The sequence below is a fragment of the Callospermophilus lateralis genome, chromosome 18 (genome assembly GCF_048772815.1).
Source record: "Callospermophilus lateralis isolate mCalLat2 chromosome 18, mCalLat2.hap1, whole genome shotgun sequence".
Classification (NCBI taxonomy): domain Eukaryota; kingdom Metazoa; phylum Chordata; class Mammalia; order Rodentia; family Sciuridae; genus Callospermophilus; species Callospermophilus lateralis.
The window spans coordinates 61377646-61449734 of NC_135322.1; positions in this window are offsets into that span (position 1 = coordinate 61377646).

Sequence of the window (72089 nt, forward strand, 5' to 3'; positions counted from 1 at the left end):
CCTCACAGTCCATAAAAATGATGCACAGCAGACCGTGGAGTTATTCAACACACAACTGTCAAATATCTCTTTTATTGTCCATGTATAAAACCAAGCAGAGACTCCCTTTTCTGGGAGGGCAGTGATGATATACTCACAATGATTTTGTACAAATAAATGAGGAACAGGCAGATATATGTCAGGAATCTGTGCCCTCCTTTCATGTGGATTATTTTGCTGCTTAAAAAGACCCTTAACTGAACAGGCTTAAAACACCTACTCCCTCATGTCTCTGAATACTACACGGAATATCCTTAAGTGATTTTTCCTGATTTGATGGCTGTTTTGAAGTAGCAAGGATTGGAAAGTGGTCAATGGTGCTGAAAACCCACATTATGGAGATGTAATCTAAACTGACCCCTCGAGGAACTGTCACCACTGAGGTTCTTGTTGCTGGATATGCTCAACAGGACTGTGTATCGGCTTCTGATTTGGGAACTACTTGACTGCCTTTGATTCCAGTGGGTGGCGGGGTGGAGTTTCAACTTGGGCAAGGATGCTACAGAAACTTTGTTCAGTTTGAACATAAACAGATATTTTCTGGATCTATGTGTTTTCATGAAACCTCACTTTTATAGCTTGCTTTAGTGTCATGTTCAGAGCTTAAATTTTTTGTATATTTTTGGTGGGAACTAGACATTTCAAAACACTTTCCACCAGGCAATTAGGTTCCCTGCATCTGGGAAATACTTGCTTGCAGTGAAGAGACTCCAGAATCTTGAATAAAATATCTGAGAGGACTCAACTTATTTTTGAACTTTTTATTGTAGAAAAATTCAGACACATACTGAAATTGATAGAACAGTACAATGAAAACCCATGTAATCACCTTCCAGCATCAGCTCTCCAACGGGAGTATCTCATTTCTCTCCCACCCACTGCTCTCTACCACTTTCACACTCACTGACTTGTCTGGAAGCAAATTCCAATTGTATATCATTTATCCACATATTCTTCCATACCTATCTTTGAAAGATAAAAAACTATTAAAAAACACATAATCACAATACCATTATTGTTTGTAAAAACGAGTGTACTTACCAGCATCAGATATCAGTCATTGTTCAGTTCCATGACTATGAATCATTATTTTTTAAATTGTTAGTTTGTTCAAGTGAGGATCCAAGGAGTTCTATATGCTCTAGGGTGATTTTGAAGCATTCCTTGTACTTGGCGGGCTTTGTCTTATTTGGACTCAGAAATCCTCACCTAAACACATGAGGCCATCATGTCAGCTCTCCACCGTCCAGCAATTGGCCCAGCAAGTACATCATCTGCTGAAGTATGGCAGCAGAGACCAGAGGCACAGGTGGTAGGAAATGAGATGAGCATAGACTGCCAGGGCCTCAGCTTGGGCCTAAGCTGTGCTAATCCTAAAATGTGTTCATGTTTTAAGAAGTAGTGGGGAAAGACCACTCTGAAGTACCTGAGGAGAGGCTGAGGAACCACTTGGGAAAACTTAGATGAGGAGATGAAAGAGTTGCTCCCAAGAATGGGCCACAGGGTAGGGCTGGTCCAACCCCACAGGTCCCACTCACCTCCCGGAGGCATCACATACAGCCACCTACATCCTGGAAGTGTGCACTGCAGTGGTTCTGAGTTTGAAGTAGGTGGAGGATGGTGCCTACTGTTCAGGTCCTTTTTTTTTTTTTCTCAAGGCCAAGGGATCACAAAAATCTCCCCAGGACTTTGAGAAAGCTAGCATCGGAAAATCAAGCAAAGTAACTGACGGGTTTGATTAAAATCCATGGTCTACAAGTGGAGTATCAGATTGGAGAGAGATACTTTCTTGTTCTTGGTCACAATTTTGGCACTTTTTCTCCCTTTAAATGTGGGAAGGTCAAGACAAGATCCATCTGCCCACCTATCTATGCATCCATTTCCATTTTTTCTGCTCACTTTTAGTTCTATTCATTTGGCATACAAGTTCTTTCCCTGATGCTGGGCACAGTGAGTACTGGCAGCTCTAGATCATCCACACCAACATAAAGGGGATTTCTCTTCTCATCATTCATATGTCAGTTCTAGTGAGGAAACCTTACTGACCTTTTTTGAATCTCATGTCTAGCAGCTCAGTGATTGTGTTCAGAAAAACAGGGTGCTTTAACAGGTAAGCTCAGGTCAGGTGTCCGTCTTTGTGACCAGAGAAGGGGAAGAGAGGGATAGAAAGAACAAGAACCATATATGAACCACATTCCACCCTGTGTTTCCTCTCCCTACCTTGGTCCTAGTCCAAGTGAAAGCCTCCAGGATTGGTGAAAGTTCAGTATAGACAGAGATTAGTTTCACTCTTCATGTTTAGAATTTTACTCTAAGTTTATTCAATTTATTTTATCTGGTGAAGCTATCTCATTTCCCACCATCTTAATCGATTATTGGTCCATCTCTAATGGAGAGGAAGCAGGAGGCAAAGAAAACACTGTAGTCAACTGGTACGAAAGAAGTTAAATCCACCTAATTAGCACCAAACCCATTTTCTTTCATTCTTTACAACCATCGCCAAGTCAGTGTCAGTTCACCTTCCTCTCCTCTTTACCTCTTCATGTGTCTCCATGAGGACATGCATGGGTATGACCTAGAGACAAAGAGGAGCAAAGAGGTGGGAGGGTAGGTAGTGTGACCTGTAGGAGAGTGGGGAACCCAGAAGAGAAGGAAGCCAACTTCCATTCTGTGCGCATGTTCATGGATATACATGCGCATGAGCCAATTCAATATTTTGTTGAAAACAAAACCAATTCTAAATTTGCATATAACTTTGTGATGATTACTATGACTGAACATCACCCCTTGCTCCAAGATATTTGTAAGGGAGGCAAATTGGCATTTAGACTTCCTACGTCTTTAGAAACAAAAGTCCAATTTTCAGCTACTAGATGTTTGTTTATATTAGATGCAGTAATGATTTATATATATGTTTATGTTCATTGTATAAGCAAGTATAATATCTTTAAGTTTTTAATTATTCAGAAGAGCTTACTTATGGTTGATCTTTTTAAAAATTATATTTTTATAACTGCAGCTTTTCTAGTGCTAATCATTGACCAGCATGCCTTGTCCTTTTACAAAGTTGTTACCATGAGAAAAACAATATTTTTCTACCATAATCTACTTAAAAACCACTTATAGGTATATCTTATAACAAACAATTGGGAACTACTGGTACTTTTCTGTATATTCTAATATAAACATGGTCCTAAAGTCTGAGCATGAGTTAGAAACAACTGAATATTAAAAATGCAAACGGCCTAGCTGAACTCAAGGGACATGCTTCCCAGGCAGACAAAAGTGCCATCAAAAATGCTAGCATGGTATTATGAAATTTTAATTCATGATCAAAATGTCTTCTCCCAAGTCCCAATACTACTTTCCAATATATCTTTCAAATTATAGTGGGACTTGGTGGATAACTTTTAAATATCCCTTAAATTGCAAGTAGATGAACATTTGGCCCAAAATACTTTAAAATTCTTACTGTGGCTAAGCTGGGAGATTGAGGAGGAAGAGTTACATCAGCACAGAGCACTTTGCTGCTTATATCTTACATCTTCTAGCAACCAGAATGTGTTTCAGGCACGCATTCCCGAGTTATGTTTAACAATCCCAAGACATCATCTCTATTCAGCCTCACAGCCTCCGGTGGAGATGGAGTGAATATTAAATAATCAAGAGGGCCTGTCATGAAATCCTGCTGCACCCGGGCAAAGCTCAGCAATAGGGCTACTGCTTTTTTCTTGATGTTATATTTGCATCTTGTTTCAGAAATAATATGCTTTAAGCTTTTAAAATGAACATTACTAGGTGATTGAGGTTAGTAGCAATCTTGAGTATTGATGGCATATTAAAGGAAACTGTGGTTTAACTCTGCAAAGAGTAAATTCCTTTGATCTTATGTTGAAAACATTTATTCAGATGTGACTGAGCTTGCAAAATCCAGGTAAATCATCCGTTCCTGTAGTGGTGTAGGAAGAGATGAGAATAAGGGGAGAATGGATGTTTGAGGTGCTTGCTATCACTAGATAGCTGTGCACTGTCGTATTGATTTTCTATGGCTGTATAACAAGTGATCACAAATTTAGCATCCTAAAGCAATGCCCATTTATTGGCTCATAGTTTTGTGGCTCAGAATTTTACTCTAGCATAGGAGGGTTCTCTGCTCGGTTCACATCGTAAGGCGAAATCTGGGTGTCAGCTGGACTGAGTGTTCACCTGGAGCCTCTATGGATGTGTCTGTTTCCAGTCTTGTTCTTATTGTTGGCAGAATCTAGGTCCTTGTGGTCATAGGACTGCTGCTCCCATTGCTGGTTGTCATCCAGGGGCCTGTTCATAGCTCCTAAACACTGCCCATGCTCCTTGTTACATAGGCCTCTTCATCCTTGAGTTACCTGTGCAGGGTCAAGTATAGTGCTTTGAAATTCTGACCTTCTCTGTGACTGACAGCTAGACTCAGGCTTAAAGGGCTTATGTGGTTAGGTCGTGTCTACCTAGATAATATCCCTACTTAAAGGTGAACTCATTTAAGGAGTCATTACATCTGGAATGTCCCTATTGCCTCATAACAGCATAATGAGGGGAACGACATCATGTTCAGAGTCTCAGAGGCTCTACAGGGCATGCCCAACAGGGGGCAGGGAATTAGAGGGACATCTTAGACTTCTGCCTATCACAGTGATGTTGATCAAGGTCCTCACCTGCTGCAACGGCCATGATGTCCTTCTTAGATGGCTATGAGCTTCTGGAGAGTGTTGTCAGAAAGAGAGGGTGGAGCAATGATATTAGAGGCTAATTATCAAGAAACCACCCATACCATCTTCCTGCTGAATGGACCCAGGCCAGCTACGAATGCAACAGGCAGTTCCTCCTGTCTTCCTAAGGCATCCCAAAGCACAATATGAACTACCCACAAACTTTAGTAAGTGAAAATATAAACCTAGCCAGAGATGCAGGAAAGGACCTGGCTTCCTCTTCTGCCATTCTTGGGAATCAGGAAATTTGGGAAATGATGTCGTCTCCCTTGGGTCAGATATAATTTTGCAACCACTGGTCCACCAGACCTGGGGTCAGCCCCACTTGCCCCTCAGTCAGGTACATTTGTGCACAGTCAAGTGTAGTGTCCCAAAAGGAGTTGAGGCAGTTTGGCCTGGGCATGAGACCCAGCATTTGGTTGCATTTGATGGAGGACAGAAGCCTATTTCCTTAACTCAAAAAACAAAGGTCAGAGAGCAGGGATTTTTTCACCTCAGTGCCATTGACATTTGGGACCAGGTGACTTTTTGTAGTGGGCATTGTTCTATGCACTGTAGGATATTTGTCCTGGCCTCCACCCACATTAGATGGCCCCTGAGTTGTGACCAACAAAAATGCCAAATATTCCTTGCAGGGCAGCGGGGAGGTGGGGTGGGCAAAACCATCCTTGGTTGACAGTTTCTTCTAACCCTATAGGATTCTTCAACATAAAAGTGGTACAGAATTTAGAAAAATCATCCAATCTATCTTTTGAGACTTTTCCTCTATTGTTTAGATGGAAAAGACAGAATGGGGTGGGGTAGAGAGACTGAGAGAGGGATAGCACTAGGAGCAACAGGAAGTAACAGCAAGTGAGCTCCTTGCTGGAGTCCTTATCAAGTGATGCCTGAAGTTATTACCTTGGCTTTCTGCCACTCACAACCTAAGGAGTCCTAACTTATCCATGGGACATCATAGAGAAGAAAAGATTTAAAGATTCTGATACCCCAGAGCCTTTCCTTATCATGATGTACAGGAGGGATGATGAGGCAAGGGAGGCTGTTGGGGTCTGGCGGTCAAGGTTCTTGAATGCCTTGGGACTTGGGACTCTTCCCACCATAGAGGGCTGTAGGGTAAGACCATTGGCACCTGGAACTCTGAGCCTGACCTTTATAGCCAGAAGTATCTTGGAAAGCCCCCCATTCGCATTGTCTTGGATATCTCTCTTCCATTGTAGAAAAACAAGGGAACCAATATTAAGAGCAAAAAAATCCATAAACATCAAGAAGAATGTGGATCCATGACCCATAAAGCTGATTTATAAAGAAAAATTTGCCAAGAAAACTTGATTGCTTTTATTGATGGAATGGCTAAATTAGAAGATGAAAGGATCACAGCAGAAGTCATAGATCTGATTTCAGTAATGCAGCTGATATATTATCTCACAAAATTTTGCTTGACAAATTAATTCAAATTGGGTTGGCGGAGGAGTTGTCGGCACAGATTGAGAGCTGGACGAAGCTCATAAAGCCTTGGTAATGACAAACAGTCTTGGTGGAGCTGCTACGAGCTGCCCAGTGTGCTACTAGACTCTGGCTCCGCTGCACCTCTTAATTCCTTACGGAGAAGAAGGGACCAATAAATGCAGGGCAGGCAGTTTTGGCTACTGGATCATTTGAAGGGCTCAGAAAATCAGTGAGGATTGAGGAAGGACACGAGGGAGAGTCTCCTTAGCTTTAAGCCTTGGGGGAATATCAGCAAGCTGAGCTCACAATGGGGCTGCAGAAAAGCTGGGGACCTTGTCTTCAGCAGTCAGACAACAATACATTTTTCATGGTAATTATTTCTCTTCTTGGGGGAGCTACATGTCCTGGTATAAAAGCACAAATCTAAATGTGTATATGGGACCAGGTGGGGAGATGACAGGCTGAAACTGAAGAGTGCACACCCCATACCGCCGTGAAGACAAATGCAGTCCGTCAGCCTGAATCTCCACCACGATGTTGAAGGCAGTTAGGCCCCAAAGAAAACATTTGGTAAAATTTTATTTATCTACCGCCATAGGTGGTAAAAATATAATTAAAACAGGAAAGTAGCTATGATGGCTTCTGCTCCCCCACCAACAGAGTAGGTGTTGTGCCTGGAAAGACATAGAGCCTCTGGGCCATATACCATCCCTTGACCTGGAATTTGTTACATAGATGGTAGCTTCATAATTACTCTTTAAAACTGTGGACATATTCTGTATGCTTTTCTGAATATGGGACGTATATCTCAATGAACAAAGGAGAGAGAAAAGGTTCAGTCACTAGTCTGCTCCAGTGGATTGTTGCCATGTGGGAATGGGGGCAATCTTGTCAGATCAAGCTTTTAAAGGAAGTATGATATATGGATTTTTTAAAAATAAGCTGGTAGCTAAGTCTAAAATTATTTAGACACTGCAAGCCAACAACATGGGTCAACGAGAATCGGTCTAAAGGTGAGATTGGGCCTATGACTGCCATCTTGTGATTTCTGTCCTTATCCAGGGGTTGGGGAGAAGAAGGTAAACATTTCCACCCTGCTGTATTTAGCAGTGTCCTCTGCAGTGCTTTTCATTTGGGGAACTTATGAAAATTGCCAATGAGTCAGAGGGTCTTTATTCTTACAACTATCCTATTTTAGCTGACACTCAGAAAATCTGGGGAATTTGTCCAGTATTATTTAACTAGTAGGAGGGAGATAGGAGCTTCACACCTAGGCTGATTTAATTGCAAGGCCTGCGTGGTCACTGCCTTAATGAACTGGCAGTGAACGGGGTGCCTCTTTGCTGACCTTCTGCCCTAGCAGACAGCACTAAAAGATCAGTGCTCTTTCCTGCTGAAGGGAGACTGGAGTCCACTGCGCTGGTGATTTAGATAAAATGCATTTCCTTTCCTGCTGCCATGCTGCTCCACTGCCCAAGGGTTCCAGGCTGGGGTGATGGTTCTGAAGGTGTTGCTGGATACAATATTGTCAGCCCCAGCCAAGTGCTATCAGGGGATTCTTCAGTAGAGAGCTGTCAGCATGTCCTTGTCTCCCCACATCAGATGTTTTCTGCTGGTGACATTGACATAATTTCCCCTACCTCCTCAGAATCAGGGTGCTGGCTTGGTGCTCTCCAGAGCTTGATGTGTCTTTAGTGCAGAGAAATCACCTTGAAAGATGCTCTCCTCATTATACCTTTGGAAAGAAGAAAATTATCAAGGGTCACTAAATGGGATGTGAAATAATCTTTAGAAAAAAGGAAGGACAGTGACATGCATGACATTGGAGGTTAGTATAGACAGAAGAAAAGGTGGTGAGAATGCATACAAGCAAGGCATGTGGTCAGAGGGAGACCTGAGCACAGGGCACCACTTCAGGAAACCAAAGACGGTTGAACAAGTGGAGCTTGAGGGAATGCGCCTTCCATCTCCCCAGGGGTGTGGTGCGATTCATCCAAGGGGCACAGATCCTTCTGTCAGCACAGCCCAGTGACTCTCACCATGACATGAACAAACTCTAGTGCAGTCATTGAAAGAACCAGTCTGGGGTTCAGACTCTTGGGTTTACATACCAATATCGTGTGTTCTAGTACACGACAGAGGACCATGGGCAAGTTTCTTAGCTCTCACCCTTGGCATGAAGAGTTGTGAAGATTATGGGAGGAAACTCAGGTAAAAGTATGTATGTCTGATTCCTGGCATGAAGCAAAGACTCAAAATTTATAGTATCTTAATAGAAACATGTTAGACATTTATATATTTGTAGAAAATCCTCATATCTAATAGTTTGGTAAGTTATATGCTGTAAGTCTTGTATTTCCAAGGGCTTCCATAGTTAAAATTGACTTTTCATTTATAAAGTTGAATTTATGTGGCCATTTTGGTTCTGTTATGTCATTTTGGAAGAACAGCACAGTGTCTCTTATAAAGAAATATTGCCTAAGTGCTGCTGCGAGAGTAACACTTCCCAGTAGACCCCTCGCCCTCTGTTGGCACCGTTCTCCGAGGGGCAATGCTTCGAAGTTCCAGAGAGGTGTATATAAATGACAGTCTCTTTCTTTGGGCATCTCTTAATAATAGTTGAAAGAGTTGTTTGAAATCAGATCTTTATAAAGAGAAAAGAAAGATCCATTGTGGGATCACAAGTGATCTCATGACAGACATGAGTGAACGGTGTCCTCATGGTTTTCTGGGGTCCTTCCCAGGGCAAATGTGGCCTTGGGTGCTGATCACTTGTCAGGGCACTTGACTCTGGACTGGTAGTTAGTGGACACTTACTGCTGGCTGCAACTGTTAGAATAAGGTCAAGGGGAGGTGGGGGTCAGGGGCAGAGGGAAGATGCCAGCTGGAGGCTCTGGGAAGAGACCTGGAGAACCAGGGCAAGTGCAGGGTGGGGAGGGCCCATACCAAAGTCCTTACTCCAGCTTTCTGGTGGCTGTCAGCCTTTCCCAGCAAGAAAGTTTGGAAGCAGGGGTGGGAGGTCAAAGAGAGGAGGCTTCTGATAAGGGAACCCAGCCAGTGTAGACAACAGATGACAGACAGACACTATTTTAGGCAGACAATAAATAAGTGACATATTGATACATACCGTCTAGGTAATGGACACCTAGAGAGATGGATAGTGTATAAAGTTTCTATTGTTTTCCATTGTTAGTATAATAAAACAAATTTCAAAACAGCATATATTTTTATATCATAGCTTTCTAGGTCAGAAGTCCAGTTGGCTACCTTGTTTTGGGTTTCATAGTGGTGACTCAGGCTGTGTCTCTTCCTGGGGAGATGAATCCCCATCTAAGCTCATCCAAGTTTTTGGCCAAATTGGGTTTCTTATGATCATGAACCTGAGGTTCCCGTTTCCCTGCTGCCTGGTCCTTAGGCTGCTGGGAGAGATGACCCCTGATTGCTCTCCTGATGCATCTCTTTTGCTCCCTCTTCTGCTTTTAAGGGCTCTTGTCCTTATTTGGGCCTACGCAGATCATTCTGAATAACTCCCCCTTTTAGAGATAGCTGATAAATAATCCTAATTACATTTGCAATTTCCCTTCCCAGTACTGCACCTATTTATATTGGTTCGAATAATGCGAGGGTAGGAATCTGGGGGGACATCTTTAGGATTTTACCTGCCACAGATGGATGGATAGAAGAATGGAGGATGGAGTGATTTATGGAAAGATAGGTGGAAAATTGATAGAGAGTAGTACATGAGATGAATAGTTAGCTAGACAACAGGTAGGTTGGAAAGTAGGTGGTAGATATATAGACAGAATGGTAGATGGTAGTACCAGGTCAGTTGCCTACCAGGTCATGGTTATGCCATTACCGATGCCTGCACAAGTGGGACTTGAGTAGAGTTCTCATCCAGGAGCGAGGGTGATGAAGTTGTCACCATCTGGCCTGTTAGTTTTCCTTTTTCATGGTTCTATATTTCCGACTCAGTTAAATGCCCACCACTTACCACCACCTGGACTGGCCTTGTGACTTTGCACAACTAAAGCTGATATGAGAGTTGGGTAGCTTCTTGCAAGTGTTTCCTACTCCATTTCTGTTCATTTTTCTTAGTGAACTCATACACTTATTGAACAGATACTTTGTGCCAGGTTTGTGAGACACACGGGTGGTACTGTGATGAACAGGGTAGACATGGTCCCAGCTCCCCCAGAGCCTGCTGTCTGGTGGGGGTGTCTGAGAAGTAGACGGTAATGCTGACACCAGGTGACAAGTGCAAGGAGCAGGAAGACGAAGCACATCCGAGGACATGTGACCTCACTATGGGGACCTAGGAAGACATTGAGGAGAAAGTAAAATCTAATCGAGACCCCCAAGGATAAGAAGGGATCAGTTATGTAAAGGAAGTATCTGCCTTGAACACCAAAACCTCATCAACTCTAATTCAGTTGCATTGGCTATTTCTGTTCCTAATTGCTCCTGCACAGATCTGTACATACACTGCATATTTAGGATGTGTTGGTACTTTCAAATGCAAATGTGTTCTGCAAAAATGTCTTGTGCTTGTATAACTCAGCAAAAGTTCTCTGGCTGTGTTAGGGCATGGGCTTTGCAGCTTTTGTTTTAATGATTGCTTTAGGTGGGACTGTCCAATATCACCAGGCTAAGAGCTGCCTGATGACTCCTCTCCATGTCCAAGAGGGCCTTGTGCTGCCTGCTCTGCTATATTCTCTGAACACTGCTGTTAGAACGATACTCACAGGGGAATGCTGAAGCACAGGGGCTCTTGGTTAGATCTTCTCTGCTTCCTGGTGTGGTGCCACACTTGGTGCACAGCTGAAGGAGCCAGGCAAATAGAGTGGCGAGGACTCTGTCCTCTGTCCTTTCCTCTCATCCCTCAAACTCTGGTCTCTGATCACTTTTGGCTACACCACAGGAACCCAGTGGGAGCTCCAGTGGTTTCCAGGGAAAAGTGGACCCTGAGAAAGAAACTGGGCCAGCTGAAAACCATCTTTCTTCCTTAGAGGCTGGGTGGCCAGTGACGGACCTATGTTCCTGCTATGAACAGTGTACAGGAGCTTGCAAGACCACTTGCCTGTGTCTGAGTGCTGAACTCAAGGGAGTGAGATTAAATAATACATAAGAGAGAGGAATGCCACTGTGGTAAGAGCATGAGTTTAGAGTTAGTGTTTGAGTCACAGCTTTGCTCCTGTGTAGCCATAAGCAAGTTACTTACTCTTTGTAAACCTCAGTTTCCTCATCTGCAAAATGGAGACAATATGATACCTCCTAGGACTCAAGGAAATAATATGAATCAAGAAGTTATCCTAGGGTGTAATAAAAGCCTTTTAGTTTTAATTACCAAATGTCCTGCACAGTGTTTCCGATTCTTTAATATGACCTCTCATTCTAAACAAGCTACCCATCAGGATCTTGTTTCATTGATCATAGAGAAATGGGGAACCTCAAAGAATGTAAAACATAAACAGGCATTCAGAGGAGTTAATAAAAAGTAACAGAGGGACATACTTTAAAGTTTTGATTTTTTGATCTTAGGAACCCAAGCTGAAAATTAAAGTGAGATATGGATCTAGTATTATTTAATTTGACAATGAATTTTAAATAGGGAGAAAAGGCACACGTTTAATTTGACTTTACAACAGAATTTACAGCATCAAAATCTGCCTGCGTTTTTGTAAAAAATATAAGCATGAATAGATAAGTGTTTATTTCAGTGTCTTCATAAATATGAGTTTATATTGGGCAATGAAAGTTTGTTCCAGAGGGTTAACATTTGTTGATTAAACAATAGAGCTGGGTCCTGCCCTTCAGTGTGTCTTGAATTTTAGTTGATTGACACTTTATTAGCAGTCTACTCTCATCAGTCATATTCAACACTCACAGAATCTAAGATCTTTGGTGCTTTCTATTTCTCCCTATGTTTTTTATTAACAATGAAATATTGATAACTTTATAAGGGAGACATAAAATGTGTCTGTAGAAAATGGTTACAGATGTTGGTGATGGAAAGGTGGCAACTTTTTAGAGAAGAAAAGATGGAGGAGCAATTTAGATTTTAGGAGGGCAACCAAGCATATGGACCAACTGGTGTGCCTGGAAAGGAGTTCAAGACAGACTAGAAGAGAGAGAATGGATGGAGGAATGGCAGGGGGAATCATCAAGAAGCTGCAACTAAGAATGGGAGTCAACACAGAGGAGGAGGGGACCAGAGAACAAGTCTCCCATTCTTCTGGTAAGATCACAGCCTAATGGAGGAGTGAGGTGTGAGTGACCAAGGACTGCAAAAGAGTGACCAAGTTTATTAAGATAGAAAAGTGTAGAAAAATAGCATCGATGAGTGGAATAACATGCTTATGTTTTCAACTATTATTTATTGAGTATTATGGTGAGCTGGGTACTGGAGACATAGGGGTGAATAAGACAGAGAGAAAGAGAAGACCCAGAGAGAATACTATGTATGACTATACCCAAATATTTGCAGTGTTTCCAAGCAGGCATTGGATCAAAGGATCTGCCTGTCCTATGTGTTACCAAACCCCAGAGCTAAGACCAATAGGTAAAATTTACAGGAAGCAAGATCTTGACTCAAAATAAGCAATGCTTTTAGAGGGAACAAGTCCTTTGCCTGCCTGAAGATCTTCAAACAGAGAATAGGTAGCCAGTCACTGGCTATGATTAATAGCTGTGGCTCAGCCATTGGCAGGCAAGTTGCAGTCGATGAGCTTTTAAGACACCTTGTATCTCTGTGAGTGTGTGAATCACTGGGTGTCATCCCATGATGTCACTTGAGAAATTACTGCATAGATTGTCATCCTGCCTCAACTCTTGTCAATGTGCATTTATTTTATTTTAAGGAGCAGGGGACCTAGAAGAAGATACAAGTCTATTTCTTTTAAAGTAACTATTTTTCTATTTTTTTATGATTAAGACATTTATTTAAAGCAGGCTTTCTAGTAAAAAGGCATATAATCGCTGGTTCTCTTCAGCCCCTGTCAAGACAGATTAGCATTAATAATTTAGAGAACAGCAGCATTAAAAGTAATTACAAACTGTCAGAAAGATACAAGAAATATGACATAACTCAGAGCTTCTTTTCAGACCTCAAATATTATTTGAGGGGAAAAATAATTACATTTTCCTGTTCATTCCCTAATACAAATAACTTAGTATATCTCATAATTCTTGATATTTGCAATTAATTCATTGAAAAACTAATGTAAGTTTGAAAAAAGACCTCTTTGGTCACAAATTTCCACTGTGGAATGATTCCTTAGGGCACTTTCCCAAATGCCTTGTCAAGGATCCTTTTAAATGCATTGACATAGCAATATGAATAAATCAATGAGCATTTAAAATATAAACTGTCTGAACTTTAATTGTGCATGCATTTAGCTCTTTTCCCTTTTGTCTGTCTCTTGATTTAGGTATGCATCCCTATAAATTTACCTAAGATATCAGAACTTAGGAAAGTTCTTTCGAATGAACCCTCATCCATCCCAAGCCTATTTGTTCCATATGGTTTTATTCTTAGTAAAAATTGATCAAAGCATCAGCGGTCACATCTTAAAACCAGGTTCCCTTCTTTCTGTGGGACTTTTTGCTTTGTTGCATGCACTGTAACCTGAGAAGAAAGGATAGAAATTGATACTTGCCACTTATATACTTATTCTCTTTTATTCCAGAGAAGGCAAGGGGTAAAAACAATTTCCCTCTATTTTTAAGTCACTCATTTACCATATTTAAAATTTACAGTTCATGGAGTTGAACAGATGTATTAGACCTACATCTTGTGTTAGTCATGTCCTCTTATAGTTGTTCCATAAAATCAGAAAACGCTTAGCAAAATATTTGTTCACATTGCAGCCGAATGATTTAACCTCAGAACAGATTGTAAGTGGCCAACAGATCCAAACAGACTAGACTACGAGTGCTACTTGGTGTCTGTGATCTTTCTGCCCTCACCATGCCTGGTATCTGGTAACACGTGAGAGCCAGGAGCAGGCAAGGTGCTGTGTGAAAAGCAAGAGGCAGGGAAGAGAAAAGGAGGAATGTCATTGCATTCCCAATCCTGGTGGTCCCCGAAAAGTCACCATTTTATGTGTCATATGCTTTAGGTAGAAGGTCATAAGGGTTAGTCTTCATGCTATCATGTGAAGTTCTACTTTGTACTTTTTAATATGTCAAATGATTAGAATCCTAAATTTAATCAATATTGTTCTAAATAAAGAGCTAATCTGACTCATTGGTATTCACCTTAGCATGTGCGTATTCTTGTTCTTTCTCCCCTTCTCTCTGGCTCCTGCCTGATGGCCTATCCACTCTGGGGAATTAGTTAGTCTTCATATAGAATGGCTTATAATGATCCTCTGGAAGGAAGTATTTATAATATCCTTCTTATGAAGAACTTTTATTTTGACATAGATGTATGTATTATGAGAAATTATGAGGCAAATGGTATATTAAGTGTTATTCTGCTATTCTAAGTACCTAATATTAGGATAAGAAAGCCAGTTGATAACAAACTAAACTTAAAAATCACCATCTAGTGATAATAACTATATTATTAAGTTGGTGTTTATCTCCCCCAAACTTTTTCAAGAATTTATACCTTAATATAATAAATCATATTGTACACGGAGATGCACTTTGTCCTTTCCACAGTGTGTAATGGACGTCTTTCTTTATCAGTCCATATGCAGCCACATCACCATTTCTAATGTCTTCAGAGTCACTGGTTGTTTAAGTCAGCATTTTTGCAACTGTGATCAAAAGACCTGACAAGAACAATTAGAAGAGGAAAAGTTTATTTAGGGCTTATATCTGAGGTCTCAGTCCATAGAAGGCCTCCTCTGTAGCTCTGGGACTTAGGGGAGGCAGAACCTCATGCAGAAGGGTGTGGTAGAGGAGAGCAGCTCAGGACATGGCAATCAGGAAGCAGAGAGACAGAGCTCCATTCACTGGGGACAAAATGCATACACCGAAGGCACACCCCAGTGACCTATCTCCTCCAGCCACATCCTACTCGCCTTTAGTTACCCCCAGTTAATCCCAGTCAGGGCATTAACCAGCAATGGGTTATAGCTACGATCATGCGATCATCTCACCTTTGCACTTCTTGCATTGTCCACACAGAAACTTGGGGGACACCTCCTATCTAAACCATAAGATTGGGTGACTTAAACCATTTTTATCTTAAGTGTGTGCTACTGTTGAAAATTCAGATCATTCCTACTTTGTAAACACTAAAGAATTCTGTGACAGACATCCTTGGAGTTCCCTCCTTGCATTCACCTAAGACTCCGTCTCAAAGGGACAAGCTGCCATTTCAGTCAGATGGAAGGCCAAGTCTAGTTTAAATGCTGGGTGGACAGGGACTGACCGAATGACAATGTGAACCGAAAGGGTGGAGCTGGGAGCAGAGAATCCTCCGGGACCCTTTGCCTTTGCTTGGCACCTCCCTTCTGTTATTTCTCCATTACTGATCCAGGTGTGGATTTCCTCATTAGTGGAATTCTCAATTAGTGGAATTAATGCTATCCTCAAAATGTGCAGGGTGAGCAAACATTTTATGCAAAAGGCCAGGTGATAGATATGTTAGGCTGAATACATGTTCTCTGCCATAGCTACTCAACTGTGCTGCTACCGCGTGAAGTCAGCCACAGGCTAGATGTAGACCAGCAAGTGTGACTGTGTCCCAATATAACTTTATTTACAAAGTCTTCAAACAGAACAGACATAGCCCACCGACCATAGTTTGCTGACCTCTGACTTAGGGGAATGTGAGTTTGTTTGATTTAGGATTTATATGTAATAGAAAAATAACCCCAGTTATTATATAGTATAATATATATATATAATATATATATTATATAGTAATAGATAATATATATATTATATAGTATAATATAGTATAATATAATACTATAATAGTCAGTTACTATTAACTGACAAGGTACTAATTGTTTTTATCAGGTAGAGATGCAAAGGATTTATATGTAATAGAAAAATAACCCCAAGGGTTCTGGGTTTATTGCTTTGTAGGATGTAAAGCAGTTCAGAATCTAATTTAACAGTCTTTGTCCTGCTTCTCATTCTGCTGACTCTCATTGCTGAGTTAAAAAAAAAGCTTTGAATGGCCCTCATTATTTGTATAAGAATTATGTTTTAAACTTTCTGAAAAATAAGGCTTTGACAGCCTGCAGTTCAGAGGCAGGACCCTAGCTAAGGAAGGACTTTGCCAGGAGCAGCCCCTCCTGGTTGGCTCAACCTTGTATTGGCACTCTGTACACAGTCTGTCTGATTTTCCATCTGCCTCTTGCATGCTGTGACCAGATAACTTACTCTAGCCATGGTACCTTTGTCCCCTAAAAGCTCCACTCTCCACAGCCTTAGTGACAGGAATATTCTTATTTCTAAACACTTGTGATGGTCCTGCTCAAGGACGTGCTGTGGCCGGTGGAATAGTTCCATTAGCAGCCCACTTAGGAAGTGGAATACATTTAGCTAGACTATTTTAAAAAAGTCTTCACACTTTTTTTTCCTTGTTATGATCTCACCCTGAAAACAGAACCAAGCCTGTTAATCATCTCTGGGTTTAGCTGAGAGCCTGGGACTCAAGGGTCATATTGCAGTACCTTCTGCCTCGGGGATTCACCCCGCTACCGTCACTAAGCATCTGCTCAGCAGCTTTTTTTTGCCCAGAGCTTTGCTATATTTTTCTTTTTAAAAAGCTACTGTGTGATTACTCACCCGGGTAAGAGTCTCTCCCTTTTCCCTGGATCATCTCATTTGAGCCTCCTGCTGCCACCCCACGGGGCTGGTTAGAATACTACCACTGGCTAGGGAGGACGAGTCTGAGGACCCAGAAGCACTTGCCTAAGGTCTCACTGCAGGGAGAACACTTGGTTAAAGCAGATTGTGACACAGTTCTGCCCATCCCCAAACTCAGGCTCTTAGCCCCCAAACAAACTGCCTCCTACCTTCCCATTCCTAGTCTAGTGCACGGGCTGATCTGCATGAAGACCTCACTTCCTTCCTGGCCTTGACACCTTTGGAAGGTAATGTAATACTCATCCTTTAACAGCAGTGCTGATATCTATACCCAACACTAATGGGGCATTTACTAAATGCCAGGTCCCTTATTAACAAGAAGATTATACAATTGATTATCCAAATAGGGATTCCTTTCTCAAAACACATTTATTGGAGCATAATCGACAGAAAATGAACCATACGTGTTCAAAGCATACAATTTGATAAACTTCAATGTATTTTCACCCATGAAGCCATCCCATAACCAAGAAAATGAAATTTCTATCCTCCCTGAAAGTTTCCTCATGATTCTTTATAATCCCTCCTCACCACCCAGCCCTGTTTCCAGGCAGCCACTGATCTACTTTCTGTCACTGTGGATTAGTTTGTGTTTTATAGAACTTTATATAATTGGAATTGTACAATGTTTACTCTTTTTTAGTTTTTTGGCTGATTTATTCACTCCATGTTTTGTGTTCCAATAGTTCATTCCATTGTTTAGACATGCCGCACTTCATTCACTCATACACGTGTTTATAGGCATTTGAATTGTTCTTGCTCTCTGAATATTACCAATAAAGCTACCAGAAATGTTTGTGTACACATATTTGTATGAACATACACTTTTATTTCTTTGGGGTAAATATCTAGGAGTAGAATGGCAGGTCATAGTGTAGTTATATGTTTACAAGTGCCCAGCTTCTCCAAAGTGGTTGTACTATTTAACATTTCTACAAGCAGTATTGTGAGAGTATTTTTTTCTCTGTATCTTCATTAACACTTGGTAAAGTTGGTCTATGTGATTTAAACATTATTAATACTTGTGTAGTAGTATTTTAACTTTGCATTTCCCTACTGATTAATGTTGAACATCTTTTCAAGTCCTTATTCGCCATCTGTGTATCTTCTTTACTAATGTGTTCAAAAATTCTGCTCATTTTAAAGCAGGTTGTTTCTTACTGGGTTTTCTGAGCTCTGTTTTTGGCACGGGGGTGGAACCGGGAGTCTCATGCCTTCTAGGGTTTCACAGAGTTGCCCATGCTGGCCTCTTATCTTTGCCAAGTAGCTAGAATTGCAGGTGTACACCACAAGACCTAGCCAGAGCTCTTTATATAGTAAGTCCTGCATCAAGTATGTGATTGCAAGTATTTTATTTTAGTGTATGGCATTCTTTACATGATTTTAATAGTGCCTTTTGAAGATCAGAGGTCCAAAGTTTTATGAAATTCTGTTTAATTTTTATTTATGATTTTTGTCTCATCTAATAAATCATGATCATAAAGATTTTATTCTCTAAAAATTTTAAGATATTAGTTTCTTCATTTAGGTCTATGATCCATTGTGTTTAATTTTTGTGTACGGAGTAGATATTGGTTGATATATATGCATGTGTGTGTTTGAATATATGTGTATTTGTATGACTATTACAGTATCACTTGTTTAAAAACCAAAAAAAAAAAAAAAAAATACAAACAAACTATTCTTTCTCAATCAAGTCACTTTGGTTCTTTGTGAAAACCAGGAACCATACCTGTGTGGATGTCTTTCTGGGCTCTATGTCTTTGTTCTGTTCCACTGATAGCTCTGTTGCCCTCCTGACTTGATTACTGTTTACCATGGTCTTACAGACAGCGTAAGTTCTCCAACTTCTTTTTTGTCTCATGCACAACTATTTTGGCCATTTTAGGTCTTTTGCATTTGTAAATGAATTTTAGAACCAGAGGTCAATTTCTATAAGAAAGTCTGAGATTTTCATTGGGGGTGGATAGAATCCATATGTCAACATGAGAAAGTTTTACAACTTGACAAGATTAAGTCTTAGATTCAGGAGCAAGGTATGTCTGTCATTTACTTTGATTTTCTTTAATATTTCTCGGCAGTGATTTTGAGTGTTTCATGTACATGCCCTAAACAGCTTTATTCAGATATATTTATGAGAATTTTATAATTTTTAAAGCCATGTTATATGGTATTTTAAATTTCAGGTTTGGATTATTCCTTGATAATGTATAGAAGCATAGTTCTTAAATACATCAATCTTGCACCTGGCATCATTACTGAAATCTTGTATTAGTTCTAGTAACATTTTGTTGATTCAGTTAGAGCTTTTTTTTTTTTCCAAAGATGATCATGGCACTAGTAAATAAAGACAGCTTTACTTCAGTCTAGATATATTTTATTTATTTTTCATATCTTTTTTTACTGGCTAGAATTCCAAGAGAGTGTTTAATCAAAATGACGGTAGTAAATATTCTTGACTTATTTCTGAACGTATGGTAAAATATTTATATTTTACTATTAAGAATGGTGTTAACTGTATGATTATATATGTGTTCTAGATTTGCTTGAAGAGTTTTCTTCTAAGTTTGCCTAGTGGTTTTTTGTTTTTCTTTTTCTCATAAAAATAAATGTTGGATTTTATTATATGCTTTTACTGCATCAGTTAAAATGATTCTATAATTTTCCTTTAATATGTATTAATATCATGAGTGAGTTTGACTGATTCATGCAAACAAACTACTGTGTTCTTGATCATGAGGTATTTACATATTGTTGGATTCAATTTGCTTGAATTAAGATTTGGGATGTTGCTGTGTGGTTTTCTTTCCTTGGTAATCTCACTTCCTTTCCTTCTCCAGTTTTTCTAGTCACAACTAATAGTCCTAACAGAATAATTTGAACAGCATTTCCTTTTCTTCAATTCTCTACAGCAATTTGGTATTATTCCCTTCAATGTTTGTTAGGGGTTCCCAGTAACATCAGATGAGCCTACAATTTTTTTTGTGTGTGTGTGGCAGTGTTTAAAAATAATTTAATTTAATTGATTTAAGGCTATGGAAGTAAACTAACTTTTCTTGAGTAAATTGTCTTTCGAGTCATTTGTCCATTTCACCCAAGTTGTCAAATTTATTGGTACAAAATTAGTTATAGGGCTGGGGATGTGACTCAAGCAGTAGCGCGCTCACCTGGCATGCGTGCGGCCCGGGTTCGATCCTCAGCACCACATACAAACAAAGATGTTGTGTCCGCCAATAACTAAAAAGTAAATATTTTAAAAAAAACTTCTCTCTCTCTCTCTCTCTCCCTCCCTCTCTCACTCTCTCTTAAAAAAAATTGGTTATAATTTTTTTTTACTATTCTTTTGTTACAGGGACGAGGTCTGCTGCAAGACCTAGGCAGCACGGAGACCCGTCTTCAAACTCCGATTCTTATAGTCATGCCAGAAAGATTTCAGACATGTTGCTCAGAGTAACAGGCGTGAGCTTACTAGAAGGGATAGGAAAGGGAGAAGAGGCTGTTTCAAGGAAAGAGTGGTCCTCTCAAAGAGGAGAGGAATGGTGGGCCCCTCCTGACCTCCAGTTTTATTGGATGTTCCAAAGAAGTTTCCAGAGAGTCCCACCCAGGTCCATCTCTTGACTTTTTTTTTATTTTTTTAAATTTTTTTAAATTTTTTAATTAATTTTTATTGTAGGTTGTTCAAAACATTACATAGTTCTTGATATATCATATTTCACACTTTGATTCAAGTGGGATATGAACTCCCATTTTTACCCCATATACAGATTGCAGAAGCACATCAGTTGCACAACCATTGATTTACATATTGCCATTCTGGTGTCTGTTGTATTCTGCTGCCTTTCCTATCCTCTCAGCAGGATGACCTCAGACTTTTAAATCCCCTCTGAGCACTACCACTCTAGGTCACTTTGGCCCATGCTGACAAGTTCTATTTGCAATCTGTTCTTACAGATTTTAAGGTTAGGGGGAATTATTTTTTTCTCCCTGAATTCTGGGATCTGGTCTGTGTAAGGATCACAAATGTCCCCCTCCTACCTCCGCCTCAGGATAACTTGTGTTCTTTTTATCAGCATTCTGGACCTGCATTTCTCTTGAAAATAACAGATTCCTTGCTGAGGAATGCAACGTATCCTGTGAAATTCAGCCAGGCAGCGCTGCTGGTGAATTGCTTTTTAAGAAAGAAAGCATGTGGGGGTCAGCATGGTGGGCCCAATTTATAGGATTATTCTCTTAACTTCAAGTTTCCACAGCTCACATCTGTGTTCCTATCACTTTGACTCTATTTAGAATCATTATCTTATTCCTAATATTGGAAATTTGTGTCTTCTGTTTTTTTTTCCTGATCATTGGATACAGGTTTATCAATATTATTGATCTTCTCAAGGAGCCAGTTTGGGCTTTGTTTTTCTCTATTGTTTTCTGCTTCCTAATTCATTGATTTCCATGCTGATATCTGTTATTCCATTTTCTCTGTATATTTTAGGTTTTATTTGCTCTACTTGTTCTAATTAACTTTTTTTCTTTTTGGTATGTGGAGATTGAACCCAGGGGCATTTAACCTCTGAGTCACAGCCCAGTTTTCAAATTTTTTTATTCTATTTTATTTTGTAAATTTTTGAGACAGGGCCTCACTAAGTTGCTGAGGCTGGCCTTGAACTTGGGATCCTCCTACCTTAGCCTTCTGAGTCACTGGGATTACAGATGTGTACCACTGCACCCAGATCTTTCTCTGCATAGTAGAAGCTGAGACAATTGCCTTGAGAACTCCCTATTTTCTAATATAAGCATTTTAGTGCTATAAATTTCCCCCATAATAGTGTTTTTAGCTGCATCCAACAAATTTTGATAAATTGTGTTTTCATTTCATTCAGTCCAAAATGATTTTAATTTTTATCTTGGTTCCTTTATTGACTCTTGGGTTATTTGAAAATATTTTATTTAATCTTCAAATATTTGAAGGATTTCCTTTACATTTTTCTATTACTAACTTATAGTTTAATTCCATTTTGGTCATAGAATATGCTTTGTATGGCTTAAATCCTTAAATATTAATAGATAATTGTCTTATGGCCTCTAATATATCTTTTTTGGCAAATTTGAAAAGAACATGTATTCTGTTGTTCAAGAAATGTCAATTAGGTTAAATTGAGTGTTTAAGTCTTAAATATTTTTACTAATTTTACGTTTACACATGCTATCAATTATTAAGAGAAGGGTATTGAAATCTTTGACAAAATTCTAGTTTTTCTATTTATTAAGAGTTCTATTGCTTTGGGATTTAGGTATTTTAAAGCTTTGTGTTTAGGTATACAAATACTTAGAGTTGTTTCTTGATTAATTCTTGATTAATTGACCTTTTGATCATTATGAAATGACCATCTTTAACTTTTGTAATACTTTTTTCCTCTAAAACATCATTTTATCTGATATTAATAAAATTTCCTCAGCTTGATGATGATGAATGCTAACATAGTATACATCTTGTCATTCTTTTACTTTAATCTGCATATGTAAATGTGTTCCTTACGGATAGTATAAAATTGGGTATCACTTTTTATAAATATAATCTGACAATTTTGGATTTTTAATTGGAAAATTTAGGCTGTTTACATTTAATGTGATTATTGATATATATTTTTAAATTTACAGGTAGTATTTGTTTTCTATTCCATTTTATATTCACTTTATTCATTTTTTTTCTTTTACTCTGCCTTCTTTTCAGATGAGTATTCTTGTGATTCTGGTTTTTTCTTCTTTGTTAGCTATAGTTCTTTGTGGTGGTTAGTTGTTGCTTCAGGGTTTATAATTGTTAAGTTTATAAATTTACATCTGGGTCTATTTGTGTGTGTATCTCTATATATACACACACACACATGTGCACTTAATTTCTTCCATAAAACTTTCAATAAGAATGGAAAACAATCATCGTATTTACCCAGTTAGTTACAATTTCTATTGTGCTTCCTTCCTTTCAAGCCAGGTTAATATCTGGAATAATCTTTCTTCTTTATTATTTCTTATATTGAAGTTGTGGTGATAATGAATTTTTTCAGATGTCAAGTCTGCAAAAGTCTTTGTTTCTTTTTGTTTTAAATGATATTTAAAAATCATTGTAAAAGGTTGATAGTTTTTAATACTCCTATATATATATTCTTGAGGGTTTTTTTTTTTTTTTGGAACATGGTTAAATTCCTAGAAAGCAATTTAATTCATGTTAAATTGAAATTTTGTTAGGTGGGACCAGATCCACACTTCATCATGGGCAATGCTTTCCTGTGCCCAAGGAAGATCCTTTGTAGTCATCTCACCAAATTTCCCTCAATGGGGAGGTGTTAAGCCTGGCTGTCCAGAAAGGCTACAAATAGTGGGTATTATTCTGTACTTTCCTTTTTAAAGGTCTTTCCTAGTGCTAGTCCTGCCTCGCCCAATTTCTCTACCTGTTACCCCCCAACCCCTACCCCAGTGTGCCTCATTCATATTATGATACTCTGATAGGGGTTTAGAAGTTGCTTTTGGTAAAAAGCATGGACTCTTCACCAGAACCTACCAAGGTCCAGTGAGCAGCTCTGGCAGGATAACAGCCTGACGTCTCTGCCTTCATTTGGTACTTGTCTCCTTTACTCCATTCAACTTTGGGTGGGGCTCCCTGCTCAGCTCTGCACATAGCCATGTTGATCACTTAAGTTCACTTAAACTAATGATAAAAGTAACCAAGATATCTTCAGGATTCAGGAACAGTGAGCCTTGCAAGTGTCACCCATGTTGGGACCGCCCCTTTCAGCAGGAGCAAGCATCTCCTGATGGCCTTTGCAGGGACAGACCTAAGACAGTGATAGACAAGGATCTACTACAGCACAGCGCACTTGCACTCAGACTTTTCTGTGCGTATTTCTTGCCCACCCCACCTTGTCCCTGACTCTGTTTAAACCTGGAGCTCTTGTCTCGGAGACGGGACATAGGATGCTAGTCTCTCTGCTTCCTTGTGTAGCTGTACTGATTACATTCCTTTGCTATGTCACCATTACTTTTTCTGTCTGGATTTCTGGGTGGGTGGCCAGGCTGGTCTGTTGGAACTCCCTGGAGTCTGCAGCTGTTCTGCCTAGGACTCTAATTGACAACACCAATTATTTGCATAGTTGTTACCCCCACAGTGGTGAGACCACCGTGGTGTAGAATGGGCTCCTGAAACCAAGTCCCCCCTCTGTGCTCAGTCCCCCAGTGTGGGGGGCAAGGCCATACCAGGCAAACAGACTGCACAAGCAGTCATACACGGGAGGCCCCAGTGCCTCCAGGTTTCCCCTGCACCCTCTCTGGGGCTACCCCAGTGGTCTCGTCTTTGTTCTCCTATCTCTAGTCAGCCAAGGATGTGCCTTTGTTCTCTTATCTCGACCTTGTTCAGGACTGTTATCTATGTGGAGACCTAATTTGTTTCAGCACCCTCTCACCTCCCCAGGACCTTCACTCCACTTCTTTCTTAGCAAGGTCAGCTCTAGTCCCCTCCCTCAGGAACCTGCCTCTTATCTATCAGCAGGATGCATTTTATTCCACAATACCACAGGACAAGAAATGCCACATTCTCTTAGTTATCTACATCAAGTTTAATCTGAAATAGCAGAAATTCAATCTCTGGCCCTCCCAGAGCTGCTTCTACTACCTGCCTAATGCACCAGGGTCACAGGCACTCAGGATGTCCTTGCAGCATGGCATTTTGAGGGAGGAATCTACCTGTCCGGCTACACAGGTGACCACTTATGGGCACGATGTACCAGCCCTGATGTTCACTGAAGGTAACACCCCAAGGCTTCTAGGTCCAGCCTAGGCATGGTGCTGTGGTTCTCAGGGTTCAGTACCAACTGTCCAATTGTCACCCCACACTGAGCACCACCACTGCACAGACCAATCTTTGTGGGACTTCTGAAAGCCTTGATCCTTGTCATCTTGTTGGATAAATAGCCACCTGTTTCATCTTAGTTCAGGCTGCTGTTATAGAACACTAGAGGGTGTGTCTTGAACAACAAGTGTCCGTCTTCACAGTGCTGAGGGCAGGAGGCCAAGCTCAAGGTGCTGACAGGGCACGTATCTGTGAGGCCACTTCCGGTTTGTATACTGCTGCCATGTGTCCTCACGGGGTAGAAAGCAGGGACAGGAAAAGCAAGTTCTCTGGATTCCTCCAAGGGCACTAATCCCATTGGCGAGGTCCCACCCTCCCACCGACCCCACCTCCTGATCCTCTCATCAAGGGGAAGAATTTTAACATGAAGTTCCTGGAGATTTGAGTTTCCAGTCCACAGCGACAGTTTTCACTTCTCCCTGTTAAGGATGATCCACCATGAGATCCCTCAGAGAGCCAAGGCTTTTGAAAACAATTGCTAGCTAGGAAGAATATCATCTTCTCTGTATGGCAAATTTGCTTTAGACTCTGGCCCGGAGAACACACCTAGGTGACATCACCCTAAGACCTAGCGGCAGTCTTGAGCCTGGGAACAGAACACATTCATACATGAATCCCGTGTTTTTTGACACTTAGTAGCTGAGTGACCCTGAACCAATGTTCTCCTAATCTGTAAACTGGGGAATCATAAAAGCATCTGCCTTCTGACTTCTTAGGGTTGTTTAAGGATTAAATGAGTTAATAGAGTGAAAACTGCTTAGGATAGTGCTGTACAAGTGCTAGCTATTGCCATGATTAGCTAATTGTGCTGTGGGTGATGTTTTCTCTGTCAGCTATTGTCATTATGAGCTAATTGTGCTCTGTTTTCTACACAGTGAGACGTGTCATGTGAAGCTTCTGAAGTCAGCACTTTGGGTGAACCTTTTGCGGCTAGAACTACCTCTGAATTCCCTTGGAGACTTGCTGTCATATTTCTTGATAAGTCAACCCAGCTGGTTTTCCTGCCAGCATTAAATCCAATTGTGCTATCCTGGGTTGAGTGCCAGAGGAAGGTGCAGCTTGCAGATTTACACCTTCCCTCTCACAGTCAACCTGGAACAGGCATTCATTTAGTGAAAAACTGCAGAATCATCCACACTGCTTAATTTAATTTTTTTCTTCTTTCTCTTTCTGTTGAAGGCATAGAGATGAATTTATATAAGTTAAACCTGAATAAGCCCTAATGCCAATGTTGTCTAAAGTGCATCTCCATCTAAGCATAGCTGAGTAGAAAATTGAAGTCCCTCTCTATTTCAGGGGGCCTTCATGATACCCTGGGCCTTGCCTGGCAGAGAATAAAAAGCTTAAGACCACCCCATACCATGATATTCATGAAGGCAGATCATCTTTCTCATCTTTTAGGAAATGATGATGTACAACTGACTTCATTGAAGTCCTCTCTCTCCCTTGTCACAGACTTGGTGGATACTATGAATGCTTGACAGAGGGCATGGGTGTGTATGTATCAGGCTTCTATGGGACAGTTCTTCATTCTCAGTGGCAGCTATAAGGACTATTCAACTGTATGTTGTATGGCTTCTGAGTGTGGTTGCTGTAGTTTCTGCTTATATCAAGATAGACTCTTCTTAAAGAGTCGAAGCAGGAAAATGCCAGTCATGCTCAATTAAACACAGCAACATGAAATCTGATAAAAAAAATACACTGGACCAGGTATCCCCAAATTTTAATTTTTTCTTGCCTCTGTCACTAATCAACTGGGTAGTCTCAGGTGAAGTCCTTCCTCTCCCTGGGGCTGTACATAATGACTTCCTAACTCTACCATCCTGTATTCTGTGATTCCACTTAGTCAATGTAAACTCTTCCTTGAGGTGAAACTTTCCCTTTACAAGGATGGCTTTGGGACGTAGGACAGAAAATGTTAGTGTTTCTTAGGAAAAATTATTCAGAGGCAGTGTGGCAATCTTAGGTTCCTCTAGGGGACCACTCCTGGCAGAATGTTTAAATGTGTTACAGATGGGGTTGAACCCATCATCTCTGCTCCAAGGTTTTCCATCTTCCTTCCCACCGTGATTGGTTCAGGCATAGTGGTTCACATGACCTTGGATGGTCCAATGATAATCACTTTTGAGACTTTTGAAAGGGAGGCACTCCTTTCCTCCAGTATTGGTAGACTGGTAGGCCTGGAAGTAGTGATGGCCATCTTCAACCTAATATGAAGAGAGCTTTCAGGAAATGAGGCTGACAAACATACAGAGACACACAGAAAGAAACGGGAACGCACAGAAAGAGAGATGTATCCTTATGACATTGCCGAGTCCCATAATCCTTGTCTTTCCCCCTGGGCTTTAGTTGCAAGAGTCACTAAATACCCTTTTAGCTTGAACTTTTGTGAATTAAAATTCTGTTTTCTGCAACTGAATCTGTAATACAGGTGATGTTTCCATCACAATGTTGGATGGAAGAACTTACTTGCTTCCAAATGGTGTGGGTAGTCTTGGAAAAAAGAGAAGGAAGTATAATTTCAGACAGCAAAGGGGAGCACAGGAAAAGGGAAAGAACCCATGGGGTGCCAAGAACTACGTTATCCCTCTCTTATTATTTTTTTATCATTTAATCCCACAACACTATGTGGAAGGTGCCATTTTTCATTAAATCCCTTTTTCAACTGAGGAAACTGGAGAACAGACAGACTCAAGACTTTACCGAGTTAGCAGAATAGTAGCAGAGCTAAGGTTTATAACCAAATTCTTGGTCTCCCGAGCTTGGGCTCTTGACTGTTAAACTAAAGTTCTGTGGTGAGTTTCTTTCCTAATTTCCTGCCTAGCTTTCCACCTAGCTGTGGTGGAGTTGTATGTCAATCAAGGGCTGCTGGGCTCCAGTGCATATTGAAGGGAACAGGAGAAGAGGAGACGGTGAGATCTCTAGGTGGATGAGCCATGTGGCTAAAATGGAAGCACAGGAGTTAATTACCTTCTGTGACCTACCCCACACAGATCATGACCAAAAAGATTAACCAAAGAAAATTAATTTTTTAATAGATACATTTTTTTTGCAATCTTGCAAGAATTGTGATCTGGACATACCATTTTAAACTGTTAAATAATTTAGTAATAAATTTTGGAATGAGAATATGTTACATATAACCACATCAACATTTTATGAAGCACATTGCAATTTATTAGTTATCAGTGCAATGTGTTTCAGCATATTTGTTTGTGATAGCCAAATACATCATTTTAATATTTCCTTTCACATGCAATATACATGAACTCACAGAATGTTGAGGCTGCTGCCAAGGATTTCTGTGATTTTTTCTTTTTCTTTCCTTTATTTCTTCTCTGCTTCATCTACTTGCACATTTATCTTTATATGCTGTCCCCCATTGACTGTAAGGGAAAGCCCTGTGAAGAAGGTCTGCAGACTCCACAATTAGCTCTTACATTTCCAGGTACTCAGTACATGGAGTGTTCAATGAAGTCTGTTAAGTGACTGCATTGCATAATAATTCAGTTTATCTCATTATAAATAGTATCAAACAAGGTACAAATACATAATATTAAAGTTAACCTTATAATTAAATTAACATACATCCTGACAATTGCATTATTTCTAAGTATGCAGTTTGATGAATTATCATAAAATAAATACACCCTGTAACCACCACTCAGATCAAGAAATAAACGATTTCTAGCTTTCCTGCAGCCCTAGGATGGTTCCCTGAAGGTAACTACTATTTTGACTTCTACTTCATTAATCAGTGTTGCCTGTTTTTGAATCTGATGTAAACAGAACCATATTATATATAATCTTTCATGTCCGGCTTCTTAAAAACTCAACTTCATTTTATCAATACAGTTGAAAGCAGCAGTAATTCATTCCTTTACACCACTGTATAAAATTCCATTGTAATAATACACCACAATTTACTAATTTATTCTACCATCAATGGGCATTTTGGTTGTTTAGATATTTTTTTCTGTTATGAATAATGCCACAATGAACATTTTTGTACATATTTATTGGTGTACAGATGCATGCATTCATGCTGCTTTTATGTTTAGGAATAGAATTGTTGGGTCACCGAGCATGCATCTTTTCAACCTGGGTGAAATATTGCTAAAGAATTTTCAGAATAGTTATATTAATTTGTGTTATCAATGTTCTGCAACAAAAGGCCACGAGGTATAGAATGTAGTTGAGTCAGCTTAGGTTCCTTGACTCATTGCAGTAAAAGAGAGTGCACATCATGGGGATTGTGGGTATCTCAGAAAAAGGGTTTTAGAAAGAATTACAGAATCCAGGCATCTGTTAGGTGCTTTGGGAGAGGGCTCAAGGAAGCTGGCTCTACCTGTGCTCAGATGCCATCAGATACCAGGCTGATTCTAGGACTGAAGTTCGCAATCACTCTTACAAGAGAGCAGGACGAATGGAGTGAGGCTGAAGTGGAATTGGCAGAGAAGAGCCAGTCACTCACAGAGGCCGACACAAGAGTCTCCTAGAGCTGTAGTGACCAAGTGCTGTAAACTAGGTGGCCTCAAACAGCAAAACTTGCTTTCTTACAATTCTGGAGGCTGGAAGTCAGGAGTCAAGGTGTTGGCAGGTTGGCTCCTTTCTGGAGACATTGGGGGAGGGTCTGCCCAAGGCCTCTCTGACTTCTGGCAATGCTGGTGTCTGATTTGTACATGTGCCACTCTAGTCTCGTCTCCATGGTCACAGGGATTCTCCATGTGTGTCTCTGTGTCCATTTCTAGTCCATTTCTAGTCAAGACACCAGTCACTGGGTTAGGGCCTGCACTAATGCTTCTGCTTACTTGATTATATCTACAAGACCCATTTTCCAAATAAGGCCAGATGCACAGGAACCAGGGATAGTGGCTTCAGTGTATCTTGAGGGGAATACAGTTCAACCCATAACAGCCAAGATTTGGGGTATTTTGCCATTTTTTTGTGTCTTGAACAACATTCTTAATCTCATCTGTCTGTGCTCAGATGTGGTTTTGGGGAGCTCTTGTGTTTTTGTCAGGTGCCACGGGAAGGTACTTCAATAGGGCACCAGGCAGCTCCCTCTGTCAGGGTGACTCTGCAGCCTCGGCAGCTCAGCAGCCTCAGCAGGACCAGGGTTTTTGCTTTCAGTCCCTCTGGTCTGTGTCCTGGTGCCTCAGGGGTGGTGTCTGCATTTCTGTGATGGCCGTGGATGGAGCTCCTTGTCATGCCCAGGGCCTATTGGGAGGTCCTCTTCGATCAAGTGTTTGACCAAGTCTGTTGCCCACTTCTTCAAAAGATCGTCTGCCCTTTTTAATTGACGACTTTGGCTCTTTATATATTCTGAGCAGGACTTTGCCTGTCATGCCTGTTGGTAAGAAAGCCTGCAGAACTCTGGCTTGCTTTTCTACTCTACTCATTGTCTCTTGATGGGCAGAAGTTCCTAATTTTAGTGAAGTTTATCAACCTATTCCTTGGTGCTTAGTTTTTTTTTTTGTTCTTTATAATCTAAAACTGGGTTTCATTTTTTCAAATAGCCAAATTACTAACATAGATGAACAAAGACAAAAATAATATGTGCTTGTAAAATAATGTGTTTATTTTCAGAAATGACTTCAAGTGGTCCAACATAGTATGCTCATGCAGTAACAATCCTGGCTTTCTAATATGCCGTATAGAAAATATGCAGCAGAAAATCAATCAGCCCCCCCTCTCTCTCTCACACACACACACACACACACTCACTCTCACTCACTTCCTAAAGGGTTTTAAGCAATGGCAGCATTGTGGGAATAACTGGGTTATTATTTTTTCCATATTTTTATGGACTCACTATATTCACATATTTGATGGGACTTGTACACATTCATACATGCACACATATAATTTGGTCAATGTCACTCCCCAGCATCCCCCATACCACCCTTCCTCCCACCCCTTTGGTCCTTTTCCTCTATTTCTCTCCCTTTGATTTCCACCACCTTTCTTTCCCCTTTTCCTCTCTAGCTTCCACATATGAGAGAACATATAAGTTCCTTAACCTTCTGAGTTTGACTTATTTTGCTTAACCTAATGATCTCTGGTTTCATCCATTTTCCTGAAAATGACATGACTTTTTTTTCATTATGGCTGAATTAAACCCTATTATGTATATATGAAATTTTCTTTATTCATTCATCTGTTGATGGATCCTAGGCTGGTTCCATAGTTTGGCTATTGTGAAAGGTGCTGCTATAGACACGGTATGCATATATCACTATAGTATGCTAACTTTAATTCCTTAGTATAGCTAGGTCATATGGTGGTTCCATGTCTAGTCTTTTGAGGAACCTCCACACTGATTTCCATAGTGGCTATACTAATTTATAACTAGTATAACTGGGTTATTATTGAGGTCATCATATATAAGCTTGTACAAAGTATGTCTTATTGTTAAAGAAATGTAATAGACATAATAATAATAGCCAACATTTTTAGTCCATGTGTTAGCATCCACATATCAGAGAGAACATTCAGCCTTTGGTTTTTTGAGGTTGGTTTATTTTACTTAGCATGAAAATCTCCAGTTCCATCCATTTACTGGCAAATGCCATAATTTCATTCTTCTTTATGGCTGAGTAATATTTCATTATATGTGTGTGTGTGTGTGTGTGTGTGTGTGTGTGTACATACACAAACTACATTTTCTTTATCCATTCATCTATTGAAGGGCACCTAGTAGTTCCATAGCTTAGCTCTTGTTTATAGCAGCTTAATTCACAATAACAGAGCCAGGTTTTGAATGCTTACTCCTAACTATAACTCCATCTTGCCTGTCTTTACTCTGCCTAAGAGCTCTGTGGAGCTCTTGGATCCTGTTCTAGCTACTCTGGCCTTCACCAAATCACCCCAGAATAAGTGACATAAAAACACCACTAGTTTATTGTTCTCGCAGGCCTGTGGGGCAGGAATCCAGAGCAGACTGGGCAAGGATGGTCCTTCTCTACTCCATGTTGTCTGGGCTCTCATGCAGGAAGGCCTGAAAACTGGAGCAGACATGGCAGCTGGGTGTCTGGGGTCTCAGCTGAGGCACCTGCACATGACCTCTGTATGTGGTCACTCTCTGTGGCAGCTGAGTTCCAAAGCAAAGTTCTGAGAAGAAGGTAGAAGCCATTTGTTTTTGTGACGTATCCTTGGGGTTGGATACCATCCCTTCCACTAAAGCCACAGAGCCACCAGATTCAAGGGGAGGACAAGGTCCCCACCAGTTATCAAGAGGAATGTCAAGGTCATTTAGTAAAAAGAATATGTGGTGGGACATGCCATGATGCTCCCAGTTCTGACTGCATCATATACCATCTGTTTTCAGAAATTCTTAAGCCTCTTTGTACCTCATTTTATCAGCTGTTGAGTGGACAAAGTAAACAATTTTTTGGGGGGTGGTACTGGGGGTTGAACCCAGGGGCACTTTACCACTGAGCTATACCCATAGTACATTTTATTTTTCATTTTGGGACAGGGTCATACTAAGTTGCTGAGGCTGGCCTTGAACTTGCAATCCTCCTGCCTCAGCTTCCTCAGTCACTGGGATTACAGTATGCACCATTCTCTGTGTGCACCTCCAGGCCTAGCAAGATAAATGCTTCTTGAAGAATGTTAGAAATAGGTGAGTGTGGTAGACATTGTCATCCCACTTTCCCATGTAGTTTGAGAAGGTGGATCGCTGACAATGGCCCTGTTGGGGTTTCCTAATTCATTCCACTTCCTTGCTTTGTCCACGGAGCTGCGTGCTGTACAATGTGGCGCTCCAGAGCTGAGCACACATGGCACCCAGTAGGCCCTGAACAGATGCCCACTGAAGGGATGGACAAGGGCTGAAGCTAGTCTTGTATTCCTTTTGCCCAGCAACCATCCAAGGCACAGGCCTTTGTGCCCGTGTCTGCCCCAAGGCCCCAGCCTGCTCCCTGTGGCCTTGCCCTGCCCAGCCGGTCCCTGCACACACTTTCTGCTTTAGGCAGTGTTCAGTTTTCCTCACCCTGTTTTCTTCTTTGAGGAGCAATGTTCCTTTCCCTTTGGGTTTCCACTGAAATGTCTGTCCTCTCTTACAGGAGACTTGACCTCACAGACTAGACTGCATTCCCCTGGTGTCTCCTTTTGAGGCACTCAATAGTGCCCATGGCAGATTCCTTATTGTATTTGCACAAGTTTTTCTACTCCATCAGATTACAGGCTCCTCTCCACTCTCAGATCAAGGCCCAGACCAGCGGTCGACACACTAGGAGCTCAACAGTGTGGGTTGAATGATCCATGTGGGGACAGCCTGTGCCTTAAGTTTACCTGACACAGCCCTGGATGCCCTCTTATTCACAGGGACCAGAGGGATGAGCGCTCTCCCTCGGTGGCCTTTCTCACTTCATCCACACCCAGGTGTTGGGCAGTAGCAGAGGCAGGCCTGCCTGATCCAGCACCCCGTTCACTCCCGCCCTCAGCTCCTGTGTCTGCTCAGGCCCCTCCTGCTCTTGTTCTCTTTCCTCCAGGACACTGCTGCCTTTGGAAGGCTCTTTTCTTGGATGGCCTCATGATTTGCATGCCTTCCCAAGTCTTTGCAAATGAATTTTGATGAAGACTTTCAATGCCACATTTGAAAAATTGCATATTCTCCCCCCAGGCATCTTTGTGAACCTTCTCTGCTTTGCTGTCTTCAAACCACTCCTAGCTTTTGACATATGGTAAGTGTTTGTGTATGTCTAGCCTCTGAGAGAACGTGGGCTCCAAGAGGATAGTTGGTTCGTTTTGCTTTGCTTTCTGTTGTATCTCTAGTGCTTAGAACAGTGCCTGCACGAGGTTGCACCCAGTGAATATCTGTTGGGTAAGCTAGGAAGGCGGCAGGAAGGCGTGAATGGGCAGGTAGTAACAGAAGCATGCTGTTCACGTACTGCTGAGCTGGTGAGGAACTCATGGTCCAATGAGGGCTTATAGCACCTACTCAGTGGCTTTTATGTGACCCAGTTAAGAGCCTCAAGATCAGGGAAGCAAGATTGCATTCTGAGATTTAAGCCTAAAATCAATACATAATGGGTCTTAACAACTGGGAAGAGGAGGTGGATTCCAAGCTATAAGCCACTTCAGCAATCTGGTCAAATGAATAATCATATCTAATGAAGAACACATTAGTCACAGGGATTTTGATCTGTTTGTGAAAGAGAAAGAAAGGAAATCTGTAGGCAACTTTTGGCAGAGTCTGTGCTATCTCACCAGAGAAAAGAGATGTTGAAAACCAACTTGGGGAACTCTGGTCCTGATGGCAAGGGCATCCCTTGTGGAGATGGTTGAAGTAAGTAGAATCAGTTGACTTTGGTCCATTGGCAAGGCCATCTCCAGAGTGCTTCAGCTGCATCAATTTATCTCACGTCATATTCCTGCAGACCCAGTGCCTTGTGATTCTACTGAACTTTCAGATAAAATAGATTTAGCCACATTTGTAAATTGGGCTGTAGGAAGAAAGAACTAATTGGAAGAACTTTTAAAAGTTCCTATGCCAGTCATTTATCATTTCATGTTAATAAATTGACATTGCATTTCTATAACAAGTCTCATGAGGCTTAGTAACATGATTTTACATTGGAGAGAAGGAACTGATCTTGCTGTGCTGGAACGTCACATTTCTGAGTCTCTAAGACTGAGGGAGCCCTTGGAGGCCAAGTTCACAAAGAGAATGAATTCCACCTGGTGAGGCCTTTTGTGGCACAGACTTCTGGCTTATTCCTTGGTGGATGACCTGCTCCCACACTGAGGAGCCTGTGGCTGTGTTCTAGAAGTTTCCTTTGTGTGGAGCATCTGGTTTCTAGTCCTATTCTCATCAGATTCCCTTCCTTGTGAGCTGATGCCCATTGAAGTTGTAGGTCTTTCAGTCTTAGGTATCATTTGGCATGGGGCACTTGCTGCGAATTTACTTTTCCCCCCCTTTTTGTACTCAAGATTGATTCCCAGGAGTGTTCTATATCTGAGCTACCTCCCCAGTCTTTAAAATTCTATTTTCCTCAGGGTCTTGCTAAGTTGCCCAGGCTGGCCTCTAACCTGTGATCCTCCTGCCTTATCCTCCCAAGTCATTGGTATTACAGGCATGGCCACTCTGCCTGGCCTGATTTACCTTTAATAACTAGGGGACTGTAAAACATTTAGGCCTCTGGTCAACTACTTTCCTCCAACCCAATGACCCCATTTAGTACATTTTAATGTGTTCTTTGATAATTTTATGTTCAGAGATAACATAATGTAACATAATTTTATGTTCAGAGAGTTCCAGTTACTGTACCTAACAGATGACCACGAAGTGTCATCTGTTAGGTACAGTAACTGGAAACTATGATTCAGCTGCCGTTTTTACTTAATAATGTCTATGGGAATTGTGGCTTCTTATTCCATTCCTTTCAGCCCCTCCTTAAATCAGCTCCATACAGGGACTTTCCTCATACTTCACAGCAGCAGATTCTAGAGTTATTTTTCCTTTTATCTTTTTCCACCTGGCAAGAAGTGGTTGGGAGGTCTTGCTTAATGGCCAGGACAGGGAGAGGGAAGGAGACAGTCTAGCGCTACAGTTATGGGTGGTGATCACTTGGGGATGCACTTTGGGCTCACAGGGGAGGCAAAGTCTCAATCAGCTTAATGGGGGCACTGAGCATCCAATGACTCTAATTACCATTGGGGGATTTCCTGATGCTTGACTCAATCTTAAAAAGTTGTTTGATAAGAAGACTGATGCTGCCGTATCTGCACACACAGTTCTTAAGGCAGGTGTAGGGAAGCTTAAGTTCTGTTAAGAATGTGTCACATAGAATGTGTTGAGCTGCAAGTAACACAATGTGCAAGTTATACTGGCTTAAATAATAAGGCATTAAGCACATTACACAACAGGAAGCCCGAGCAGCAGTTCAGAGAGGGAGGAGTGGAACTTGGTGCCTGGAGGGTTATTTCTGGGTTTTACTTCATTTGGAAAAAGGGTTAGTATAGCTCCAATCACTGAAAACTGCATCCCAATCAGAAAGGCAGGAAGCAAAAAGACTTTCTCCTCTTGAGGCTCTTTTGTTTTGTTTGCACAGGGAAGAACCCAGGAGGCTTCTCCTTGTGTCCCATTTGATAGCATTTGTTACATGCCCACTCTGAGGAACTGCCAGCGTGGTTTAGATCATCCTGAAGCTGAGCATGGGCCTGGTGGTGTCCATGATGTGAACAAAAGTCTGCCCCCTTTCTCAGTAACACGGGGGTCACCAGCTGGCTGAGTGGGAGTGTCTTCTACAAGTGTATTTTGATGGACTATATGAGCAAATTAAAAATATATCTTAAATTTGTAGGGCTGTCAAAGAAGTCTTCACTGGGGGAGAGGTGGAAGTGGGTAGGCCCAAGGCAGCAATGAGCAGGTGTCTGGCAGGAGCCCAGCAGCAATTTCCTGTCTCCAGAGTGTTCTTGTCCTCCTCCTTCCAGCAAGCCTGGGCCTTGGGTATAACGCACATTGAAGCATCGGCCTCCATGGACCACAGAGCATGACTTGCCACTTGTTGCAGATGACTGCCCCTTGCTGGCCTGCAGTCCACCTGATTCAGCCATTCAGGCTTGTCGCTGCCTGTTGTTCCCTATTGTGTTGCTGAGGCATGGGCTGACAACTTCCAGAACAGCCCGAGGCTGTCTAGGTTGGCACCCCACACAACTGCAATGCCCAGAAGGCGCCAGCCACAATCATTTCTGCAGGATTGAACTGGAGCATTGAGTGGCAAGTGGAGTTTGACAGAAGGGAGAAGCAATCACATTTTCTGTAAGAACACCAAAATCACAGTAATCAGATAAGCTGGGGAAAGCACACAGTTACACAGTATGAAGGAGACTCTGCTAGAGTGGCTGAACAACAGACCTCTCAGATGGAGTTGGGTGGGCTTCAGAGGCCGAGCGAGGCCAGAGATGGTAGAGGGTAGAAGGCACAGCCAACTTGCCAAGGCTGGCTCAGAGTCCTTTCTGTGGAATGTGCTTGGCTATGCATCACCCTTAAAATACAGTCACTGGTGAAGACAGTGGGTCTTTCTGTCTGAAGCCATTTCTAAAGGAACTAAGTAAAAGTGCAGCAATTAGTTGAGACACATTGTTTGGGAAATCAGCACACTACCAGATGGAAGGAGTCATGTCTGCCATGCCGGTGCAGTGAGTACTGGCTTGCCACGTGGGCATAGTGCCTTCATTATCTCATTTAATTCTCACCCTCACTGGCTGAAGCAGGTGCTTTTATCATCTCCATTTGACATATCAAGAGGACTGTGGCTTAGAAGGCTTACGCAGTAAGTGGAAAGGTCAGGATGTGACCCAGGCTGTCTCAATCCAAAATCTGCCTTCCTAACCTGTATTCTGTGCCGTCAGCTGAAATTAAAAATTCCAAAGTGAAATAAGAAAATTAGAACTTTGAATAAACTGAATATTAGGGTTTGTCTGTTCCCCACAGTAAGATGATGTGGAGTTAGGAATGCATATTGTGGACTCTTGCTATTCTAAGTGACAGATTCCCAGCCCAAGTTGTCTAACACATTGACTCCTGCGGTCGACTGAATAGGAGACAAAGACACCTACTTCTCAGTCCTGAACCCAGGTGTATTGCCATCTATGGTAAAAGGTGCTTTGTGTCTGTGAATAAATTGAGGACCTTGAGATGGGGACATTGTCCTGGGTTATCTGGGGTAGCCCAGTGTAATCACTGGCCCTCATGAGGGCGAAAGGGGAGATTTGTCCACAGAAGTCAGAGTGTGGTGGAAGCAGGCGGTTGGAGAGATGTGAGGAGTGGCCAGGAGCCAAGGACTGCAGGTGGCCTCAAGAGCTGGAGAAGGCCAGGAAATAGATTCTCCTCTAAAGCTTCCAGAAGGAACGCAGCCCTGATTTTAGACATCTGACTTTAAGAAATATAAGAGAAAAAAGTGTGTATTGTTTCAAGTCTCTAAATTTGTGGTAATTTGTTAACTGCAGCAACATGAAGCTGATACAGCTCCTATACCTTAAGTGTTCAGAGCAGACCTGGTTCAGGTGTGGCTGGGTATAGGTGCTTTAGTGGAGCAACCCTGAAGCACTGTGTTTCAGACCTCAACTATGATCTTTCACAGGGCAGTATTGACAGGTGGGCTCTTCCTGAAGGGTGACTGAGCTGGTGGTCAGGAGCCACAGCCTTGCACCTAACCCCTCTAGCCAGCCTGCTAGAGCAAAGAGCATCCTATCTTAATACCTTCACTCATTCCAGGTCTTCCCTGATAGGTGGGGCTTATGCCCAGGGTCCTGATCCATCACTGTGAATCTGACTGGCCAGGCCTGGCCACTGGTTGTGCCTCCAGGTGGGAGGGGAGATGGGCCAGCTGCACCAGAGGGACGCTTGAGATGTGCTTCCCAAAGAAGAGCCCCATGGAGTCGACCAAAACAATAGTGCTGTGATTGGATGTGAAGCCACTGCACTAAAACACAGATCCTCGCTGGCTCTGAGTGGACAGAAACAGAGACCTCTCTGGCCATCAGAAAGAGAAACTAAGCCACAACAGAAAGCAGTACTTGCAGCAGTGATGTGGGAGTCCAGGTTTTGTTGAGATCTGAGGGAGAAGGACAGGAGTCAAAGGGACAGGAAGATAAGGAGTAGTCCGAGTGCTTGCTGGATGGGAGAAAGTGCAGGGCCACGGTAGCAATCCCTTTGGCTACGTGCCAGCTGATGACACCCCCTGGCCCTTGATACCTGCCTGTGGCCTGGCCTTGAGAAGGATTCTGTAGCGACAGCGGTTTACCCCACACCTCTGTGCTTGCCCAGGGGTTCTTGAGCACACCCAGAGCCCCATGTGCAGCTCTGGCCTCTGACACCTTTAGGTTGAGGCTGATTTAGGACAGTGCTCACATCTAGGCTGTGGCCCTTCATTGTTGGTGTTTGCCCTCAAAATGAGTGAGGACATGGTGATATCAGCAGCCAGTCCCTTTAGAGCACAGCTTTACCTCCATGTGGCCAACAGAGGCAGCCTGTGTCACGCTTTATTCTTTTTTTTTTTTTAAGACAGAGAGAGAGAATTTTTTAATATTTATTTTTCAGTTTTCGGTGGACACAACATCTTTATTTTATTTTTATGTGGTGCTGAGGATCAAACCCAGCACCCTGCGCATGCCAGGCGATCGCGTTACCGCTTAAGCCATATCCCCAGCCCTCACGCTTTATTCTTGCCTCTGTTTTGGTGTTTATAGCTGGGCAGAACGGACACTTGAGGTTCCTATTCTAAAACCAAATTGAGATTTCCTGATCCTTTAAAAACATGCCAGGTCACATCAGCCTTTGTTCAGAGCTATCAGAGACTCTAGCTCTGTGAGAGTAGAGGTCCGGCCTAAGAGGCTTACTTGGCCCTACACCAGCACCCTGTTAGCCCTCTGCCCTCAGCTGCTGCTGCCACCCTTGCTCACCCACAACAGCAGACCTGGCCACCAGGCTCACTTTATTATCTGTCTGCCCCGTTGCTCACTATTAGGCAGCCTTTGCAAGGTCAGGAGATATCTGTTCTGCTTCCTGCCCCATCCTCAGTGTCTGAAGGAGCACCTGCACCATAGTAGGTGCTCAGTGAGTATTTGCTCAGTTGTGGTGGAGGATTAGCTCTGCAAATGTGCACATGTTCATTTCACCCACATCTACCAAGTGTGCAAAAAGCAGCAGTCAGGAGCTAGGTGCTACAGTCGGCACAGCAAGCTCAGTGAGCAGGGAGAAAGCAGCGGCGCGGAGGCAGTGCCATCCTAAGAGGTGGCATAAACCGAGCGTGTTGGGGACATGGGGAAGGAGGAGGTGCACAAAGGCTGAGATTCCTTCCTGCTTCAGTGCATGTGCCCCTACAGGGGACCAGCACATAATTACTACTTCATTGTTTATTTCCCCTTGGATCTTTCTCTAGGTGTATACGCCACTTTTTGAGTCAAAGCACTCTAAATCCAATAGGTTTTCCTGCTTCCATGTGGAGTTCTGACTCCTGGGCTGTTTAATCCCTCAATTCTGGTCTGTTGGTGGGAAATTACAGTTTCCTCTCCTTGCTGAAGGGAGATGAAAGCCAGAGAGTATTTGCAGTCTGTTGATAGTAAGTGAAGGGTTCCGAGAAGTGGGCTTGGTGCTTCCAAGCCCATAGCCACAGGGGCTCAGGCTGCCTGGCAGTGAGCCCATGCTTCCTGCTCAACCGGGCACTGTTCTGCTCTGTGCCAGGCTCACTCCAGGGATCTTTGGATGATGACTTTATTTCTGTTATTCCAGCCTTATTTTAAGCTTTGGCTCCTTAGAGTGGAGGTAGTGCCTGGCCACTCTATCTAAACCTGTTGCCTCTCAGGTCATTCTTATTGTCCTCATATCTTGAGCAACATTTTTTTTTTTTTTTTTTTTTTTTTTTAGAGAGAGAGAGAGAGAGAGAATTTTTAATATTTATTTTTCAGTTTTTTCAGCGGACACAACATCTTTGTTTGTATGTGGTGCTGAGGATCGAACCCGGGCCGCATGCATACCAGGCGAGCGCGCTACCGCTCGAGCCACATCCCCAGCCCAAGCAACATTCTTGACGCCTCCTATTTCCTGTGTCCTTTAATTAGAAGCTAAATTCTATATGGACAGGGGTTGTTTCTCTTTTATTTGCTGTTGCGTTCCCAATACACAGAGTAGGTACTTAATAAATATTTTGAGAATAAAAACTTAGCAACTGGTGGGGGGCACTTGAGCTACAGCATCATGGGATCTTGGAATGCCTAGAACTAGAAGGAGCTGGTACTGGCTGCTGACGGTGGTGGTTGGTTTGCTGCTAACAAGGGGGTGCCAATGCAATTAAAGTTACCAGGCAGAAGGACGTGCCACCCATGGCTTTTGCTGGGAACCATAAGCTTGTGGGTCACTACTGAGCTGGGTTTTGAATAGGGTATCCTCTGGGAGAGCCACCTGGAATCACAGCTGGTTCTGGCAGAGGCCCCTGTGGTGCCCTCTAATGGCAGTGCTGTGACATATACACAAGTCTTCCTAGCTCCCTTGAGTTTCTTGAGTTTATGGAATAACTTTTCTATGTGTACCATTAAGCTCCTCTAGAAGCTTATTACAAAGATCATGATGACAAACACCAAAACTACTATTAATTCCAGATATGACCAGTGTTTTATAGTCCTGTTCGAGCCAACGACATATTTTGAACACTAAATAATCACATCTTTTAGTCCCAGAGCCTTCCAGAATTGATACATTTTCTTAAATGTGTTGTTGTCAGGAGCTCCTTAATAATTTTAGCCCTGTGTTCCTTTATTTAATTTGTTTTTTTATTGATGAATAACCTTCACAAAGTAAATGCATAAATTTTTAGCATACAACTCAACAATTGGAGGGTTTGTTTTGATGATTATTTCGCCTGTTCTTGTACTTCATATAAATATCATCATTCACAATTTTGTGTGCGTGTGTGTGTGTGTACCTGGATTTTTAGTTGGTATTTTGTCTAGGATATTCAGTAGCTTATGCTTTTTTTATTGCTGTACATATTAGGTTACAATTTTAAACAATAGTCTGAGCACACTACAACTTATTTATTCATTCTACATTTAGGACATTCAGCTCATTACCAGTTTTTGTTATAATATCACTGTGAACATTTTCATACATGTATTTTTATAGACTAAGTATTCATTTCGGCTGTGTTATAACAAGGAATGGAATTGCTATCCTATTTTAGATTTAATAAATATGACCACAGATTTTCCCCAAGTGGTTGAATCAGTTTACACTCCCACCTGCAGTGGCTGAGAGTCCTGGCACCTCTGCACTGCCCTCAAGGCTTGCTACTCTCTGTCCCTTTACATTCAGCCATTTTATTACCTGGCATTTTTTGCTTGTACTTTGTGTTTCCCTGATGACAGATGATTTGGGTTCATTTTCTTATTATATCTCACCCTGCTCTCGGAACAACCTCTCCCTACCTGTCTAGAGCATGTGCTCCTCCCGAGTGGAAGAATACCTTTTCCTGCCCCCTTTCATGGATCTCTCTCTGAGGCACCTGTGGAATGCAGCCACCACCACTGATGGAAGAATGGAGACTGGACACTTCAATCTCCCTGTCCCCGCTGTGCACAAGAGGTCACAAAGTCCCAGGGCCCTATTTCAGAACTATCTCCTGCAGGTGCTTGCTTCTCTTCATTCTTGTCATGATCACCCCAGCTCAAGTTTACCATGTCTTGTTCATTAGCAGAAAAGTGTCCTCCTCTTTCCTCTAATGGGAATGGTCTTCTGTGTCCTCTGAGGTAGCTGTACCCTGGAAACGGGAAGGACAATAAAAGGGACTACTAACATTTTATGTGTTTCATGTCTTTCGGGATCTTCCAATGCTCATTACTCACTGTGTGTGAAGTGGGTGCTTGTCATGTTCCTTCCCAGGCCCTGGTTTTAGATGAGGAGCCTGAGCTCTAGAGAGGCTGAGGTATGGGAGCAAGCTCCACCCACATGATGGAGCTGGGGTCCACCGTCAGAGTCTGTCCTCAGAGCCAGCTGCTACCCCACTCTCTATCTTTGCCAATGGGTACTTAACTGACAGTTACAAGCTCATATTTAATAAGCAGATTTTACTTTTCTATACAATTCTAATTTGGAGATTTAGAACTATGCTGCTGGGAATAAGGGGGGATTGGCGATGCCATCTTGGCTGCAGGAACATTTTCTGCAGTTGGAAACACAATAGTACCAAGGCTGGTATTCCAGGTCTGAGCATCTCCAGAGCCAGCTAGTTCCCACGGAGGAAAACCACTGGTGAGGGGTAGGAATCACAGGGAAACTGGGCCAAGGGGGCGTGAGGGTGGGTGCTGTGTCCCATCTCTACTGCAGCAGGTGCCCTCCACAATAGGCTCCAGTGCTTTGTCCAGTGGGAAAGGTGGCCCTCCTTACGTGGCAGAAGGTGGGGCTGCTGAGCCTGTGGTGTTGGGAGCAGGTGGAGTGGCACTGCACAACATCCCCCTGCGCAGGCTCCCAGCCTACATACAGTGTGACCTCCTAACACGGATTCACAGGAGAAACACCTCACGTTTACTGAGCACACAGAGCGCCAGGAGCATACCAGATACTTTGCCCAGATGACCACATTTGAAAAATTCAGTGTCATCTGTCATCATGAATCCCAAGTTTCTGATGAGGAAACTGAAGCTCAGAAAGGTACACTAATGTGGCCCAGGTTACACACTGGCAAAAACAGTGTTTTTCAGCTAGATCTGATTTTCCTAAAGGTCACTGTACCAGTAGACTGCACCTGTTTCCATGACAACAGGTCACTGGGTCACTGAGTTGCAGGATTGAATGGATGGAAAGATTGGATTTAGAAAGGAGGACTCCATGCAGGGATCACAAATATTTAAACAAACTGGAATAAAAGGAAAATTACTGGCTTGGTAAACTAATCCTTAATCTCCACTTCTCGTTTCATCCTATAAGCCTCTTCATAGTCAGGAAAAATAATTCCACTTGATGTTTGCTTTTAATTTTATAAAATGACCTCTGCTCTGTGGAAGGATCTATTTTGTCATCCAGAATGTGCACGTTTAACCCCAGTGCTGAGGGTCTCACCACTTCTTTAGAGCAGCCCTGCTCTCTCCAGGCAGAAGGGGAGGGTGGGGAGCCAGGGTCACAGTTTGTACCTGGTGCCCTCAGCAATTTCTGGGGCATTGTGACAGTTAAATAGGAGTGATCCTTCTTAATCTTGGAGGTGGCTAGTGAGGTTATTTAACAGCTGAAATAAGAGTGTATTTTCTAGGTTGGAAAAGGAAGCAGAGGGAAGGTGGGTGATGAGAGCAGCAGAGGCCCAGGACTGAGGCCACAGAAGCTCCAACGAGGGGTCCCTGATGTCTTTACATGGCCAACAATGGCCCTGAACACCCTGTTGCGGGGTGTGGGGGGAGCCACATGTCAGTGATCAGAGACACCCATTGCACTCTTCTGTGTCCTCTGGGCTGCTGGGTCAGTCCTGGTACTCCATAAATCCACCAGTGTCACCACTTGCCCAAGAATCTAGGGATCACCAGGGTTTTTCAAAGTTTTTTTTTTTTTTTTAAAGAATCCAGGTTAAAGACTGCAGAGGCCTGTGTAAGAGCCAGAGGTCCACAGGGCCCAAGCCTCAAGGATACACACATGCGGCTGTGTCCTTGAACATCCGAGCTGTGTGGGGAATTCGGCTGACTCCAGACCAACCTCCAACCTTTGACAGGGCTAGGAATTCAGGATTATGTTCATAATATTAGTAGCAATCAAATGGCAGTAATAGTAACAGCACAGAAAACACTTTGAGCTCTCTGCCCTGGGTGTACCCCTGCCTCCACAGGTGCCCACTGGTAGAGGGTCAAGGACTCTTCTTTATTTAGTTTTTGGTTCTTTCCTGGGCCATACACATTGGTCCCTGTCCCAGCAGGAGAGTGATAGCTCATTCAAATCAAGCTGAGGAATGTTTAACAAAGGGCAGTTTAAAACCACAGGCAGGGTGTAGGAGACACTGGGAGAGCTTGGTGCCCAGAGGTCAGCCACAGCAAGGTTGCTCAACAGGCCCTGATCTCGAGAGATTAGCACAGGTTGCTAAAACCTGCAGGTCTGCAGAGTCTTGTGATATGGATCTGAGGCCCTGGGGAAGGACACAGGACACCTGCACTGACCCTGTAGGGAGGGAGCCCCCTTCACACTCCTCTACTCTGGTGACCTGATGGACACCCCATTGGCCCAAATCCCAAAGGCCAAAGACAAGGAAGTACATTGATATAGTCCTTTCAGGGCAAGGAACAGTTACTGAGGGGTGGAAGTTGGATCTGCAGGGGTCAGAAGAAGGGGGTCAGCAACAGGACTCCTGATATGAGTTAGAGCAGTTGCATAACTCTCCTTGGAGTTTAGACCAAGGCTGAGAATCAGTCAGGGAGGGATGCTGGGTGACTGTGGAACTACTGTGGATGTACAACGTCAGAAACCATGCTAGGTGATCAGTATTATGTGTGGGCAATAAAACAGAGAGAGCCAGTGCTCAGAGAGGGAAGTCTGCAGAAAGAAAACAGAGCTGGGAGGCGGAGAACAGGCGCTGTCCAGGGTCCTGCACATGGTCTCTGAGGATGGTCCTTTTCCTACCCTTGAGACCAATGGGACAGATCTCCTAGTAAATGCTGCTCTTTGCACAAGTAACTTCAGTGGATTTTAATTCCCTAATTTATATGAACCACTGCCATCTTGGAGCATTTACTAAGAACCAGGAAATGGGCTAAGTTCTTTATAAGCCATTGGATTTCAGATCGTCTTGTGTGATGCTACTTCTGCCTTGGGGAAGTTGGTAGCTTGTCCTTAGTGACACAGGCAATACAAGGCCGGGCCTGAATTCAATTCCAGTTCTGGTTCTCTGACTATTTTTCTGACCCACAGTGAGAAGCATCTTCCATGTCCTTCACGTGGCATCGGGATGTCTGTGGGAAAAGCCATGATTGCAACCTTGCAGCGTACTGTCAACCAGCACCTTCAGCCTCCCTCACATTCCTCTCATGTGCTGAGCCTTTGAACTGTTGCAGCTGGCGGTCACTCTGTCCTAACCCCAGGTCCACTGCCTCCCTCACTTTGCTGGAATCTCTGGGAGCTGACTTCTGAGGACTCCCTCTGGCGTCCATCAGGGTCCAGCTGTTGATGGGGCACTGGTAGGGAAAAGGCGGGAGGAGAGAGCAGTGCATTCCTCACTTGGGCCCTGGGCCCAGTTCCCCCAGCCTCCTGGAGCAGAGGTCCCTCTTCTTGGTTCCTCAGCATCACTTGCCAGCTCTCTGGATACTCCTTAACCCGTAAACTGGCCTCTCCTTCGATTCCTTCCAGGTTCTAGCTGAATGTGGCTTGTTTCCCCAGGGAATCCGCCCTGTAAGCTGTTTCCTGTCTGTCTTTGTGAAAATGCTATTGGGTCTTCAGGACTGCAGATCCTGAAAAGAGGCCGAGTTCCTGAGGGTCACTTTACTGGGCATGTTAGCCCCACAGTTTTAGACTCTATGAAACTTCCCCTCTAAGTTCTTCACAGCTCAGGCCCAAGTTCAGGGGGCCCCCTGGGGCCTGCAGTGATTCTGGCTCAGAGCATGCTGGGAGGGGCTCCCCTTGCACAGCACTCCTTAATATTGTGCACGGCAGACATCAGGATGTCTTGTGAAACCCAGTGACAACTCCCTGGATAGCTCTGTCATTATAGTAATAATCTGAATCAATAGTGTAGTAAAGCTGCCATACGTTTATTTCACCCAAGAGATTAAGCGGACAATTATATAAAGCATTCTGCAGGAAAACCAACTGCTCCAGATGCAGAGGGAGACTGTGTGCCTGTCCCCAACCAAATGCTCTTCCTTTAATACACTTAGTTTTTTCTTTTGCTCCTTTATCATCTGAATTTTCACATTCAGAAAGAATAAACTTGTAAATTTGCTACATTTTATCTTCCAGCCTGGGGAACTCACCAGTGTGTTTGTGTGTGTGTGTGTGTGTGTGTGTGTGTGTGTGTGATGCATCCCAGAATGTACAATGCCTTCATCACCATCCTGTGCATAGCAGAAGCTCAGCAGATGCCCATGGGCAGTGGCCATGGCAATTACTGTTTAAAATCATTACCAGGGCCTGACTTCTGAGCATCGTACGTGCCTCTGGTTATGGGGCTTTACCTCTCTCAGCCCTCTCTCTGCAGCACAGTGACCCACAAGCACCACTTTAGTGGATTAGAAACATTCATGGTGCTGGTTTTATTTTCACATTGGTTAGAGGCAGATGCAGCCGGCAGCACATCCAGCACCAGAGGCAGCATTAGCTTCTGGGGCTGGAATTTCTTTCTCCAGTTTTCTGGAGAGCTCTCTAATGTACACTCAGTAGTTTGAACTTGGCCATAATTACAGTCTTATTATCCTCACCAGCTTTACTTATCTCATTATCTCCTCCCTCCCGTGTTAAAGGTCAGTGGAACATCCCTTTTATTAGCCACTTAATCCTTCTATCTAGTAGTTCAACCCTGATTGATCCACTTAAGGTCCTTCTTTGTAGTTAACTTGCTGACATTCGAGATTCCCACCCCTCAAGTCCTTTTGCTGGGCACAAGCTGCCCAGTTCTCTGGACCAGAAGTTCATTACTGTTGATTTTATTGGAGAGAAGTCATGTTTCCTCATTGCTCAGTTGAAAACCACTATATTTCTATACTTCCTTTTCCCTCTGTTTGTTCTTAAGGTTTGCTCTTCTAGCTTCATGTGCTTTTCTACCCTTCTTTCTAAAATTTTTGTAGAAGTTTGTGAACATGCAATTATGTTCTTTTGTAGGAAAGGACAACCTCATGACTAAGCAGGAGAGAGAATGGTGGTTCATCTTTAAGTGTGTGTGCTCATGTGACAAGACACAGGTGTGTACTAAAAATGGCACATAATATTGATTCATTCTACAAATGTTTAATGGACATCCCTCCAGGATTCACTGACAAAGGGACAAGATCATCTCAAATCATACTTTCTTTCTACTCCTCACCCTGTGCAGTCTTTCCCAGGAAAATAGGTCTGCAATTTGTGTTTGTTTTCAATGTCTAGCATGATAATAAGTTTGCAATATCTATCTACATATTATACTGACGTCTGTGCAGTGTGCCCCTGCGGGTGGTGGTGGAGGGTTGGGAGGGCAGGGACACTGCGAGGATGTGGGAGATTAAGATGGCTGGGCATGCACAGTGTTTGGAGTCACAGTCAGATACTGTCCCGTGGAGAGGAATTCACCAGAGCCGTCCTCATCCCCTTAGTCCAGCGTGGTCCAGACAGCCAGCTAGCGGAGGAAGAGCGAGCGTGCAGTTTGTCCAGGTCGTTATGCTTAAGTCAGTCTCCCAGGTGCCCCTGAAAGTTGTAAGGTTACCTGTGGAGTTGAGGGGCAATGAGGTAGAGAGGGTCCTCTAGTGATCCATAAAGATGCCCCAGCCAGGATTAGTGATCAGGAAATTGATCCACATTAGCTACATGGCATTTTGGGGGGACCTCCAGCCGCATGGTTCTTTATTTGGGAAATGGCTGTTAGCAGTGCGTCAGCCTCCCCGAGGGCTTGTTGAAACACTGTCAGCCAGGCCCCAGAGTTCCTTGTTGTGGGTCTGGGAATGGCCAGGGAATCTGCATTCCTAATATATTTCTGGGTGTGATTGATGCAGTTGGTCCTGGGAGCAAAGGTTGAGAATCACTGGCCTGTGTTTCCCCTGTCTACCTCTAAATGTTCCTCCTCAATGTGTTTCTTTAGAAGCTTCCCAAGGGCAAATTTTCTTGTGAATTGGCGACATAACCAGAAGGGCATATCATATACACATTTGGTTGGGGTAGTGTCTTTTTAATTTCAATTTTTCAAACATAAAAAATCATAACACACACTGCTCCAGCCCCCTCATATTTAATAGACATCAGCAGTTTGCCATGTGCCCACCCTGACTCTATTGCTCATGTACATGACTCGCAGGGAGCCATCTGTTGACTTTTCTCTCAGCTGTACTCTAGAGGTGTTCCTATTGTCCCCTCTTTACAGGGGAAGAGCCTGGGGCTCAGAGACGTGCGAAGCCACTTGCCCAAAGGACCCAGCTTTGAGTCCAGGGAGGCGGGCTCCAGGCCATCTACGCTCCTCACGCCACAGTGGTGCCCTCAGGTCTTTAGATCTTTCTTTTCTCTTCTTAAGGAAAAAAAAATTACAGATTCAGCTGAAGTTTTGTCTGTGCCCTGTCCCCGACCTCATTTCCACTTATGCAGGAGCCCACCTGGCTGTCTCTGGGAGGGGCATGTTCAGGATCGCACTTGGTTCTTTAGGAGTGGAACCAGCTTCCTACTTTCTGTATGAGTTGGTCATTTTGGTTATGGAGAAAACACCAAGGACTTTGTTGAGAAGATTAATGCCTTTATACTCTTCTCAGCTGCAGGGCCAGTGTCAGGTGTCCTACAGAATGTGGACGTCCCCCTGCCCAGGCAGTGTTTCCAAGCTCCTCTGCTCCCACCTGTTCCTCCTCACTGGCAGGCTCTGTTGCCTCGTCATTGGCTGTGGCTTCTCTGTGGCCTCTCTCCCTGGACACCACACTCATTTATTCATTCACTCACCATCAAACGTTACTGAGTAACTTCTAGTGCCAGATGCTGCCTAGAGCCTGGGAGTGCAGAATCTGAACGCAGCACCCTGAATGAACAAGGCAGACGGTCCCTGCTCTCAGAGCACTCACCCCAACTCCCTCTAGTTCTCTCTTCTCTGAGGTTTTCCAGATTTTTCTAAGCTCCCTGCTCTTTAGTCTAACCACCAGCCTGTTGTCCTCTTAAGTCCAGCCCTGGTTCTCGTATCCTGGCCTCTACTTGTCCAGGAAGAAGGTTAGGGTGCAGACATCTCTCTAAGCATTGAGGGCAAGCATGACTCAGACGTCACCTAAAGCTGAGATTTTACATTAGACATCGATTAGCGGGACAACCCTGTTTTAAGGCAAAATTGTTGATGGAGGTTCAAACTACAAAGCCATAAAAGAAGAGTTGCCCAGGTGCCTGTGAGACAGAAGAGCTGGGAGCTGGGAGCCCCACCCTTGACTCAGTGATTGCTGGACATTCCCTGAGGCATCTGCACAGCCCGTGGGGTGCTGTGGAACCCAGTCTAACACCTGCTACTGAGGAAGGTGCACGCTCTCTGGCTTGGGCACTATGGCTTGGGGCTCTGCCTACTGAAATACTGAAAGATGGGGGGAAACGGTGGGCGGCTCCTCATTCCCCTGCACCAGGTTCAGGGTCTTTCAGGGCCGCTCCTGGGCCTGCGGTTAGTTACAGGTGTCTCTGTCTTTTGGTCTGGCTTCCTGGGTCGCTCATTTTGCTCTTGTGTTCTTTTTGTTGTTGCTGTTGTACTTGTCGGGACTTATTTTCTTTGAAGAAAAAGGGCTTCAACCACATTTTATGAGAAATTGGTTCTGACACGTATTTCTATTCTGTTTCCAAAGAAGTTTCCCTATACATTTTCCCAAAGTGTCATTAAACTCTAATAGGCTTCCCCGATAACCCCCCTCCCTACCCGACGCCTGACTTAGCCAAGCGTTTTCTAGAAACAAGGTGACTCTTATTTAAGGATTCTAAATGTATTCCAGTTCTTGGCAGTCTTAAGCACACAGCTGAATGCGTGCTAAGTCTAGCATGGATAATTACACCAGCTGTGACCTTTTAGAAACATGTATTTGGACTAAAGCGGTGTTTAGTCACTTTTGATTGACTTAGGTTTTACTTGGTTTATGTTTGGTAAACTTCAAATATTTGCTTCCATATAAGCTGGTTAAACTCCCAAAGACAGCACTGCCTGTGGTCTGCTGCGTGCAAGGTCCCCCGAGATACGGCCACACAATGAACTGTGTGTGTTTTGCTTGTGCACATGCACACGTGCACACAATTTGAGGCAAGTGGAGTGTCTGGTGACATTTGGAAGTAATGTGGCATGACACTGTCATGCATGGGGTATGAAGTCCAAAAGGGCACTGGCTGTCAGGAGACGAGCATGAGCTCCTGCTGCTCTAAGATAGCACCACACAGCTGCCAAAGTGACAGGAGAGAGTGCTGGAGATGAGCTGCCTTCCATTCATGCTCAGCAGCCCAAGGTGACCTTGTACAAGCTCTTACAGTGCCTGCCAGAGCAGTGAGCTCGTGGGCCTGGGCTGCCCTCCAGGGGCTTCCAGCTCTAAGTGGCCTCAGACAATGATAAACAGCTCCTGAGAGGTGATGTGTCATAAACGAGACAAAAGCCATCCTCTCCCCACCTCCTCCTTCTCCTCTTTCTCCTCCTCTTTGTCCTCCCTCTGCTTCTTTTTCTTTTCCTTCTTTTGTGGACCTAAAGCATTGATTCTAAAGCTAGAAAAGAGACCACTAGAACCACCTCCTCTGCCAGCCCTAAGCCCAGCTCCATTTCAACAAGGGCCCCACAGCCGGGTCTCTGCTCAGCTGAGACCAAGCAGCTCACTGCAGACACGTGGCAGCTGTTCGGCAGTGCATCAGGAAGCTCCCCAAGGCCAGTCCTTGCCCTGCAGGATGACTGGGTCTGCAGCCCCAAACTGCCAGAACCCAGGTGCTGCAGGAGACCACACAGCTGGCCTCTGAGCCACGACTTCAGCTTCATCAAATGCCTCAGGTTAGGGATGATGCCAGTCTCCTGCTGGGGCTCGGCTATCAGTCTGGATGCGGAGCCAGTGACCTCTGGCAGCAGGAATCACTGTGGACAAACCTTCCTGGCCTCAGTGTCACCCATACTTGCCTCTCCTCACACTGGGAATGTGCTTGCATAATATGCTCGTCTGGTAACTGCACCATTGAGATACCATGAATAGCGCACAAGTATTTAAAGGGTGCAGTTCAATGTTTTTTTGGTATATTCACAGAGTTGTGTACCAATCTCTACAATTAACTTTAGAACAACTTTGTCACCCACAAGAAAAACTCTTTATCATATGCCCATTCCTGTCCCCAACCCTGGGGACACCTAAACTGCTTTCTGTCTATAGATTTGCCTGTATGAACATTTCATATAAATGGAATCACATGATATAAGGCCTTTGTGACTGGCTTCTGGCACTCAGATAATGTCTTCAAGTTGTCTCCATGTTGTGGCACCTGCCAGAACTTCAATCTTTTTTGTGACTAAATAGTACTCCATTTTGTGGCTGTGCCAGATTTAAATTAACTGGTCATGGGTTGAGGGACATGTTGTCTCTACTTTTAGCCATTGTGAATAATTCTACTATGAATGTTTGTACACAAATTTTGTACAGATCTACTTTCATTTCTCTTCAATATACTCCCAACAGTGGAATTTCTGGTAAATCTAGGTTGAGCCTTTTGAGGAACTGCAGCCTGTTTTCTACAGTGGCTGCGCCTGTTGTACATTCCTATCAGCTCTGGATGAGGTTCCAGTTTTTCCATCTCTCTGCTAACGATTTTTGTCTGTTTAATTACAGCCATTCTAGCAGATGTGGCTTGATTGGAATTCAGTGTCTCTTGAAATCTGCATTTCCACTTTGCTGTGTCCAGGTCTCCTCTGCTTGACAGCCCCCGAGGTGCCTGCCAAGTGCTCAACTCATGGCACATGCTTGAGCTCCCTGGTTAGATGGGAGGACAGGTTTTCCACACTTGCTGGTCCCAGAGACACTCCATCTTTTACATCTGAGCACCCCATAACCTCTGGCTTTGCATTTCAGCCTAGGGATGACCGTTCCTTCCATTAATCCAAGGGAACTCAGTTCTTTAGGAATATTCTGCTTTTAATGCCTCCTAGTGCTCCATAAAGCCCAAATGAGGTAACTCCCTGTAGTGCTCCCCACATAGGGCCCGGCCCAGGGTGTCTCCAACAGCTGCTACCCTCGTCCTTCCTTGTGTCTTATGCGTGAGTGTCCTATGGCTGCTGGAACAAATTTCCACACACTTGATGGCTTGAAACAAGCCATCAAGTGTGTGGAATGTACTCCCTTACAGCTGTGTGGGTCAGGAGTCAGACACGGACTGGATTCTTTGGGAGGTTTCAGGGGGAATCTGTTCTCTGGCTTCTTTCCTCTTCCATCACTCCCCTCCCTTGGCTGTGGCCCCTCCCTCCATCTTCAGAGCCAGCATTTATCACTACAGCTCAGACTTGGCTTTCACAGTCATGCCTCCTTCTGATTGTCTCCTCCTGTGACCCTCTTCCACCTTTAAGGACTCCAGGGTCACATCGGCCCATCCTGATAATCTGTGCACAATGATCTCCTGTTTGAAGTTCAGCTGACTAGCAACCTGGATTCTGCACTGATGTTAACAACATATTCCCAGGTTCTGAGGATCTGCATCTTCAGGAGTCACTATTCTGTGTCCTGCAGCTTGCTTTCCACTGCTCCTCCTCATGCCTTCTCCTGCCTTCTCTCCTTTTCTTTCTCTCCCTCCCCTCCCCCCACCTGCTCCCCCGACACTTTAAGGGGAGGAAATGGAGCTGATTCCCATTGCTGAGCACCTGCAGGCCAGTGGAATTCTGGGTCACCACCCAACTCCAAAGCAGTAGAAATTGTCCATCAAAATTGGCCTTGTAACTTGCAGGTCTTTCAGGGTATATTTTTTAATGAAGGTTTAACTTCATAAGATTCATTTCTTTGAGGATATTATGGGTTTGCAAATTATAAAATGCAATTCTTTCATCTTTAATCAGAACTATTCAAAAGGCAAGTCATTCAGACATCATACACAAAGAGGGTAAATTGCTGGGTGGTGTAGTTGCGTTGAGAAGCTGGGAAGGAAATGGAGAGAGGGGCCCGTGGTGGGACTTCTATCTTGTAAGGTTCAATTCTGTCCCCAGTCAGGGCTGAAGCTGAAGAAAGGGCTTGGGTCTATAACTGGCTTAAACCTTGGAAAAGATAAACTTGGAGAGTAAACTGGGGAAGGAAGCGGGCAAAGATAATGGAGTCACAAAGCAATCTAGACTTTCTTTTTAAAATCTTCCTTGAACACATTTGCAAGATGACAGATGACAGCAATTTTATTCATTCAACAACTCTTTGCTTGGGATGTGCAGTTTGCAAAGAGAAATATTATGCAATGGTGTGAGGCAAGAAGATTATAATAGAAGAAAAAGAAAGAAAAAGGCCCAGAAATCAATACCTTCACCCTCTGTGAGCTGATGCTAATGTGACCACACATTGTGCACCCCAGGCCTGGGAGGGGCAGGCTGTGAGGTGTGTGGGGGATGCTTCTCATTTCCTGGCCACCCAGAACCCCCATCTTTCTTAGATTTCGGAGTATTGGTGGCACTTGGTATCCTGCCTCCCAATGTAGAAGCCATATCTTGAAGATTCCCTAAAAGCAGAGAATCTTCTAGAGAGATTCCCTAGAAGAGGGCATGTGGGGAAGGAGCGACAGGCAGAGTGGTCCTGTCAACTGAGTGCCCACCAGGAACTGGGCATCGTGCTGAGTGTGGTACACGGATTCTCCTATTAAGTTTGCACTGGATGTCTGTCCTAGGCGTGGCCCACCAGAATTGCATTGGGCCTGGACAAAGGGTAATCAGGCTTCATCAACGGCAGCTGAGAAGTCTCCGCACACTGTGGTAGCAGCACCCTCTCAGCCTGGACTGCCAAAGGATGCTGTCCCCGTGTCCTTCAAGACTGCCTTGGTTCTTTCCTGTTTCCCAGCTTGGGTCCTCCATCTTCCCAGCCAACTCATGAGCCTCAACTTCACCCTCTAATTTGTGTCTCCACTGAACATCGTGATATTTGTTTTCTGTTGCTTGCAACTCAGAATACCAACAGATAATACTGCCATTTCTAGCGGAAAATGGGCACAGTTTCTAAGAGAAAACGAGAACTGATTGTGAATACATGAGAAGCCTAGGTGTTAGGGCTCAGGGACTGGCATCTCCCTCCTCCAACAAGGGTAAGGTTCTCCTACCAGATCTTTGCAGGATTAGTTCCTCCTAGACATTCAGGTCATAGTAAAATGCTGGGGTCTCAGAGACAATAAGCGACCCTGGACAACCAGCTTGCCCAACTCAGCTTCCTGTCCTCTCTCAAGGACACTCAGAGCCCTGGGGATTGACCTGCTGCCTGGGTCCCACCATCACAGATTCCGATTCAGTTAGTCTGCTGGTCAGCCTGAAATTCAAAAACCAATGTAGAAGAGTCCAGTGTACAGCTGTGGTAGAGACATCCCAACCTGTCCTATCACCCTATTCAGTCTGTGCTAGACAATTGACACTTCTAGTGTGCGTTTTCTGCTTTCCTGATTTGAATGCTGCCAGTCTTCCTGCACCAGGGTGTAAGCTCAGTGAGGACAGGGTGTGTCTGGCTCTTGTGGTCATAGGGAGTGCACCGCAGTGCTGAGTGAGGATCAGGTGGCAAGGTGTTCTTTACTCTTCTCAGCTGGCCACCTTCCAGGATCCTCAGATCTGCTCTGGACGAGGCCTGAGCATCCTCTCGGGATTTCCTTCTTTACTGTCAGCCCTGGCTCCATGCCTACTTTATGGGCTCAGAGCCTTGGACACCGACATCCCTAGCTTCAGCTTGGGAGGACAATTATTAACTTTAAGTTCCTTTGGTGAGGTGGGTCAGGGGAGAAATTTGGCTTTATCAGATTATTCAGTGGGAGATTGACAAAACCATACCTCCTCTGTGGGCTGAGGGTGATTGCTTCTCCTGATCCCTATTGTAGAGCTCTACCCAAACTGCCTGGGATTAAGTTCTGGGTCCACCATCCTCAAGCTGTGTGCTTTTGAGCAAGTTATGTTACATCTCTGTGCTGCTTCTTTTTTCTCCTCCATGGGTTAAATGCAATTAATTGCTATAGTAATTCTCTTACTAGGCTATTTCTGTGAAATGAGTTTGTATTTTTCTTGCCTAACATGGGTTGTGGGTTGTGCTGAAAGTCACCAGCCCTGCAGTTAAGAAGAAATGTTAGGGGAGGGACAGGACACATGTCCTGTCTAATAACCATGATGGTTAATTGAGTGCCCACTAGGAACTAGGCATTGTGCTAGGGTGGTACATGAATTCTTATTAAACTCTCATAACCAGATGAGCCGAGCATGTCTGTGGTGGGAGCAGGGGTGCTGAGCTGGTGGGGGGCCAGGTCATACAGCTGGGAAGCAGATTAGCCAGAATCCAGGCCCCAAGGAGTCTGCCTGACTCCACAGCCCACGGTGAGATGTTGCTGCTGGAACCCAGGCCAAGTGCCCATCAGGGCAGATGCTGCTCCTGGGCCTAAGGGACTGGCTTAAGGCAGGGGGCGAGTAGCAGCCATGAGAGCAGAGCAGGGAGGCTTTCAGGAGGCCTGGGCCTGAGAACCCCAAGGAAGCAGAGGAGCCAGGGAGCGCACAGGCTGCAGCAGTGGGGCCCACACAGGCAAAGGGGGTGGGAGCCAGAAGAGGATGGCAGCCCCTCCCTGACCAGCAAGACCTCCCGAGGGCTCCACCTATCTCCCTGACTTCCTCTCCCACCTGGGGTCCCCTTGTCTTCCTCCCTTCTTCCCTGATGGAGCAACCAGCACATTAACCCAGTCACTTAATAAATATTAAGTACACCCAAGACTCGCTTCAGTCAGGGGCTGCACAGGTAGGACAGTGAGTGGGTCCTGCCCTCTCCCCTCCCAGGCTGTGGCACCTGATCGCAGCATGACCCCCACAGACCCGTGCCAGTCTCTGAGCTTACCTGCCTGAGCCTCCTGTCACATCAGAAACACAGCTGGGGACCAGAAAGAAAGCAATCGCCAGCCTCAGGGAACCCAGGCTGGTTTCCCTCTCAAGGCCCCTCACACCCATTTTATTAGATGATGCTGCGGACTGCAGGGAGCCCAGGGTGCTAAACACCCTCCAAGCTCCTCTGACTGCGCCTGGCTGCCTAGATTAGGTAGGTGGAGCTGGAGATGAGAAAATGATTGTTTCTCTCCCTGCAGGAAGCCTCCCACGGGGAGGCCTCCCAGGAGAACTCCTGCCTGGTATCCCCAATGTCTCGGGGCAGCCTCACTCTGGAAAACCACTGCCTTTCCTAGAGCACCTGCCTACGCTGGCTGGAACAGTTTCCCCTAAAATGAGCTTCTGCAGAGGCTCTCCCCTCCTGCACCCATCAACAGCCAGAATGCTTCCAAGGTGGAAACCAGCTGAGGGATTCTTTTGGTACCAGGGAATAAACTCAGAGGCACTTGAGCACTGAATGACACCGCTAGCCCTATTTTGTATTTTATTTAGAGACAGGGTCTCACTGAGTTGCTTAGTGCCTTGCTTTTTGCTGAGGCTGACTTTGAATTTGCCATCCTCCTGTCTCAGCCTCCCAAGCTGCTGGGATTACAGGCACCCAACCAGCTGTGGGATTCTTGTTCCCACTCTGGCAAATGCTCCCCAAGATAGAGGCTGGAGGGAACACTGGCACCTTTCACCTGCAATAATCAGGGCCTGTTCATACCCCTCCGCCATGGGAAGTGCTCCCTCTCCCTCCTCCCTCTCTGCGGGTGGAACTCAGCTGGGTCCCCACACCTCTTTCAGGCTCTCCTCCCACTACCTTAGCTATTTCTGTTTCTCTAGTAGCTAAGTGGAACCAGGTGAGGAAGTTCAAGATGTAAATTACAGTCTGGAACATATGTAATATCCATCTGGTGAGATAGCAGAGCGTCCCTCTGCTCCCATGTGCTGAGACAAGGCCCTGTTGCCCTTTCTACTACTTGGGATATGGACACAATGGCTGGAGCTCAAGCAGCTATCATTATAACACTGGTCTATCTACCAAATCTGTACTGCCTGGCTTCAGGCTTTTCCCCCCCCTTAAAAAGTAATTTCTATTGATTCTTTAACATACAAAATTTATTTAAGTCACATCCATTTGAAGTGGTAAGATCACAGCTAGAGAGAAAGTCATCTTGTAAGAAATCTATTTATAAAATTCTTATGAAAGCTTTTTTTCTCTGCTATGTTACATATTTTCCTTTTGAAAGGAGCATGCAACACAACGCCAAACTGATTAGCACTTCACCTACTCCCAGTTTGGGGAGAAATGTTTCTTTATTCCAAATCATATACTCTGTAGGGGGAAATGCTCATGACCCAGGCAGGGCCCCTTGCTTCCTCTTTAAAGGCTCCTCCATCAAATCTCTCCTCCTACTAGCCAGTGTGGGGTGCATGCTTAGTTTTTATGCCCTTTCACAGAAAGCAAAGCTTTGAAAACTGCACCTTTATGTGCAGATCTACTCTTAAAATAGGAACAAAAGAAAAAAAAAAAAAAAAAAAGAAACAAAACAGAACACGAAAACAAAATACAGTCTCAAAACCCAAACCAGCTGGAAAGAATCCTGGCTGTTTACAAATTAATTTCTGTTTTGCAGAAAATCATTAGATAATAAAAGTGAATAGACTATATACTATAATAACGAATCCAGTCTATAGAGGCAAGCACACACCTGACTCTTGGCCAGCTCACATGCGGCAAGTTGCATGCTTGTGCTCTCAGGGTCCTGCTGTCATAACTCCCAGCTTGTAGGCTTGGCCATTTCATGTGAGCCGTCCTAGCAGAAGCTCAGAAGCATAGGAAATCTGCACTCTTAGTCCTAAAAGGAATATAAAACGGTGGTCCCAACCCATACTGAGTGCTAGATGAAAAGATAAAAATAAAATGTTGAATTCAAGCAGAGTACAAGAGGATGCTTTTAACTAATGGACGTTTGTTAAGCCCATTTGCTGGGAAAATCTTACGCACCAAAGGACTTTTAAGACTTATTGCGATTCCTTTAATATTCACAATAATAAATATGGCATTACTTTACTGAAAAACTTAATGAGAAATTAGACAAAACACACAGCAGCCTACCCAGGTGAACTCCTTCGGTACGTTTTCCGCAGTCCGTTTGTGCATCTGGTCATCTTCGTACACGCGGCGGAAGCAGAGGCTGCTAACCAGCGGAGGGCCTCGGGGCGAGGGGAGGACAGGCGCCAGGGGTTCTCCACACAGGAAAACCCCACAGTGGGTTTCCAGGGGCACTCAACACAGAGGCCCCCGTTCCATCTCCAGCAACACACCACTGTTTTGCTCAAGCCTAGTGCGTGTGAGTGGAGGCGGGAGGGGATGGAAGCTGAAGAGGCAGAGGGTGCTCTTCAGGTTGGGCCTTCCTGGCACCTGCGCGTGCGTGCCGTACCTGCCCAGGGGTCTGCAGATCTCATGCTGCTGTTCGGAACCCACCTACACATTTCCTTGGGTGGAAATCTATCTGTAGCAAACTGCTGGGGCTATTTTCCCACCCTTAACAGACACAGTTAATTCTTACTGATCTAGTGCCTCCTGGGTGCCTAGCACTGGTTCAGGCGCATGGACTTCAGTCCCATAGCGCCTTTTGAGGTTTTTTTTTTTTTTTTTTTAAATGACATCTTCTCCGCCATTTCCACGATTTTTGGTACCCACGGACTGGACTTTGAGATACTATAAGCCAAAATAGACACATCACCAGTGAGAAAGACCCATCCCTGCCTCCCAGTGGGAAAATCGTATTTGTGACATTACACGTCAGATTTCCAGCTGACGTGAACCTCCAAGTTGGTACACCTTCCTGAAAAGCCAATAGAAGACACCCTGTTATGGCTTCCGTTTGTTTTCCAGGTCTGACCTCCCTTGCCTGTGTATTCCACAGGAGAAGAGGGATGCTTTCAGCCAGGACCCAAGCAGCCTCACCCGGCCCAGCCCCTTCCTACTAGCTTAACTAAGAGCTACTGCAGTGTTGTGGAAACCGGACATCATTCTTTCTAGAGGTTTCTCATTTGCCCCCACTCTGGGAAGTGGTGCCCAGACTGCAGTAGTCACGGGTGCCTTTCCCTAGTAATGGGCTCCTGAGAAGCTCAAGGATCCATCCTTGAACTGGGACCCGTGCCTGCTTTTGCTCCTTGGTACCACGATGTCATTGGGCACAGTACTCTTTTCAACTGGGACCCTCCCATCAGTGAGGGTGACCATGAATTCCTCTAAAATCTGTACTGTCTGGCATCAGGCTTTTCTCTGCTCCTTCCTCCAGAGAAAGAGCAAGAGAGGACAATGCTTCTTGCAGAGGTTGCCAAAACTGAGGTCCCACGGGTGAGGAACGCTGATGGGTGGAGTGTCCCTCTGCTCCCATGTGCTTAACTAATTTAAATTAGCAAAAAACGTTCAAAGTAAACAAATAAATGACACTGGGTGCCATAGGAATGCTTTAATGGGAAGAAAGGGCAGGAGAAAGGGTAAGAGTTAAGCAACCCACAGTTCATAAGGAACTCCTGTTACAAGCTTTTCAACAAATACAGTTTAAACCTGGAAACACCTTGGGAGCAGGGAGGGGATGGTTTATAAAGATGCAAAACCCCACAACAGCTTAGAATGACTTAACTCTGTATTTTTTTCCATACTTGCAACAAATATTTGAAAATAGGTTCTTCCTACTAAGATTTCTGGAGATACTCTTGACTTCCTAGCATGAGGCAGTATGTAGCTTAAGCTGAATCAATGCACTAACTTAAGTCCCCTTGATTCTCATTATTCTCAGGTTCTGTACTTGCATATTTGCCTACTTGCTCAAATTTATTTGTCACCCCTAAATCAATACTTTTATCATCTTGCAGTCATTATGGATGTGTACGAAGCTGTGGAACATGGGGTCATCTGTCACACGTGTCCAACCAGGCCCCACCCTGCCTTCTTATCCCAGCATTCATACAGCAGACAAGTGTCCTTTCTGTGGTCTTTTTACATTTTTGGTCTTTGTTGATGGTTTTGATGTTTAAAAGCAACCCCGACTTCCAAGCCTAAGGCTGTGGCCTGCCCTCTGGGGGAATACCATGTCAACCTCCGTCAGGCAGCAGTGCAGGGCCTGTCCTGTCTGGAAGCAGCTGCGGCAGCCCCCTCAGGCTGCAGGCAGGGCTGTTGGCTGTGAGTTCAGTGTTATGAGTCAACAATATTAAACAAGGTGACTTTAAGCATACATCAAGGTCATGACTCAATGGCTTGGTGAAAACTTTGTGACCAGAGACTCACAGGGACTGTGCCCTGTGTTTCCCAGGAGCAGAGGTTCAGTGTTCACTAAGTCAGCCTTCGTGGGGATGCGACAGAACACAGCCAGTGAATTGGCTGTGTTCCTAAGGCGAACTAACAAAAAGGGCTTCATACTTCTGTAGGACTTCACATTTGTCCTTCCTGCAATCCCAGTCCATATTATCAGACCCCAGACATGGGCTTTCTCCAGAGCAGGTGTGGCTGAACAGCGGTTAGCTTTGTGTAGCTGTGATGAAATACTCAAGATATTGACTTGAAAGGAGGAAAGGCTTCAGTCAACGGCCACTTGGCCTGACTTCTTCAGGCCTTGGCAGCATCCTATATGACAGTGGGAACATGTGGCAGAGGAGGCCTGTTCACCTCATGGTGGCCAGGAAGCAAATAGAAGATCAGGCAGAGGCTGGGGTCCCCATGTCTCCTTGAGGGCATGCCTCATGACCTAAATCTCTTCCCCCAGGCCCCACGTCTTACAGGTTCTGCCACCTCCCAGTAGTGCCACAGGCTGGTGACCGGGTTTTGAACATAAGGCAGCTGCTGTTAGGAAGACGGACACTGTGCTATAGCTCATCCATGGTATGCAACAAGCTCACCAGGGCTGGAGGGACAGGATGTGTGTGGGATACCTGGTTGCTCATTTCTCCCTGACTGGGCCTTGGATTTTGGAGCCTGGGACACCGTAAGGCTTTCCCAAGGGAGTGTGTAACAGTGCACTTAGAAATTTTTTTTTTTAAATTTTTAAAGGAAACCATTCATTAAAATGTCAGCTTTGTTCTCAAGTTCCTAGTTTATTTATGATAATATCTTTGAGGAAGAAGGAATAATATTGCATTATAGAGGTTCTGTTTTGATGACTTTAAAGATATCACTTCATAGGGAGAATTCACATAGAGCATAATCAACTGCACTTATGTTCCATTGACGTGACACCACCACCAGAAAATGAGCATCCAATCTCAGGGACATGGGTGCTCTTTGATCTCCATGGACCATCCAAAGGTCTGCCGAGGTCCAGCTGGAGCAGAGAACACAGCTCTTCACCTGGAGGTGGTCCCATCTAGTGGGCCATCATCGATTGGTTGGTAGTAATTATAGGGAAGAGGTGTTGAGAAGGAGTCTGAGGCCAAATCCAAGCTCAGTGTCCATCATGGCATGACCAATCAGTGATGGCTGTGGTGGGTGAGAACTGGGGTGGCATGTGTGCCCTGTGTTCGCCATCCTCAAGGTACAGCCACGGAGCCTCCCCAGAGAAATCCTCTCCACCCGGTCACAGGATACCGCTGGAGTTGATCTCTCAGTGCTGTGATGAGTGCACTGCCTCATACAGAATAGTAGCTCAGTAAATCAGGGCTGAATACAGACGAGAGGCAAGCATTTATGTACCAGGGATTGTGTAAGGGAAGAGGGGGCAAGGCAAGTCTTTCAGGCCTTAGAAGTGGATTTGGGGAGGCACTTTGAGTTCTGTTTGAAATCCCACCCCAGAGGTCCTTCCAGCCTCCCTTGCCTTTACCTAAGGCCATTTTAAAGATGCAAAATTTTACAGCTGTCACCAGCACAGCCTTGAAGAACAGGCTGAGCTGCTGGGGCCACAGAGACTCAGCAGGATCCAAGCTTAGAAATGTATTTTTCAAATATTTTTAAAAATTTATTTATTTATTCTAATTTGCTAGACATGACAGCAGAATGCATTTCAATTCATAGTATACATATAGAGCACAATTTTTCATGCCTCTGGTTATACACAGAGTCACACTATTCGTGTCTTCCTATGATATTTTTGAATGCTTAAAAATACAGTCATGCATGAGGCATTACATAGGAAAAGCCACCACATGTTTTTAATCAATTGTGTCCATTTTGGGATCTTGCTTATCAGTAGCTGGCTTGTGACGTTGGGGGTCCATTAAGTGGAACAGGGCCTGCCTGTCCATCCCATTCAGATGCTCTGTGGGCCACACTGAAGCTTTTCTCCATGATCTGCTTAGTAGCCACCCAGAAGGGACCTATTGAAACAGGGCAGGCTCCCAAGTGTCTGGAGTGTGGCAGAACTCAAGGACTGGGAGCAGTAGGGAGGCCCTTCTATCTCTGCTATTTGAATGGAGTCCGAGCGAGCAGTGGTTTCCAGTGAACACACAGGTGATTCTTAGAATTTTGTTCAAAGTTACTTTCAGAAGATTTCAGCCTTTTAAACTGTGTTGTGTGTTTACCAATAGGCACAGTGTGTTGCTATGATGGTAAGATAACGAGGTGCAGTGCCCCTCCCCACCAGCCAGGTGTGACTGTGAGGGCCTGGTGGGGAACTCCCAGCCCCACCTCCCCCCCACACTGACCAGGCACCCTGACCTCAGATAAAGGCAGAGCAAGGAGCTTGGACTTCCCTGGCAGTAATGAGGTGGGGCGATTGCAGCGTGGCGTGGTACTTTCTAAAATAGATTTAAATATTAGAAGAGTGTTCAATATACACACCACAATCACCTATCATACCAAGAACTAGGAAAATCTCAACTTGAATGAGAATAGAAAACTGACAGACCCCACACCTAGATGACAGAGATACCGGAATTATCTGACAAGGATTTAAAAAAAGCCACTACAAAAATGCTTCAGTGCACACTCATGAACATGTGAGAGACAAATGAAATAAATGGAAAGTCTCAACAAAGAACATCTCAGGAGAAAAAGCTACTGAAGTTATAAAGAAGAACCAAGTGGAAATTATAGGACTGTTTGGTTCAGTAGCTAAAATTTAAAAACACAGACACACAGCTTCAATGAATAGGCTCAACTGCCGAATGGAGGTAAGAGAGGAGGAAAGCAGTGAACTTAAAGGTAGAGCAATAAAATTACCTAACTGAACAGCAGGGTGAAAACAGACTAAAGGAGAACGAACAGGCTCAGGGACCTGGGGACTATGATGAGAGAGCTTGTTAAAGTCACGGAGGAGAAGAGAAGAAGAATGACTTCAGAAGCAGTTTGAATGCCTAAAACTTTCCCAAATTTTTCAAAAGACATAAATCTCATCTTAAAGAAGCCGAGCAACCTCAAGCAGCATAACCCCCCAAATATTCATGCCTAGATGTACCATAGCTGGACTTCTGAAAAAATGAAGGACACAGTCATTCTTGAAAACACCCAGAGACAAGGCATATCTTACCCACAGGAGGAAAATGATTTGGACGACAGAGTTCTTATCAGGAACCATAGATCCCAGAAAGAAGTACACAATATTTTTTTTTTTTTCAGATAGTTATGGAAGAGACTTGTCAACCCAGGAATATATATCCAGTGAAAATGCCCTTCAGGGATGAAGAAGAGATCAAGACATTCTAAGATAAAGGTTAGCTAAGAGACTTGGTTACCAGCACACCTATCCTGAAAGAATGGCTGAGGAAATTCTCCACTCCAAGAAGAAATGATAAAAGAAGAATCTTGGAACCTGAGACAGGAAGAAAGAACAATGGATAGAGTAGACAGGTGAGCACACATAACAGATTTTACTTCTCTTGTCAAATTTTCTAGATTATTCCTGATGGTTGAAGCAAAAGTTATAACACTGTCTATTGTGGTTTTCGGTGTATAGGGAAGAATAATTAATGTTGTAAAAGGGAGAGGGTAAAAGGGACTTAAAGGGAAGTAAGTTTTCTCTGTGTCACTTGAACTGGTAAATGTCAGTACTAGGGGGATGGGAAAAGAATTGTGTGAAAAATGTGGTTGCAGATCCTTTGAGCAACCACTAACAAACCTATATAGACAGACACTGGAAAACCCTGGCTGGGAGTTGAAACAGAATAAAGCTTGTCCAGATAAGAGAAGGAAACAGATGAAGATAGAAGATAGGAGAAAGGAAACAGAGAAAAAACAGGAAACAACAACAACAAAAATAAACCAAATGGCAGACTTAAGCCCTAACATATTAATATTACATTGAATTTAAATGGCTTAATTGTACCACTTAAAATACAGAGATTAATGGTGGATAAGCAACATAAGACAGCTATATGCTATCAGCATGAACTTTCTTCAAACATAATTGTATAGGTAGGTTAAGAGTAAAAGGACGAAAAAGGACACATTAACCCAAAGAAAGAGGAGAAGAAATGGCTGTGTTAACATCAGACTAAGTAGACCTCAGAATAAAAAAAAAAAAAATAGCAGGATCAAAGAGAAGCATTACATAATAATAAAAGGGCCAGCCAACCAAGAAGATATGGCAATTCTAAATTTGTATGCACCTGTCTTAGTCTTTTAGAGCAGAACCACAGACTGAGTAAATTATAAACAAGACAAGCTTCTTTAGCTCACAGTTCTGGGAGCCAAATTCTAAGATCAAGGGTCCACACTTGGTGAGAGCCTTCTTGTTCACCATAACACAGCAGAAAGTATCAAACGGTGAGATAACAGATGACAGAGAAAATAAGGGGAAAACTCCCTTTTTTATAACTCACTCACGACTTTCTTATTAATTGCCTTAATCCGTTTGTGACGCAGATCCTTTAAGGCCTCACTATTGCTTACAGGGCGCACCTCTCAACACTGTTACTAGAGCAGTTAAATTAATGTGAGCTTTGGGGAAGACATTCAAACCAGAGCAACACCTACCAACAAAGCTACAGCTTGCAAAACGGAGATGATAGAATTAAAGCAGAAATTGACAGGCCCACCATTATGGTTGGCGATGTCAACATCCTTGTCCTTAGCAATTGATAGAACAGTTAGAAAGTCATCGAGAACATACCTGAACACCAGTCATCAGCTCCGCCTGACATTTCTAAAGCGCTCAACTATAGCAGAATGTGCCACCCTTTCAATACCCAGGGAACACTCACCAACATAGATCGTATCCTGAGCCACAAGACAAACCTCCATGAATTAAAGGTATTGAATCACACAGCAAGTATCCTGTGATCATGTGGTTCTAGGCAGAAGGTATAACCACAGGGGTCCCAGCAAACCACATCTGGCCACTCACCCCCAAAACAAAACTGGAAAGGTAATAGTGCAAAGCAGGAGAAGAACCTTAATCAGTATGACCCTATTGGGTAGGCAAAGTGATCTAGCACCTGAGCCCTGCCTTCAGGGTGCTGCAGAGCTTTAGGTTTACACCGAGGAAGAATCAGGGCAGGGTGAGAGCTCTATGTAATTCAACAGCCTGGGACAAGCTGCTCCCGTGGATCCTTCTCTCACTTCTGGTTCTGTAAGGTGGCTCCAGAGAAGTTCTCATCTCCACTTGCTTCTCAGGATGTTCATCCCTCAGACCTGGAACTCACGACAGGGCAATTTAGTTTCTGAGAGACTATTGGTCTGGCTTAGGGGGTGGTCTTATCATGGGGTGCTTTCCTGGAAGGTGTAGGACAGTGCCCCGAGACTCTAGGCACTATCCAGGCATCTCAAACAGGATGCTGCCGATCTTGCCTCAGTCATGAAGGGGGTCACAGAGGCTAGGTAACTACGGCTAATAAACCTTGTATGACCAGTGTTTAGAGGAACACTTCTTGAATTATTAACAGCTCATGTGCAGAGCTGAGCAAGGGCCTAACAAAGACTTTAAGGTCACAATGGAGGCAGATACAGAGCGAGGCAGAGATGTCAAGCTTTATCCTGCTTTCAGTTACCCAGGGCTCAGGCCTAGGTAAGAGGCCTTCCTTTTAGCAGAGTTCACCACCTAGTGCCTGGCCTGTGGTAGAATCCAACTAGAATTCTGTAACAGAACAGTAACAAGAGTCTCCAGATGTGGAAATCAAACAGCATATAGTTTTAAGTAAACCATAGAAAGGGAAGTCTCAAGGGAAATAATATTTATATGTTATATATATGAAAATAAGTCCATAAAGCAGGAGACAAATTTTATATATTATAGAAATTAGAGTAAAACATGAAGAAGAGACTAGGGGAATTATCCCTAAATGTAAACGGAGTGTGGGGAGGCTGGGCCCAGCCCTGAGCTACTCCATTTTATAAACTAGCAGTTTGCCATGGGTTACACCATCTTGAGTTCAAGTGCCAAGATAGAATGACTCTATACCTTGTTTGTGCAAGTAAACAACTACCATCTGCCCAGCACAACAGTAAGGTACACACTGATAAAAAAAAATTAATTGTGCTAATAAAAATGACCACCTTTGAATTTATTGAATTAAATCTTATTGTGTGTGGTGATATATGCATGTAATCCTAGCAGCTCAAGAGGCTGAGGTAGGAAGATCATGAGTTCAAAGCCAGCCTCAGCAACTTAGCAAAGCCCTAAGCAATTTAGCAAGATCCTGTCTCAAAATAAAATATAAAAAAATGGGTTGGGGATGTTGCTCAGTGGGAAAGCACCCTGGATTTAATCCTTTGTACAAAAAAAAAAAAAAATCTTAAATGCATGAATGCACGAGGGTATCAAATCCATCTCAGAGAAATCAGGCCCATAAGTTTATCAATCTCACCAGATTAACCCTGTCACCTGAAGTCATAGTGCAGAGGCAGCTAAGATGACAGCAGGGCAGCATTCAACTACCCTCATCAGACCTGGTGAGTGTCTCAAAGGTCCATAGCTTCCCAGCTCCTGACTCTGTCCACCTCCCTGCTTGACCTGGTCTCTGTGAAACTGCCTGCAGCTGCACCATAGCCCAGAATCGCTTCCCTGACAGCTGTGAGCCCTGAACAAATTCTTAGGCTGGTTCTTAATCTTACCCAACCTCCTGCAGTGACTCCTTTGCATTCATATCTGCTTTCTGCCTTTGCTCTCAACGTGGCCTCCTAAATCCCTGCAGCCACCTCAGTCCTTCCTGAGTCTCTCTGTCACCTGTATATATCATTGTGTCAGGTGTGATGTGTGGCTTGAGTACTATAGATATTAGCAATTAAGACTGGAGTAAAAAAATCCTATGATTGCCCAGCTATGGCCACCACCTGACCCACAAGTACTTGGTGAATTGCAACCAATGAAAGTGATATAGCTTGTGAATTTATTGTTACTCAATAAATTCTGACATTGTGGAAAGACACAAACATGTGTCTGGTCTATTTGATGGCATAGCTCATTCAGGACACAGTTCGCTTCCTACAAAAATAAATAAATAAAAGAGAGAAAATGGAAAAGAGGCGATAGAAAAAAAATGTCCACTATGACAAAATCCTAGTTCATGTGCCTCTTTCCTGAGCACCAGAACAGCATCCTGTGTCCCTCCCAGCACCTTTCCAAGGACTCATTCAGACAAGTATCATCCACGGAAGTTTAATTAAAGGGCTGTTTACAGATACATGAATGGGCTTTAGATAGACCATGGAGATGTTTCAAAATAGCAATAGGACTGTTACTAAGGACAGTGGGGGCTTTTTCTAATCAGTGCCTCTTGGGGAAGTGGAATACTTTGGAAATGAACACGGAGACAATATTAAATGGTAGCTTCACAAGATGGACTGCTTTGGGGAACATTGCCAGAAGGAGCTGCTCAGCCCCCAGTGGACTATGACGTTAGTGGGAACTAAACCTTTATTACATTAAACCACTGAGATTCGGGGTTGCGTATTAAAACGGCTAGTGTTAATTACCCCAGCTAATACACCCAATAAAAGTCAGGGCCTCAAATTCTGTATGGAGTCGAATATTAAATGTACAGCCCAGGACTCAGGAGTAATTAAAAAGTGATTCCAATATTTACTTGTGTCTCTTGAAAAATGCCAATGGGGACACAATTCATAATTTTTTGACTCCTCTGAAAACCATTTTATCATCAGTACCATCCTCTTTTGCCCAGTACTCTCCTCCATCAATCTCAAAAACCTCCTCCAACTCCCAGTCCACGGGAGGGGGTCTCTCCTCCTTACCTGCGGTCCTTCTTCATGAGGACAGTGAGCCACCCTCTGTTTCCCTGTCTTCCCTCTGGTCCTTCTTTCATCACAGAAAGCTGCCTTTCCGGCTGCCTCATGCACAGGGATGTGTAAAGATGACATAAAATTAAGACAGGGAAATAGGAGGATCTGGGGGCATGGTGAGGACGCAGGCGTGTGCCAGCCGCGCTGGCTTCCTGGGAAAGCTGTCAAGACGGAGTCGGCACGCAGTGTGTGTCCAGGGAGCAGGTTTTAGACTAACACCTATGAGAGCAAGAGAGAGGACAAAGGATGGGCAAGCTGTGACAAAGGTGCTCTGGAGTCCCATGTCCGTCTTTGGGTCACAGTGGCTTAGCCAACCCTTTCCCTGCTGCTGTCTGCCTTGAATGTGGGCAACCCTGGGAAGCAGGTGAACTTGGGGGAGGACATTGCTGAGAGGGCTGCCACTGACAGCTCTGCCCACAGCTGGGACCGAAAATCCTGCCTTGTGGGCCACAACTGTGGCTCTGGACCACCTGTGCTGTTGGGGGCACCCTCACTGTAGAGGCTGCTGTGGCTTCACGCCTTCTGTGCCAGGCCAAGTTTGCCAGTTCCTTAAAGAACCACACCAAAATTTCCTTCTTGCAAGAGGCTTGCTGTCTGGCTCTTGGCCCTTCTCACCCTCTTTCCCTAGTGCCGCTGGGTCTTTTCCTGGGCACTGTACCCCTGGAGGCTCTCCCTGGGCTGCAGGGTTGAGGAGAGGAGTGCTGCTGGCCTGTCTGTAATGCACCCATTTCTCAGTATTATTAGAGAACAGGGTAATGACTCTATTCACGGCAAGAACTTATTTAGGGCTCTACCCCTCTCCACTGTTAGCCTTAGAAGCCACTCTGAAGCTGTGGATAACACGCTAGTCCTCCAAATGGATTCTTTGCCTGATTATATATAATTAGGGCCTGGGCAGGGATAGCTTGCTAATTCCTCTTTTCCCAAAGAGCCTTATTTGTCAATTCTTGCAATGGCCCAGACTAGCATTGGGTAAACTCTGGAGCTGATCCCTGATGAGCCCTGAGAGGAAGTTGGAGCAGTGCCGTGGAGCCTCAAGGCCTGCCTCTGGGTGTGGAACCCGGCTCAGCCACCAACTGTGCACAGGTTTCTCAGTGCCCACACACTTCCATTTTGTTCGCTGCTGTGTATGGGTGATGGCGTCTCCCTAATACAGTTGTGAGAACAGAACCTCAAATCATGTGCCTGGCACCGTGCCCAGCACTTGTTAGATAACTGCTCAGAGTCTGTTGGGTGACTGCCCTTATTGCAATTTCCATTTTTCCTTTGGGAAAAGTGGACTCACTTTGCAATGGGTGATTCTGATTAGCCTGGGGCAGCTTCTGAGAAGCTCTCCTCTCTGACTTTTTCGGCACCCTGTACCCTACCTGCCTCTAGCAGTGATGCACTAAAAGCCTACAGCCATTGTGAAGGCCAGCACCAGCCTCTGTGTCCCCAGTGGACTCTCCAGTCCTCGGCTCCTTCTGGTGGTTCTCACTTTGCTGTTGCCAGTGCTTGCTGATACAGCCCTCCTGTCACAGGGCTCCCCAAGTCTGCCTGAGGACCAGGCTCAGGTAAGGGTGTGACTTGTTCAAGGTTGTCCACACGCAGCGGCTCCCTCCACATCCTCAGCTTCACTTTCCCTTTGGTTGCCTGAACTCCAAGATGGCACCCACACACTCCCCTGCCCTCCATGCTCAGCGCTCTGAGGGCGTATGCAGCCTTCTCCTCTCAGCTCTCTTCTCTTCAGCCCACCCTGTCCTCACAGCCCCTGCAGCCCACCACAGAGCTCAAGTCTTTCCTGTCTACCCCTCCTCCACGACTCAGGGTCTTCAGACTTCTGTGGGAAATAGAGATTTCATCGCGCTCCATCTCTATTTTTTCTTGGTTCTGCTGCTTTTCACCATCTCCTTTAGTTGCAAGCATCACATCTTAGACTGGGCCATCCAAAACTCATGGGAATGAGGAGAAGGGTGGATTATTTACCCACAGATGGAGGGTGGATCACAGAGGCCTCTGTGCTCCATGGTTTTGGTACCACATGGGTTTCTTCCATCCATCTATCCATCTATCCATCCAATGATAAAATGTTAATTGAACAATACAAACATGTATCAGGTCAAAGATGAATTCCTGCCTTCAATGAGCTCACCACCTACCACAGGGGATGAAGTATGCGTACAAAAATTACAAGAAAAGCAAAATGTAATCAGTATCTTAAGACCAAGGTATAAAATTACTTTTCTGATGGAGGTGGGAAAAGGGGAAAGAATCCTTGGTAAAGAATAGGGAGTAAAGGGGAAGTAGGATGTCAGCAGGTAGCTGTAGAGGTGGGTCCTCCCAGGCCAAGAAGGGAGCAGGGGAGGTAGCCCTGGGAGCAATGGGGTATAAAGCTGGGACATCTCATGCCTTGTGTGTAGTTGAGGGATGGAGTGCACAGCGAGGCTGGATCGCCAGTCATCACAGTGGAGGCAAAGCCAGATGAGAAGTGGAGACCATTTTTGGAACAGCTAACAGTTCTGAGGGTCAGAGTGACATCAGCAGGGCTGTGCCTTAGGCAGGTTCATTTCCATAAAGAGATTTAAAACAGACTAAAGACTCAGGAGAGGAGTGAGCCATGTGGCCGGAGCAGCCCATGGGCAAGGGGGCTGAATCTGGAGGAAGAGTACAAGGGTGTTCAAGAAGCCAGATGTGTGCAACCTGAACAGAGGGAGGTTTGAGATCCAGGTAAATGGCAAGATCTTTGCAGAACAGCGGTTTGGAAGGAAAACAAGGACATCTGGAGAGAGGAGTGTGTGGCCGTGGGGAGGCACGTCTGGAGCATAGGGTTCACCAGTTTGGATTTGCTACTTTAGGATCTCATAGGGAAGAAGAGCAGATGGGTGGAAACCAGATGGCTCTGTCCTTCTATCTTGCAAGGGACCCAGCAGCTAACTAATTTAATCAGTGGGGTTCCAGGCCCGAATACAGGGTGAAGCCAGACCTCTGCGGGCTGACTGAGGCAGCCTGAAGCATGAGGGGGGACAGCTTTCCTCCTGGCATGTGGATGCCAGGTGTGGGCCGTGTTGGTCACCAGCCAGTGTATCCAGAGACAGCACCCTTCCTGCCCCCACTTCCCTCAGGGGGACAAGATGAACAGGGTGTTATTTCAAAGCATGTTTCTTTCTGGAATCCCAGGAGGAAACCAGAACTGTAGAGACAGACTAGACCCAAGTGAGTCCAAGTCCAAAGGCCTCTGGGAGCCATGGACAACTCCATCTTCTCCAGAGACTTGCTGAGACCATTGTCCCCGAGTCCTTGGCAGTTTACGGTTTTGTATTAAATCTAAGTGTTTCCTTTTGATGAAGTATTTTATGATGGGCATTGTAAATTACTCTAAGGAAACTTTTTAGTCAGCAAGAATTTATGACAATGATAAATTTAGACACTCTCTAAGTGTCTCCATGAATGAGCACTTCCAAAATCTCCCCAGGTTCTGGTCTGAGGCAGAGCCCCTTGGTGATTATTTTTGTACTTTCTACGTCTCTAGTGACTTCTTTTATTAAGATTCTCAAGAATAAGACTTATGATTTATCCGGATGACATATTAACAGCCAGTCATACCAAATACATTTTTTTTCTTTCTTATGTACCAGAAGGAATATTCCCGCTGTCAGCCTTTGGGTACAATGAATTTCAAAAAGTTCTCTGGTGTTTTTTCCTCAACATTGAACATTTCTTAGCTTTATATGTTATCAAAATAGTTAGAGGTTCTGGAGAGGAAAAGCAACAGAAATGCAGACAGGATGGTGTTTTATTAAGAA